General features: G+C 46.7%; 1 protein-coding gene and 1 long non-coding RNA gene across 3 annotated transcripts; one reads left to right on the top strand and one right to left on the bottom strand.

The window, feature by feature from the left end:
• Positions 1-1,796: 1,796 nt before the first annotated feature.
• Positions 1,797-36,913, bottom strand: NAT8L (N-acetyltransferase 8 like). 2 transcript variants are annotated; one of them, XM_064653418.1, is made up of 3 exons: positions 36,337-36,913; positions 34,879-35,043; positions 1,797-9,805 (listed from the first exon to the last, which is right to left on the bottom strand). In XM_064653418.1, the coding sequence occupies exons 1-3, from the start codon at positions 36,668-36,670 to the stop codon at positions 9,438-9,440; spliced, it is 867 nt and encodes a 288-aa protein (XP_064509488.1). In that variant the 5' UTR covers positions 36,671-36,913; the 3' UTR covers positions 1,797-9,437. The 2 variants fall into 2 exon arrangements, with proteins under 2 accessions (XP_064509488.1, XP_064509489.1); XM_064653419.1 differs by lacking the exon at positions 36,337-36,913 and adding an exon at positions 35,524-35,852.
• Positions 36,914-45,902: 8,989 nt separating this feature from the next.
• Positions 45,903-48,799, top strand: LOC135413543 (uncharacterized). The gene is made up of 3 exons (XR_010430280.1): positions 45,903-46,031; positions 47,131-47,243; positions 48,589-48,799. It is a non-coding gene; the product is annotated as an uncharacterized LOC135413543 (long non-coding RNA).
• Positions 48,800-71,776: the final 22,977 nt, after the last annotated feature.

A 71,776-nucleotide genomic window follows, 5' to 3' on the forward strand; every position in this document is an offset into this window, starting at 1 on the left:
GGAACCTCTGTGGAGACAGCTCTGTCTCTTGGCAAAAGGTGGGACAGGATGGATGGGTGGATGGACAAAGCTAGATAGCTGGATAGACAGGTAGACAGATGGAACATTTTGTGGCTGTTTGGCTGAGATAAAAGCAGTTTTGTGGGTTGGATGTGCTCAGCTGTTAGATCTGGGGGCCACCCTGCCCGGTTCCAGCCTCAACCTCCTTCCCTTCCTCTCCTTGGGAGAGCACCAAGCCCCTGAGGGGAGGCCACGGCTGCAGCAGAGGGGTGGGCTTGTGTTGCTTCTTTGCTTTGGCTTTTTAGGAGGCATTAAAGTGCACATGAGTGGTGGGTGTACTGGGAAGTCTGCAACAGGGAAGGGGGTCACGAGGTCCTGTCTCATCCGCAGCATGAGCCATGTGCCTGGAAACACTGGGTATGGAGGCAAAGTCCTTGTCCCCATGAATTCTAATTTTTTTTATCAAGAGAAAGTCACCAAGAAGGGTGAAAGAGTCGAGGACAGAGATGTATGGCCTGTTGGTGAAGAGTCTGAGCCCAATTAGCAGTTAATTGAAGTGCTTTAAGGCACACAGCACACCCACACTCCAGCTTCTAAAACCAACACAGCTTTTGTTGCCACTTTTCTGTAATTTCACTGAGGCAGTTTTAGGGTAGAGATGATTTTTTTAGCTCTGGTATAAATTAAAGCTTGTGCACATGCATGAACTTCGAGCTGTTTCTCCCAAGAACCTCCCCAAATCCCACAATACTTGCTATCAGTCCCAGAGGTGTACTGCATACTCCTCTGAGATACTGCTATCGGCGTCTGCACCGAGAGAATTGACAGGGGCCGGATCCACATGGCAAAGGCATTAACCTTATGCTCCACATCCCTGCCTGACTGTTCAGCCAGATAACCCTGCACATCCCAAAGCTTCAGCCTACACTCCTGAGAGGGGGATGGCCCCCAGTGCCCTTGCTGGGGGTGCTGCCTGGGTGATCTCCAGAGCCAGGTTGCCAGCAGGATCTTGCCTGGGTGTCCCTGAGCTGGCTGGCAGGGCCCTCCTGCAGCATTTATAACTGCCTCCAGAAACTGCTGTTCAGGAACAGACATCCCCAGAGGCCATTTCAGAAGCTATCAGTTTATTCCAGCTGCATCTAATTGGACTGAAGGCTGGAGTCCCATTTCCCCTCCCCAAATGGAAGGCCAGAGATTCTCTGCCTCACAAAGATGTTCCAGAGTTGGTCAGAAATAGCATCCTGTAGGTCTCACACACAACCAGTAGGGAACAGCCCATTTATGCTGTTTTTTACATAAGGTACTGCACAGGTGTAGGGAAGAGAAAGGGACTTGTGTGGCTCAGGGAACCCCCTCAGATGCATCTCCACCACTAAAGTATCCTCCTCAATAACAGTTTTGCTTGAACTCTGCTTCAATGGGATGTCCCTCAGAGCTACCTTGGATCTCAGGTGGGATTTTGGGTGAGTGCTCAAGCAGCATGTGGAGGCCCTGGCCACTGAGGCAGCCCTGTGCCTGGTGGCCAGGGCCAGGCAGGGCAGTGCCAGCAGTGCAGTGCCCAGGGCTGGCTCCACAGGTACTGTAAGGAGCTCCAAGGACATTTACACTTCTGAATGTGTTCGTATGAGCTGGAACGGCATGGAAATATAATCCAAGGACATGCATGAGATGCACAAAGATATTCCTATTTATCAGTGGAAGCAGGAAGGAGTGGTGTTTGCCCATGCTGGAGGGGGAGCTGGAAGAGATGCAGGCACCATCTGCACTGTGGTGTCAGTAACTTGACAGCAATACAGTTTAGGAAAAAACTGACATAAGTTTTAGATTTTATTCATTCGTACATTATTTACAGCAGTTGCTTTCATATTACAATTCTCTTTCATCTTTTCAGTTTTCACTTATAAAAAATTAACCAAATAAACCTTATATAACCAAATTTATCACAGCAGGTCTGGTTAATTTTCACAGTTACAGCGGCCATCAGGAACAGAACTTAAGTACCTACAAGTCATTTGTCCAGAGCACCTCACTTGCCCCTGCCTGAGGACACCCTGCTGCCCCTGGAGAGCTGGCTGGCTCCCGGGGCTCTGCCCACTGCAGACTGAGAGACCACACCCTCTCACAGGATAAGCTTTGTAAGTTGGAGCTCAAATGCTTAAAGCACATCAAGGGATAACTTGGACACATCTTAACACATCCTGCCACACCAGAGGAACAGGTGTGTGTTGATACCTTGACAGTATGCAAACATCTTTCCAACAGAGCTGACTCCTGCTTCCCTCCGTAGAAAATTAGAGTAATTTATTCTATTTTCTGCTGTTGTGGAGCCCCAGTTGTGCAGTAGCAGAGTACACTGGGATACAAACTGTGGCAATGAACGTTTACCTTCCTCTGTGTGACTGACAGCTCTTCCTTGTGTCTGTGTCTCCCACCAGGAACAGTATTTGCAATAACTTGCCCTTAAAACTTTGGTGAAAAACCTGCGCTGCATAAGACTCAAAGTGACTCAGGTGGAGGGACCCCACATGGGCAAGTTCTTGGCCAAGGTGATGTCTAGTCCCAGGATGGCCTCCCCTAGTACTTAATCCTGCTCCCCAGGTGCAACAACAGCACTGATGCCAGCATGTTCCTAATGGTATCACCTTCATTAACTATCTCCCTGGGCTCTCCCCCACGTGCTCATTTGCTTTACAGTGATAATTATTGCTGTTTTAGAATATGTTTCATTTTTCTTTGAGGACTTGTAGCCACTTCCCATTACAAAGTACAGTACATACTATGCTGAACATAGAAAACACAAGACTCATTTCACATCAGTCTTGTACAACGGTGAAGAGATGCAGAGTAAGAGGCTGTTTGGGGGAATCCAAGTTTCTATTTAGGCGTGAGTGAATAAGCCACTGCCTTAAATGTGAGCAGTTCTGGTAAGCAATTTAGCCTGTTTTGTTTTGGTTTTTTTTTTTTTTTTTTTCAACTGACATTGGACATTTTCCAAATGCATACCACACATCTGTTTAACACTACCAAAAAAATATTTTTTTTTCCTTTACCGCTTTTGTCTCAAGAAGACTTTTGCTTTAATAAAATAACACAAGCACACAAACTGCTTAAAGCTAACAGCCCAGCACAATCATAAGTACAACTCACAAAGCAACGGATGCTTTGTTAAACCTAATTACATTTTAAAAAAAAAAATCAAATATACATATTACAAGGCAAAAGGATTAAGCTTTGGAGGAAAAGAAATTGAAAACAATGTTAGCTATAAGTTCATTATGCTTATATAGCAGTAGCTGCTTCTGCATTCAAATGTGTTACTCGTAAATAAATTTACAGTTGCATCATGTATTTGTTATGCTCTTGGTCTCACTAAGTCTGTCTTCTACTATTTAGATGTTAAAAGCATATTCTCTCTTGCAGGTGACCATTGTGCAATACAAAGACAGCACTGAACAGTGATCAAACTCCAAAAGCTGACTTAGAGCTTGTTATTTTAAACAATACTGTGTTTTGACTAAACTCTCACTTGTTCAAATTAATCTCTTGTTTTATTTTCAGTGAAATGTACTCCCAATCACCCCTAAGGTAGCAGGTTTTGGTAGGAAATAAACATAAGCTCTGTTGCATAGTCTCTAGGACTGGGGGATGCAAGAGCATACCAATTTTTTTCTCAAGATTCTGTGTGGATGTATTTTGAGGGAGAAAAAAAAGAGAAAATTATCCTTTTGCATTTTAAAGCTTATTTAACACTTAGTATTCCTTTGTTTTCTTTACATGGTACAGTATATTCCACTGCAAGACTCCCATTAGTGTGGAATTAAAATGCCTTTATTAAATAGAGTGCATACCAACAGTGTCACACTAGCACTAATGAAACACAGGCTCCAGCACAGCAAAAATGAGACTGTTAATTCAGAGGTAACCAGAGGTGGTTCCTGACTTTGTGTGTTTGGCAGTTCGGAATTCCCTGCAGTCAGTCTCTATCCATTTGCACCTCAGCCAGCAAATCTGGCAAATTAAAAGGCAGCAGACCTGCATCACAGATGGGTACAGATCAGCAGCAGCAAGGATTGTGACAAGGCTTTGCAAAACCACAGTTCCCTTGGGAATTCTGATCATGAGACTTTCTGTACTTGCAGCTGGCCACTGCAAGGACAGGGCCTGAGCCCCCCCAGGCACCAAACACCTTCTGCTCCCAGGTGTGCAGCACCAGGACCCCACCAGGCATATACTGTCCCCAACAGCCACCTGCTGACCCTTAGTCCTACCTCTCCTACAGAGGGACTTAAAAATTCTAACATCGTGACCTAAAGCATCATCCTCATTTCCCATGACAATAAACAACAGGGGGGTGGGGGAAAATGACTCCCCAGGTCCCAACAACCCGGGACAGATGTCCTCAGGGTCACTTGCCCCCTGCATTTGCTGAAAGGCAAAGCTGAAGCAAGTTCAGATGCAGAGCTGGCCCTTGGGGATTTTAAGAATTTAGATGCATCCATCTTGAATATAGCAGAAGAATGACTTGTGCCCTGCAAGCTGTGACACAAGTTTCGGGGGTGCAGCTACCTCTGCAGCATCACAAAGGGCAGTCCTGCCTCTGTGCCCCACACCACCCCCACTGCACACAACCAGCTCAGCCCTGCAGTGCTGCTGCACCTCGCACCTGAAGAGCAGAGCACCCACATAGTCTCCTTTCAACACTGTTAAACTGATCTTGCTCCCAACAAACATCTTAAAAACAAGCCTGTTTGTCCCTGACAGGGTCACTGCTGGCTATCTCCTTCCAGCCTGAAAAGCCCTGCAGCCAAGGCACCCCCTCTCCTCCCTGCAGCAGCACCCACTCCCTTGGCTGCTCCCCAAGCTGCAGGGAAGAGCACAGGTCCTGCCACTCAGTCCTGTGTGTGGGCACAGCCTGCAGCACGTCTGGAGAGAGGTAAAGGCTTGCTCAGAAACACTGTCCCCCATCACACATGGGGACAGAGAGGTGGGGGAAAAGAGTGGCTTTCGGTTGATGGGAACACCCCAAAGGCAATGCCCTGAACTTCCCAGTGGAGACACATTACAGTTGCCATTCCCAAGCATCTTGCAGGTGCTGTCTGATTCACAGAGGGAAAACACAGTGTGAATTACAACAAATACGAATTTAAGGGTTTCAAGATAGATTAGAAACCACTTTGTTGGTTTCATTGCTTAGCGTTACTGGCCTGGATCTGTTCAGGGGCCAAGCTTCCCAGAGAGCTTATTGCCAAATATGACATGTGCTGGAGATGCCAGTTTGCTCAGGATGTGCAGGGAGTTCCCACTCACTCCACAGCGAATGGCCCAGGCTGTGCTGGAGGACTGGAGCAGCCCTGAGGCCCTGGACCTCTGCCACAGCAATGCAATTTCCCCCTTTTTTCCTCCTTTTTTACTTTTTTTTTTTTTAACTTTTGGACATCACACCTGGTTCCTTCCTCGGGGACAAAGGGCTCTGTCCTAGGCCCCTCCAAGCAGAAGGCTCTTGAGCAGTGCCCAATGCACAGGGATTAGCAGAAAAAGCCCCATGCTAAGGAGAGAGAAGCCAGGTGAGGAAACTGCACTCCCTGTGCCACCAGCTGGCACACAGCACAAGGGCAGGGGGCTGTGACAGCCCATCTGCACTGTAAAGTAAGAGCAGGCATCTGGCACAGCTGGGGGAAGTGCCTTCACATCTCCAACACATCCTCTACCTAAATCTGAAGTGGTCTTACTGGCCACCACATTTACCAACTGAGGCCCAAACCCAAGAGATGCTCTACTCTTCCTCACACTTCAGCCAGAATTATCCTTGAAAAGAGAAATCACGAATATAAATCAGGAGCCTCCCCTCCCATCTCACATTGACATGAGACTCTGTGGCAATCAAGACTCAAGAACTGGCAATAGGATATCAAGGGTTTTCTGGCAACAAAACCAAACCCACAACCATCTTGTGCTGCTCTGCACCCACCCAGCCACAGAACTGGGATGGGAAGACTCCAGAGATGATGCTCAGGCCCAGAGAGAGGGCTGTGCTGACCACAGCTATCGGGGGCAGGAGAAGCAAGAAGTTCCCCAAGGGGGGCTGCAAAGCCAGGACTGGGGGTCACAAATGAGGAGCTGTGGGATCTTTTCCATGCAGCATTGTTTAAACCAGCACACCCTGAAAGAGGCAGAGCAGACGAATGGATCTGCCAAAGGCAACTCAGCCTCAACACACTGCCCTGCAAGGTGCACTGTGCTCTACCTGTACACTCACCCAGGCAGCAGGGGCAAGGCAGGTTGGGCCCTGGGGGCAGCAGGAGAGCCTGGCATGGTCCAAAGCCCCGGGGACACACAGAGCAGCAACTGTGTGGCTCCAGAGCTGAGCCTGAGCTATCGCATTTAGGGAAACTTCTCTTGAATGCAGACAAAACAACAGTATCACTTGATGCTTTTAAGTCCAACCTTGTCTAATCCTATTCAGAGCAGCTCTGGGCGGGAGAACAGCAACAACGCTGGAGGTGGTGTACCCCTGTCCCACCACTGCTACAGGGGATGCAGCCCTGGCAGCCCTCTCTGTCTTCTGAGGAGAGCAAATCCTATTTGGCAGCCAGCCCTTTCCTTCAGAAACAAGCTGTCCTGGCTGGAGAACTGGGAGCAACCAGCTGGATTTCTTCCAAAAAGCCTGGTCACAAAGCAACTGGCAGAAGCGTTAAGGGAATAAATTTGCTTGGCAGCTACTGGCCAAGTGGCAATGATTCAATCCTTATCTGTGCATCTCCAGCTGGGGGAGGAATGCAGACAGCACCTTGAAAGCCATACCTTTCCAAAGCACCTCTTCCCCAGGGAAACTCAACAGGTATTACACGATCAGATACTGTAATATCATCAGTTAAGGTTTACACACATTAAAGAAAATACTGGTAACCTGATGGTACTTCTGCGTCTGTGGGATCTGGTGGGATTTATTCCAGTTTTGGATATTCTGACAGGATGTGGAGTTTTATTACAAAGGCACAGGTATCAAATAAAACCAGCAACATTATTTTAATTAAATATCCTAATAAAAAAATTAATGCTCAATTTAGGCTTTACATATTCCTCCCTTATTAAAAGACTAGTTTTTGTTTCTGTTTTCCCTCTGGAAAGGTTTTAGTGCAGTGATTATATAGCAACAGAAAAATAAACTAAAAAAGGCACAAACTGTTTTGTTTTTCTTTCAGCTTTTGCTAACACTTTATATTTGTCTGTTTTACTTCGGTTAATAAATCACTGAATGCAGCAAGAAAATATTCTGCCAATTTCTGTACACTATACAAGAACCCCTACCAACAGTACATTATTTCAGCTTCAGGAGAAATGTACAGCATAGAAAGACTTTTAAAAATATAGTGCCCCATACAGAAATTTTGTTAATTAAACTCATGGTCTCTTGCTACAGTGCCCTTCACCATCCTTGTTTCTCCCCCCTTATTGCTGGGACACACACTGGGACTCTGTCCCTCCAACTCCTTAAAGGCTGGGCCAAGCTCAATCCCACCACTGAAAGCGCTACCGGTGTTGTGCCAAATGGCTCCTCCACCCCCAGCATCAGTGCCCGGTCCATGAACCAGCAGGGATGGGGTGAATCCCCTCCCCTCTGCTCTCATTCAGCATCACTGGCCATGTCTCAGTGCTGGGAAAGCTTTCGCCTGGAGAGGAAAGGGCAGCTCCCGGTAGGAGTAAGAGAGACAGCACCCCCTGTCCAAGGTCCATGCTGTCTGCCCCCACTTCCACCCCATGGCTCCTTCCTTCTAAGGCTCTCCCGCTGATGCTTCCATTGTATTTGCAAGTGAAAGCACGGTTAACACATGCTCTACCCTTTCACCAAGTTCATGACGAGGTGGTGGGGTTACCCCCTCAACACACACATAATACTTCATAAAATAGTAATTATTTTTTTCCCCAGGAATTGAAGGGCTTTTTCCCTTTAAATGTATTAGCTGAGCCAAACCCCTCTACCCACCCCAAATTAAGTGCAGCCAGAAATGGTTTACTGTAATACCTCTGACACCACGCTTTAAAAATTAAAACCTACCGATCTTCTTTTTCCCCAAGACATAATTCATGCAAGGTTGCTATTTGTTTAAATAAGTTATAAAAGTTGATATCTCAGGCTAGAAGAAGCTGTAGTCTTGGTTATTCTTTAGTTGGCAGGCACTGTACATACATACTGGGTACAGACACATGCCGAATCTGCTTTGCATTGCTTTTTGCATTGTACAATTCACAAATCTGACATCATTAAAGCAGTTAATTACCTTTGATGGAAGGCTGCAGTGAGGCCATCTACATTTATCAAACAAGCAGCTGGTTAAGATAATAAGTACGTTTCCCCCCCCACCCCGGCACTCCCCAAAATGCTATTATCTGTCACACGTTGCTTCTCTGAAGTGGTGAGATTTGGTGCGCACATTAATGTGCAAATGTGTTGCCATAGGAACTGCAGCCTCCATTACGCCTCAACGACACCATTCAGCAAAAGCCAAAACTAAAAATAACAACAACAACAACAAAATAACCCTTAAAAATAAAAACAAACAACAAAAAAACCCCCAAAAGGCAGCAAAGAGAAAGTCCAACGCACATGCGGAGTCTGGCCCAGGACTGCAGATTACACGTGGCTACGGAACAGCACAGGAGATATTTAGGTTTGATCTTAACTTCACACTATGGTACAATGGGGCTCAGTTCAGCCGGTCCGAGTTTGTGCTGGCTTAGGAAGGAGGGGGAGGTGGAGTGGAGTTGTGGTTACCGGATGCACCCAGGGTCTCTCAGGCATTTGGCAGAATGAGGCACATCCAAAAAAAGTGCAACACCAGTGCCGTGGTGGCAGTGCGATGTGTTTGAGTGCGTGCACGCGCTTTCCTCTTCATGCATTGTAGCAAGCGGGTTGGGGCAGGGGGGTGGGGTTTGCCCCCCACCTTTTCTTTGAAAACTATTAACCAGTAAATAACGGCAGGACGAATGCGTGTTCTACTTTACTGGTGTGTGAAATACTGAAAACTGCATTCAAGTAATATTTCTGCACTATTATGAATGCATCACTATGTTATATTATCTTACATTTGGAAAAGGAGAAGACTATGTACACCAGAGCAAGTGGTACTATTCTGCAGTTAAGTTTCTGTGCTTTACGGAGGTACCTGGGAAGGAGAGGCCGCTGCTCCGCTCTGCCCCGCCGGGTCGCAGGACTCCCAGCACCACCACCTACAGCATGCGAGGAAGGGCCGGCCCATCGAGCTGAACGGAGCAAACCAAAAGGTGACATGAGGGAACAAAAACTCAACCCAAAATTGGCAAATCAACGGTGATGAGAAACAGAAGGGTAATTTATTATTTTTGAAGGAGGAGGAAGAGGAGGAAAAAAATTTTTTTTTTTTTCTCGTTTGTTTGGTTGGGTTTTTTTTTTTTTTTTTTTATTCTTCCCGCAGCTGCAGGCGGTAGCGGTGGTAGCGGACCTGGAAAAACATTCTCTCCAGTAAGGAGCGTGTCATCCCTGGCAGGGCATAATGTTCGACGACACCCACGTGCTTGAACCCCAAGGACTCATAGAGCTTGTGGGCTGCCATCTTCACGGCCGTGGTTCCCAGCACGACAGAGGAGTAGTTGTTGAGCATGGCAAACTCCAGCACTTTGCGGCCCAGGGCCTTGGCGATCCCTTTGCCGCGGTAGTTGGAGTCGACGGACATGCGGCGAAGCTCCACCGTGTTGTCTTCCTCGTTGCCCCGCGCCGCCACGATCCCCACCACGTTGCCGTCCAGGACGGCGACCCAGAAGCAGGAGCCTGTGGGAGATAAAGCAGCACATGTAGTCACCAGCCATCCTGGACAGACAAGTGCCCATTGCCAAACACACAAGTGGGAGCAGGGCTTGGGGTCCAAAATCACCTGTCACACGTGGGGACTAACGACCTCCATAAATAAGGACCAAACTCTTTTCTCTTGACACACTGAAGGGAATGTTGCTTTCCCGAGGAAAATGCACAGCAAAGTCCCTACGAACCAAAGGAAGATTCCCAGGGACCAGGTGTTATGGAGTGCATTTGGCTGCCTTCACAGACAGGAAACAGTCCCCAGCCAATGGTGGTACATGATGGGCAACTTCTGACCTGCTCGCAGTCACACTCTCCTGTCCTACCACATAACTTCACTGCAGCGAGTCCCAGATCCCTCCCGGCACAGCAAAACCCACCCTGGCTGCTCGTTGCATCACACCCTGTAATGAGGGGTTGGCACAGGCAGCCTGTTGTGTTCTTTGCTGCCAAAATCCTCCTTTACTGGAGGTTGCACTTTTCAGAGGCTCTCATCTCCAGGTCAACAGCTTGCCCGAGGCATGGGCAGGACATCATCGGGCTGGACTCACCAGCTGAGAGTGTGCTCTGGGCAGACCCATGGCCTCTGAAGAGAGCAGGGGCAGCGCTCGCAGGCAGGAGCTCATGGGGGAGAAGCACAGGGCAGTGCACAAAGCATCTTTGGAGATGTAAGAGGGCAGGATTCAACTGAATGACAGTGAGGATGGGGAAAGGCTGAGCTTCTTTCCCTAGTGCTGTGGTGAGAGGTGTGGAGCCAGCTCAGAACAGGATGGGAGCCTCTGTGGTGGGGGATGAGGAGCTAGTGGGGCCTCCCCAGGTCAGGGAAAGCTGTGCCTGCTCTGGGGCAGACACATTGGGACTCATGAGCATGTTGCTTTTCAGGTGTGATGCAATAGCTGTCCTGACTGCTCAGGACTCCCAGTGGCTCCTCCTGCTACCTGCTTCTCTATCCACAAGGACCTGATATGAAAAGTTAAATAAGTGACTGCCTGGCTTATTTCTGACCTCTCTCCATGCACGTCGGATATGTAAGTGCATTCTCCTCTTAGAGACTTCAGTGCAAAACTTGTCTAAGACAGCTTCAAACAGAAAATCCAAACTGGGCTGCAAGATGCTGGTAGTGAGAAACTGGGACCATTAATGGCAGCATAGCACCAGCAGGGGAAAACAGCACAAACATCTAGAAAGAGCATCTCCTGTGCACAGTCAAGACCAGGCTCACCCACTCCTTCCCTGCAGGTTGGGGTGCTTGTGGACAGATCCCCCTTGCTCTGGAGCTACTGCTGCTCCTCCTCTGCTGCCCTGTGCCAGGTGAGAGCCTCTCACAAGCTGGAAACACTGTGCTCAAGCAACTCAGGCCAAACCCACATAGTTTCAGCAAGCAAAACCAGCCTATCCTCAGTTACACTGGCACTGGTCAGTGGGCACGCTGCTCCGGGGATGAGGATGCAGCTTAAAGAATAGGCTGTGCTTTTGGGGTACGGGGGGTCAGCACAGTCACTCTGCTGTGAGGTGTCTTGCCCAGAAGAAAAGCACTGACTTTCAGTGCTCTGGAGCAACATGGTTTCATCCAGGGGAAGAGGATTCCATCACAGGAGAAACCCCTGGTGCAGGCAGTGGCCTTCTTCCCCAATGCTAAGCAGAAGAGAACCTGACTTGGGTAGCAGCTCCATCTTTAGCACCAGCCCTGCCAATCAATCAAACCCAAATGCACGACACATCTCTGTAAAGACCAGAGTTAAACAGCCCAGGTGGGTGCTCAGGGGTGCACAGCACCACTTCCCCTACAAAACTGGGGGGGGAAATTATTAAAACAACTCTGAGTACTCTGTCACTGGAGGAAAGCAAAGCACTGGAGGGGTGGTGGGAAGTGCCTGCTGCCTGCAGGACAAATGCACCTTGTGACTCCACAAAGCCATCAGAAAGAAATGGGCCAAGGTCTTCCCCGCTTCCCCACAGCACAGCACAGCTGCCAAGGAAGAGCCAGGTACAAACAAAGGGTGGGGAACCAGCCCAGGTTCACCCCAGCACACCAGGTTTGTCCCCACCTTCAGAGCAATGCACAGCTCCAGTGACGCTCACTTTTGTTCCCCCTGCAAGTCATTTTGCTGCTGCTATCTAGGCCAACTGCTAATTTTTAAAACACCGGGGCCCATCTTGACCCATTTATCACGAGCAGTTAAGATGTCTCTGCTCCGCAGCTTGTTCCCCTGTGCTCGCTTGGATCTCACAACGTAATTTATTCAGACACGACCCCAGATGAACACCTACAAGCAATGAAACCCAGCAGCCGCCCTCCCTCCGAATACAAATCACAGGGTAGAGAGCTCACCGCTGTTTTTACCCTGTTCCTCACGTGGTGGTGGTGCCCAAGGCACTCCCCAGCCCATCCATCACACCCCTGGCCACACGGCAAGCACACCACAACATCAGGGCCGCAGGGATCCTCACCCCTACAGGCACGGCCATCGCTCCTGTGGTGCAGTCTCAAAAGGAGGTTTATCCCCAGCACCCACCCAGTTGTGGGGCAGCCCCCAAAAGCGCCACAAAGCAGCCATCAGCTGTTATCCCTGAGATGCAGCCAGTGGCACAGCTGTCACATCCCCCTCATCCAGCCCCATGCACAGCAACTCCTCCTGGAGCTGCTTCTTCAACAAGGTTGTCTCGATTTCTTCAGACCAGAGACACAACCTAGGTTCCTCTCAACCTGAGGTTACACAATTGCTTCTGTGATTGCTTCCCATTTTTATTCCCTGCTTTCCCTTCTTAGCAAACACCTCTTCTCTGTCTCTGCCCACCAAACCTGAGAGGCTGCTAAAGCTCACTCAGCAACACTTCCCACATTTGTAAAACGGCACATTTCTAGTAATTTGGGGTATTCTGCCTATTCAAACCCCAAATCTGGACATATCCACCACAGCAGACCCCCAAAACCTCCACATTTCCAGTTCCTCTGACTGCCCTCTCCATACCCCCACCCCTGTCCCTCCCAGCAGGGACCGGCCCTGGTTGCAAGCAGGATGACAGCAACCTGCACTCCTTGTTAGTTTTTACTTTCAACTTTAAAGCTTAATTATAATGATTTTGAGTTCAATGTGAAAAGAAACAGTATCTGGCACATCTCCCAGTGTGTGTTGTGCACATAACGCTTATAATTAGCCACAGACAGGACACATCTGCTCAAACAACACAAGTCGTGTGCAGCTCTCGCTTACAGAAGCACCACCAGGCCCCAAAAGTTCGACCCTACTGCCCACCTCGTGTCTGCATCTGCTCCAAGGATCACCAGTGGCCAGATCCTTCACCTTACTGAAGACACCTCAAGTTCCCAAAGGTGGCTACAAGCCTAGGAACAGCTTTCCCCTGTGAGGTTGTCAAATCCCTCCTCTAGGCAGCTGCCTAGACGATTTGCCACTGAAAGCTGTCTTGGGCTGAGACCTTCTCTCTGGGAAAACCCTCCAGCTTCAGAGCAGGAGTGCTGAAGGTCTTCAGACTGCTTTATACCTAAACTCAATTAGATGACCTTTAAAAGTCCTTTCCAACTCAAACTATCCTATGATTCCATGTTTTCCACAATGCTAGCCAGCTGCAGCTCCTCACCGTATCCACTCTTCCAGCAGCACTTATTCTGGAGCAGCATAGAAGCACCCTGGAAAAACCACCTTGCACTGCCACACCCCAGGGCTTGGGGGGGGGTGTCTCCTCCTCACCTTTTCTTGACCAAGGGGATTGACTCAGAGCTTGTTTTTGAACTGTTTCCTACCTAGGATGAAACAAACTAACACATCTCACCTGTCAGTAATGAGCAGCAGCCCTGTTTGCAGCTCTATTAATAGCAGGAGCTGACGTTTTACTCTCTCACATGCTATCTGAAAATAATCACTGCTGCAAAGATAAACACAGACCCTGACAGCTACAACTCTCCCTACCCTTTCAGATACTCATCTTGTGGCAGCATCTCTCTCTCTGCCTTCACCCTCATTTGCAGTCCACCTGCCAAGCCATCACTATGGTCATCCAAAGCCCTTCCAGCTCTCCAAGATCTGTTCTTCATGGATGTCTTGCATGTAAATAGAGCTGCCCTGTGAACAGCACTCTGAAGCACTGGAGGTACCTTCCAGAGGCACGAGCTGTTCCCAGCCAAACACCAAGCCTCTTTGCAGCACTGTTCCTCGCTTCCTCAGGGCTGCCAACTGCAAAAGCGAGGAGAAGCAGCCATGGAAAACGCACCACCACCTTCCTTAGCTCTCTCCACTCCCTCAGCTTGCTGCCTCACCACATGACATCAGGAACTTACAGGTAAAAGACATAATAAAGGAAGAAACCTTTTTACAATGATGGTGTCATGAGGCACTGGAACAGGATGCCCAGAGAAGCTGTGGATGCCTCATCCCTGGCAGTGCTCAAGACCAGGTGGGATGGGGGCTTGAGCAACCAGGTCAAGTGAAGGTGTCCCTGCTCACAGCAGGGTATTGGAACTAGTTGGTCTTTGAAGGTCTCTTCCAACCCAAACTTCTATTAAAAAAACCCAACACCTTGCAATACAGGCACCTACGAGAAAGGCACAAAATGGCTGTGATGTATGTAACAAGGAACATGATTTTGGGTTGTTCATCCTTCACAGCAAGGTCAGACATGGTTCCTCAGCTGATGGTACCCAGGACCTGAAAGCACACAAGATGGCAGTGTCTTTCTGCTCTAAATTTAAGGATGATTCCCAGCTTTTGAAGACCAAAAGAGAGCATTCTTCTAATCCACCCACTCATCTCCCACAGCACAGGCTGCCCTCAGGCTCCACACACTGCTGCTGGTGCCGCACCCCAAGGACTTCCCTGGAGCAGTGGTGGCACACTGGCTACTTATTCCCCACTCCTGTCAAGGAGGACATGCCATGCAATTATCTGGCTGTGCCTGCAAACCTGCACTCCCACCCTCCTCCACTGTCATGAGCTGCACAGCTCTCCCCCACACAGCCGACGAGGATGGATGGTGGGTGAAAATAAATTCATTTATTTTTGCTGCAAATTCTTCTACACCTTTTGATGAATAAAAGGACAGTGGGTGGATGGGTGGAAAGACTGGAGCCAAAAGCAATAGCAGAGAGTACTGCTAGAAGAGAGGGGAACAGAGAGACATCAGCCTTTCCCACCAGCCTGAGTCCTACATGACTGACAATAGCAGGTTCCTACACCTTTCCTAAGGCACTCAGCACTCAAGGACCACTACCCCAAACTCCAGAATTTAACAGCAGTGTGTTGCTCTGAAAAAGCAAAGCTCTGTCTTCCAGGTAGGTACTTTTCAAATCCTTTGTTTCCTAGAAAATTCTAGTATTCCCACATGAACAGGCAAAGCTCTGCTTCTTCAAAACATCCTTAACTCACAATTGGGTCCTCCCTAGTGCCAGCACCTACACACTGAGGGGTGACTCTTCTCAGGGCTGGAGAGGGGACGGATCAGCTCCTGCAGCCACCAACGACTGTTGGTGCTAATTTTGCACGAATGCATCCCTGTGGGAAGAAGTTTTCCTTGGAAGTATGTATGAAAGGCCCAGCCTTCTCTCTCTTTCTTCAGAGGTGGCACTACTATCTCCTGCAGCAGAGCTGTTATTAATTCTCAGAGGCTTATTTGTGGAACATAATTTCCAGACGGACACGCAACTTCTCAAGGCAATATCCCTTCAAGCACTGACTGTGACTTTCAGTTCTGCTTTGGCATGTCACAGCGACACAAGTATAAGCAATTCCCCTCTCGGCTCAAAGCTGTCCCAGGTGATGCCCTTGGAGCACCCTCCAGATGAAGTGGACTAGCAGAGATGCTCAGCAGTTACCATCACCACTGCTGGGAATGCACCAGGCAAGCACCAGCTCCTCTGCATGCTTACAGCAGAGCCAGGAAAGCATCCAAGGACTGGCCACCGTGAAAAAAGGAAGCTGATAGTAAGAGCAACTCTTTTGGAGGCCAGGCCTTCCAAAATTAAAAACAGGAACCTGCATCCCTGGCAGAGATGTGACATGCAGATGTGAGCTCTGGGATGGGGAGGGAGGCTGCCCACAGGCTCAGTGTGTGTCTTCAGGGCTTTGCTGGGAGAAGCAGCATCCTGCACAAGGCAAACATCTCTCTCCTACATTTCCCTCAGGCTTCTACGAAGGGGCAAAAGGGGGGAAAAAAAAAATCAAAACACCAAAAAACTCAAATTCATCCCCATGCTTTCCATAGGACAAGATCTGCAATTGCCTGTGTCCCTTGTTCTTAATATACCTACATAAAGGCTTCCCAAAAGTGACAGCCTTGCTGATCCCAGAGATCCGAATGCCCCTGACTCCTCCCTGCAACCTGCTGACGTTCTGTGGCACAGCCTGGTGTGATACCTCTGCATGGAAACACTGGGACACAGGAAATGCAACATGCTGTCCCATCATGAAGCTTTAAATATTTGCCCTTGGAGTCACTTATTCAGCCTCCTGTGCCATCTCTTGATGTGATTTTGGCCAGAGCAGCAGCCCTTTGAGCCAAGCAGGGATGATTCAAGCAGGGCAGTACAGAAGGAACCAGGGGATCCTGCACTGGACACAGTGCAGTGCCATTATTACCTATTTACAGATAACCCATTAAAAAGCCCTGAAGTTCAGTGTCTGGCCTCTCCTCCTGCCAGCACTATTTATATACATCACTGTCAGTGAGACAGACTGTGAGTGGCAGCAAGTGGACAGAGTCCCCAGCCCAAAGCTGGCTGTGCCGTGGCTGTGTGTGGCTGATGCCATTTAAATCCCTGCCCTTTTATCCTGTCTGGGTTTTGAAGAGGGAGCAGAAGAAGCACTGAGCACTTGAGGCAACTCTCCCTCCTCCTTCCCCTCCATCCTTGGTGAAATGCAGGGCAGACCAGCCGAGTTAAATCAACATCAAGGGAGAAAAGAGGTTCTTCCAGGGACAGCTTGGCTGCTGTGATGTGAATGCTGCCAGCAGGAGGAGTTTGGGGCATGGACGTGGCACAGCGGCTGCCACCCAGCCAGACATGGGTAGCCTGAGCACAGGGACTAACCAAGGACAGGCAACAGCTGTCCCTGCCACTGACTGCAGCTGCTCAGCTAGCCAGGATGGGGAGGGATTTATGTCTGTGTTTATGAGGTATCCCATTATCCCATTATCTCTCCTTACCTCCATCTTTCCCGTGTGTTGAGTTTCTCTCCTTTCCACCTTTCTAGTTTCCCTTGGCTTCAAGCAGGGCTGCATGGCAGCTCCCACAAGTTCTGCTAATAACTCTACACTTGACTTCAGTTAAAGGCATTCCTGGAGGGCTCCTACAAAATAATGGCATTTCAGTGCAGTTTATGTCTACGGAAACTGGGTGAGATGCGAGAGACCCCGACTCCAACACTCCTGACGTGCACAAGCATCCCAGTGCACCACACAAGGCCCAGGCATAGGGGAACAAAAAATGTCAGGGACACAGGAATTATTCATGCATGAAATTAGAAATGCTGTGAGACTCCTTCCTCCTCGTAAATAACTCCACATAACCTACCATGCAGGACTTATTGCCCTGTTATAAACAATTCCCTGCTGGAAGAGCACAGGGCAGTGCATCTATATGCCAAGGGTGGGTGACATCCCTTGATTCATGGGGCATTTGGGCAGCAGGCGATGAGATCACCTACACAGCATGAAGAGAGATGGAGGATTTGGTTCTGAGCAACCAGTTCATCTACTTCTCCATATGCCTTCTTTTCCATCCTGGTTACCTTTCACCTGTGTTGTAACCGAGGGCTGAAGCTACTTGCAACAACCCCTAAGCTCAGGCAAAGCCTCCAGAGCTGCAAGCAGCAGGGAATCAGTGGGATGACAGCGACATCCAGCATTTGACCATATGTCCATGGAACCACATTAGCTACCAGAAAACACTGTGACCACATTCTGCCACAACAATGGGTCTCAAACTGTCCCAGGAGACAAGAATTCAGAGGTGGCCTCTGCATCTGATAAACCTGAGCATAAAATGAGAGACCAGGCAATGAGATTTTGGACTGCAGGCAACAGCTGGCCTAGACATCTGTGCAAACCCAAACCCATATTTGTATTCAGACTGGTATATGCTGTAACGTGCCAGTGCTGATAAACCTGCAGCAGCAGCACATGCTGTACAGGTGACGGTCCCACTGGGGGGTTTTGCTGCAGCCCACGTTCACCTTCACCTGGGGATGGAAAGGGTGGTGGGGTTGCAATTCAGAATAACAGTATGAGAACTGACTTTCATCAGTGCTTGCTCCGCAATTCCTGATGGAGCTGATCCTTCCTCAAAAGCACCCAACTACTGTACCACAGGTATTCTATTTTGGGGTGTCAAAGCCCCCAGAAAACCCCTAAGATGTTGATGGCTAGCTATAGTTTACTTTCACTCTAATATTTTGACAGAAGAAAATAAAACCCACATTCTGCAGCAAAGGGACTTCAGGAAGTGGCCAGGTTTGGTTCTAAACAGCATCTCCTGCTGTCACTGCTGGGGACATAACCTAGCAGGCATTCTAATCTTCTTAAAACCTTTGCTTTAAACCTCACTCTGTTCCTTTGAAATACCTCTATGACAGTTCCTGCCCACACACCTCACCCTGCAAAGCTTTGCGGGGGCCCAGGCTGGACGTCTGGATCAATGCAAGCTGTTAGTGGCCATGCCCCCCATGTCAGCACTTCACTGGTTGATTTTTCAAACAGGCTCCAGTCCCCCAGGGCCCAGAGTGTCACTGTGTGTGACAGCACCGGGGGGGAGCTCAGCAAAGCCCCAGGAAGGGCTCAGCACAGCGCAGGAACAGGCTTTTGATGAGACAGCTAGAAATCCAGGCGGTGCCGCAGATGGGATAAAGACAGCCCTTCCAGCACATTTCAGAGGGTGCTATATTAAGAAGTGTAACAGCAGGCCTTTAAAACCTTCTATCAGGCTCTTTTTGCTGGCCATGCTGCACCTTGAAAAGCAAAGACTGTAATAAAGCCAACGTATAACAAGTGTTCAAGAAAAAACTGCAGAAGCAGTTGTGGGGGATTAGAAATTGCCTGGTTATCTGGACAGATTTAGCCTGGCCCATCTCTCTGCTGCTGAAAAGAAGGACACAACACCGAGAAAGGAGATACAAAACCACTGAGGTAGTGACCAGGGCTCTACCTGCTGCTGGGTCATCAAGGGAGAGTACAGATTGAGAAACCAGGCACTGCCTGTGGGTTTGGCATGTGAGCAATTGTTATCAATAAGCAAAGAATTAAATAGCTTAAAGGAGTGAATAAAGACTAGAATATGTGATTTTGGCCCGGCATTGTCCCCAGGGCTGACTGGATGACGAGTCCCAGCGCAATGGAGCTGGCTCAGCAGAACAGACTGGTCTGCACAAATGGGAAAAACCAGGAAAAAGTATTTAAACTACTTTCAGAGTAGATGCTCCCTCATGCATGCAAAATCCACATTAAGCCTATCAACTGCAGAGTCAGACCTTAACTAAACCAATGCTTTATATTTTAGACTAGTTTTTAGTTAGAAGTTTAAAGGAAAAAGGAAATCAAGCCCTTCTGCCAGCTTTGATAGCCTGGGTCCTGCCAGCTCCAAAAGACTGATGTGACAATTAGCTCCTCGTTAGTGAAATTAGTTTATAAGATGAAATGTGCTGCTGGTTGTGTTTTAAGCCAGCTCCTTAAAAGGACATTGTTAAGGCTCAGTTTCCATCTTCTACATCAATCTTTCACTACCTGAGTTTATTGTTTTCAAAAGGTACTGAGTTCACCTTACAGCAATTTCCACTTGCAAACACTGAAAAAACTGGAAAACCTACAATTAGTAGATGTTCTAGAATTCATTATTTGCGGGTTGACTTTTCCTTTATACGCTTTACTGTAAAAAGGGATAGAGCAATAACCATTGAATGTCTTCCTTTAGCTTAGCAGTTGGCCTAGCCATAAATCATGCAGGGAAAACGGATAGAATCGATCTGATTTTCACCATCCATCATTACTTGTCTGCTCTAAATTTAGCCAAGACTCCCTTTATTCAACAGAAGTGCCTGTATCTACACAGGTATTGCACCAAATGCTTCACAGCAAAGAGAGAAACTAAGGTTTGTTTACTTAAGGTTAAATAATAAGCACAATTCTGAGCTCTACAAAGATTTCCAAGGAGTTTTATGCTGCTCTGAAGTCAACCAGCTTTAAGGTGAGTCATGTTCTGGGAGAGCCCCTCTTCTGCAAAAGATCACAGCAAAAGCCTAGAGCTCACTGAAACCAGCTACTTTCAGTCAGGAACAAGGTAGGCAAGATGAATTGCACCCAAGATGTAGGTTCATACTTAAGATATGGCATAATGGTGCACTAGGACAGAATAACATCTGTGCATGCAAACTCTTTAAATCACTCAAAAACAAGGCTGAGAGGTGCCTCCCCTCCCAATAGCATGAGGTGAGGCAAAGAGAGCAACTAAAAACATTTGCATACTTAAAAAGTGACAGACAAACCCTGAAAGACAACAAATCAAACTTCCCCCACCCAAAATCAAAACACAGCCCCAAACAGGACTACATTGCATAGATTACTCTTAGGGGCATCAGCATAGCAGAGTTGGGAATAGCCCACCCCTGGCAGGTAACTGACTGCATTTTGTAGCATGTAATCCCAATGCACAGGACTGGAATCCCCAAGTGCTCGGGCAGATGCTGGCTGGTTCTGCAAACACCCCCAAATCTACATCTGCAAGGCAGACAAGTGACAGAAAAGGCCAAAAGCACAACATTCAGCTGTGAGTTGGGTAAAGTCGTGTGCATATATTCAGCCAAACCATGCTGTACAGCATATTTCAGTGGTTCTGAACATGTTTTTTCCCCCCTTAGCACATTCCTGTTACCCTCATGAGCCTCTGAATGGGAGCTTTCCTACCACAGCAGCCAATGAGCGACAATGACGAAGAGCAGTGAGCAATATTTCTGGTGCAGAAACACCGAGCAGAAAAGTCTCAGACCCTCAGGGCAGCTCCTCCACTTTCCTCCCTAGGGTGTGCTGGGAATTGCCAGGCAGGGACTGCACTTCACCAAACCCTGCATGGCAAAGAGAAGCCACCATAATACTCTCCTAATACCAATGACAGATACGGCGCTGCTGCATTCAAAGCCTTTCCTTCTCCAGATTACATGAGTTTCACAAGAATCCTACCTTGTTACTAACACAATGAATCAAACCTCCCTGACCTCTAACTTTCCATTGTATTAATAATCTGCAGGAGTGAAATAGCAGTCACAAGGAGTTATATTTCCTCTGAAACCACAGTAAAGAATTTATTACTCAACACAGAGGAAGACATAAGAAAAAAATAAAAGGCTCAGGGCACAGATTTGGTACTAACTACAGTCTGAAGTCAGGTAGTGCATGGCTTGATCTCCTTGAGTCTATTGCAAAGAATAAATATTTCTTCCTATTTCTAGCACAACAGCTTGAAGTGGTACTGCACACATACCCTTCCCAGAGCACAGGCATCCAACCAGGACACCAGTTATCATCACTTGGGATCAACCCATCCCATGGTATCAAAGCATGTGAATAGTCACCAGCTGCTGCACCAAGATGAGCCTCCCAAATCCATTGCAATGGACTGGGAAGAGCTCAAGAGTTGAGGAGTGAGGGTGGCACTGAAGGACGTCTCAACCTCTGTCCTCCACAGCCACTCATCAAAAGTGTTCATTTGGACACTTCTCAATGAAACCAATCCTGCCTGACCTGTCCTGGTCAAACCTATTCCCCTAACCTCTGGGTAAGGAGCAGGTGGCTAAATAATAAGGAAACTGAAATGATAATAAAGCTGCTAAGGAGAATCAGCCTCTCTGCCCTGCTGCCATTGAGGTGGCACATTGTCTCTGCAGAGATGCTCATCCTGGCATGGAAGATGATGGAAAAAAGAAAAGCAAGGCCTTTCCCTTTGAACAGTGCTCTGACATGCACTTCTGACATCCAAGGCTAGAGGTAGCAACAGGACTAATGCAATTCTTGACCCATATAAATAAATGAATAAATAACTACCAGACCACTCTGGAAGCAAAACTTCATAGTATCCCTGAAGTGCTTTTAACACCATCATGCTTCTAACACTGGAGGCCTTCCTAAAGCAATGACTCTCTCCCTACAACAGGCCAACAAGTCCATCCTACTTGGGAAGAGCAGGGAAGGAAGTACTTTCTCCTCCACACCCTGAGGTGCTCTCCAGTGCTGCTGTGGGGCTGAACCTGATCCACCATCAGCTGCAGGCACCTCCTGGTATCTGCACCTTCCCACATCTCCAACCCAACCCTCAGCCAGGTGGGTGCTGACTCCAATGACCAGGCAGAATCAGCAGACAGAGGTACCACTGCGTTCTCATCCATGCTGTGCTTGTAAAGCCTGGTTGCAGGAGATGCTGAGCCCTCCTGTGAGGGTGTCTTGGGGTCTTCAGCCCTTCTGAGGTAACTGGGGTGTTGGGACAGCCAGGACTCCCAGGGACACTACTGCAATGAGTGCTCTCTCCTTGAAAATAAGCACAGGTTTTTTTCCAGCAGGAGAAGCCTGTGAAGGCAGCCTACAATCCTTCAGGGACCACCTCCCCATGGCCACCCCACTGCAGCTCCCACTGTAATGAACACCTTGCTTGCCTGCAGCCCTCTTACTTCTCCACATTTACAGTGAATATTTAATCTCTGGGGGGCTGTTATATTTATACCTAACTCAGCCAAACAAAGCCCTGGTGTAAAGTTGCTCCAGAGTGCCCCACGTGTGTATGCCAGGGTAAAGCTGGAGCCCTACACAGCAAGGAGGGCAAACTCTGGGTCAAGACTTCACCTCCTGTCACAAGTCATAGAATCCTACAGTGGTTTGGGTTGGAAGGGACCATAAGGATTATGTAGTTCCAATTCCCTGCCATGGGAAGAAATACCTTTCAATAGGTCAGGGTGCAGATCCCAGCAAGGCCTCCCAAGCAGCACAAACCTCCATCACCATACATTGCTTCAATCTTTAACTCTCAGCAAACCAGTGGCAATGCCCCACGTAAAGCCAGAGCCCTGCTATGGTGCAGAAAAACACATACCTGGATGCCCACTCTTGTTAAAATCAACACATTTCTATATCCCTCTCCCATCACAACAAAACCAACATGGCTTGGGTATAATTCTACTCAACTCCACCACTCCAGACTGAAACTAGCACATTTATTTAACGTGGCAGTGTAAGAAAATTCTACATCCATAAATACATGAACATCTGTCAGGCTGGGCACAGACAATGGACCTGTTGTGGATGATGCATTAGCAGAAAATGAAAATTACATGTGCAAATCTCTACATCTCTAAAATTAAAAAACGGAAAAAAACCACTTTGCCACGTGTTCAGACTACCATGCCAGACCAATCAGGTCAAAACATCCTTACAAAAGCTTAATCCAAGATCTCCTGTGATATCCATCTATCACCACCTTACACTTCACATCCACACGAATGGGGTTCCTTGGAGCCCCAGCCTCAATGTCAGTCACAAGAGCCAGTGATTTGAAAGACATCTGTAAAATAAATTAATGGAGTGAGTAGGTAACAGGTCACATCTCATTCCATTGGGAAGACATACGGGAAATGAAGGGCAGGCTGTTCAGGGCTAGTGAAAGCAGATACTTTAATGCCGTGCACCATCAGACTGTGCCAAGCTCATTCACCAAGGATCTGTGGAAGGGGGATCAACTTACGAACACGAGCAGCGCTACAGCAAGAAGAGGTGCAAGTCCACACAAATCTGGGTAGAAATGCAGTATTTTGAAGATCTGTTGGATTTTCTCAGGTACAAAGACAACACTAAATGCCCTGTACCCAATGCTAAGACAGGGCAGAATGAATGTATCTAAGAGCAGGTTCACAGCTACAAGTCCTTTCCAATGCACCAGTATTCCCTAAAACATCATAAATTCATCTTGCAGGCAGCTGACAGCACACACAGCAAACCCCACCATTTTACTCCACCACTGCACTTTCCATTTATGTCACGGGTCTCCACTAAATATCCAAAGAGCACTTGGACCTATACTGAATGATGCCCCTAAGTAATACACTCAACTCCCAGCAAGAGACAAGGGATTTCAGACCATGATTAAGTTAAAGCAAATGCTCCACTGAATCTTTAAGCCAAACTGTCCCAAGAGTTCAGTCTCAGTGAATATGGGGGGTTATGTAAGATTTTTTTTTTAAATTTCACTGAAATCCTCTTTAGCTGAGTTATCCATGAAAAATGTTCCCACTTCTCAAGAATCCTTGCAGATGCTTTGATGTTTTTCAGGCTACTGATGGCTAAAAAAAAGCCCCGTAAAACCTGATGATGGCTTATTCCCAAATGAAAATCACTGTCCGAGAGGCACAGCTTGATGTTATCCCCTGAACACTGGCTGGTTCTGAAACCACACCAGACGTAGGATTTTCATAGCCATTAAGTGAATCTAATTCACTTTACAGGCAGCAAAAGCTTGAAAAGGTGTTTTACAAATACCCCTTTTAAAGAGTTTGGATTTTAAAAAAAATCTCTCATTAGCATCCCTATTGTACAACAACTTACTCCCTGCTCACCTTCCCCCTTTAACAAATCCCACACTAACAATGTAATTCCAACAAGGAGGACTTTACTAGCCAGGGATCGGCCATGCTTTTATTGCTATTTCTAGCTAACAATCATCTGAATTGCTTAGCACTTAGAAATGGCAGGTGCTCCAAACCAGGCTGTTTTCTAAAGCTTCTCTTTGCAGTTCTACTACTTAACATTATTTTAAATTGAAAGACTACAGATTTAGGTCTTCCCTAGATTCCCACTAGAAGTGTTACACAGTGTTTCTGATGCTGTTATCTAGTTCCAGGGAGGATGAACAGATTTGGAACCTCCAAAAAAAGAACAAAAAGCCCTGATCTCAGCAAATGAAGCGGTTTGGTTTGTTTTTTGTTTTTTTTTTTCATATTCTGGCTGCAATAATGATTTTATATATCCTGTTAAAATGGGAAGAATTAGGTTTATAGGAAAAATCATAGCAATAAAGATCAACAGATAATCTGGAAGTGATGTGGGTCAGATGCTCTAAAGAAGGTGTAAGAAATCCTGTTGTAGGCAGTTCATTTGCCTTTAGACAAAATGTTTTCCCCCCACACCATCGACAAGTGGGTTTTGTGCACTGACACACTGTTTTCAGCTTAGCAGACACAATATCCTCGTGCTGCTGACTTCTATTTATTTTCTCATCTTTGCTATTCTGAGTCTTCTACCAAAAAAAAAAAAATACTTGTACTCACCATGCAAAATATCTGAACAGTAAACTAAGAGAAAGAAAGTACATATATAATGAAATTAGGCAAAGGGACACAAATTTAAAAGTATAAGGGGAAGATCAGAGATACAAAGGGATGCTGTGTATGGGACCACCACTCATGGGAAATGCCAGAAGTGATGAATGAAGCCAGAACTAGACCAGATAAAAATCACTGGAGAATTCAACACAGGGCTGGACAATAAAGCCAATGAGAATTCAAAGGATACAAAATGCAAATATTGTAGTTTAACCCAAGACTGGAAATGTGGCATACAGAACTGCTGTAATAGGGGATGGACATGAGGAAAAAAATGAAAAAAAATACTTCAAGGAACCCCTATTGGTTCCCAGTAGCAGATGTTATTATCTGATAGTTGTTGAAACGAGTGTTGAATGCAAGGTGCACTGAGGAGCCACTAACAGCCAGACAGCTGGTCCACTGCCCCCCATTTCAATTAGCAGTGCTAGCACAGAGCCCAAGAGCTGCAACTGTAAAAAGCAAATAAACTTGCATGGCTGATGTTGGTTTCCAAGTCAGGCTTCGAGCACACTGGCAAGAGAGAGCGGGAGCAGCTTGTATAGCTATTACTGGTGATCGAGCATAAATCCAGGCAAGTAGCTTACTTAAAAATGCAGTTTTTGTCAACGCAAAACAATTTACACATTTGTCCTGGATTCACCAAAGCTGCAAAATGAAAGGCAGAGGAAAGGCAGGCTGGCACTAATCCCACACACAGCTCAGCCCCCAGTAAGGCTGGCCGGGACACCAGCACACTTCTCGGTCCTCCCTGGGATCACGGGCAATGTCCCAGCAGCCACGACTTCAGAGATGGAGCCCCCCAACACCACTTCTTCAACTACTACAGCGGTGTAAAATACCTAAATATGTAATTTAAACAGGGCCTGGGATCCAGGCAATCCCAGCACTGACTCAGTATAGATTTAATAGTGCCACGCAAAGAACAACAGAGGGACCTGCCTGAGGGGTAACAAACACTAACTGTATGATGGCTCTACCATAATCAGTATTTTTTAAGCATACACTTGGGTCTGACCTTTGCTTCTTAAGGAAGCCTGTAACAGAGCCAGCAGTTTCATTTTGGGCTGAAAAAAGCATTATACTCCCCACTAAACACAGACGCTTTCTTCTTCATAGTGAAAAAATGGAGAGGGAGTAGTGAATCAGCTTGATTTGGACCAAAACTATCCTCCCTTTTACTTTGCAGTTCCTGAACTGAAAAATCATTTTCTCATAAAACCTCTGGTTTTCAGTTTTGCCACTTGGATAAGTCATAGAAACAGCACATGAATTTTAAGTGACAAATATTACTTGCAAGTTATCATTTCAAGCAGGACACGCTGATGTGCAACTAATGCACTGTATTATTCTATTAGCATTTACACTGTTGCAAATCCAATTTTAAATAACCATATCTCGTGTAGCCACTTAAAAATACAACTGCAATATATGTTTCCCATTACCTATTTTGAAATGTCTCCTTTCACTCACAGAATCCTACTTTAAAGCAGAAGCCCAGCTTGGCACTAAACCATGGGAGACTCAGGTCTAAATTTTAGAATTATCCTGTAAGAAATAAATTTTTCAATTTTTGAAAGAAACACTCTTCAGTTATAGAAGACAGTGAATGATACTGTATATGCTGTCATAAATTGTTAATTGATTGCTGGGGTCCAGCAGGTCAATAGATGACTTAAAAGAATGGCTCAAAGCCATCTGTAACAGACACCACAGCTTGTACCTGGCTCTAACAAGACCACTATGAACTAATTTTTGAGGCACCCTTATTAAAGGACATGAGGCTTCATGGTGATTCCACTTGGCCCTTAGCAAAAAAAACAAAACCACACAAACAAACAAAGAAACCACCAAAAAGCCGAAACCGAAACCCTATTATTTGGTTACAAGGAATAGATTTGTAAATAGAAACTGGGTAAGACATGCTACTATCTTTAGATTCTCTTTAAGAATCCTTTCATTAGCCACCTGTCAGGACAACAAAATGATTCCTCAGCTTTCTACAGGGGAAAAAAAGAAATTGGAAAAAAAAATAATCTAAAAATACATTCAAAGCTCCCTGTTTCACTGATGCAGAAAGCAACAACAAAGGCTCGTACATCCCTCGGCTCATCACAGGACCAGATACCAGCAAAACACTCCAAGTCCCTCTCTTTACTGTAGACTGGAAGGGAGTAGAACCAAACATGTGATTATTTGTAACAGATCCCCAGCACTGCACTACCAAAAGAAAAGCATGCGCTTTCGGATACACCAGCAAACAATGCTGAGAGCTCCCGGAGGTCATGGACACCCTGACAGTTGTTCCCATCCAGAGTAATTAAATATGACCTGCCCAAATCAAGATCTCAGCCTACAAAAGGAATTTCAGAAATCCACTCTGAAATTTGGGGAGCTTTTGAATGGTTTGTCTTCTTAAAAATCAGGCCATCCATTTAGACTTTTACATGAAAACAGTATTTTTCAATGTGTTTAGAGGTCTTCAAGTAGACAGCAATGCCTAATGTTAATTTCTGAAGTATTCAGGCTGCTGGTCACGCACATTGGGAGGAACCAACCTGACCATAGACACTCTTGGATAACCCTAAGAGGCTGAATGTAATAAATTAATAATGTGTTTGGGAATAAGATTTTTCAGTTCATGCTCCTACATCCAAAATTCAGTGTCAAGAGGGGCTCAAAGCTTTAAACCTTTAAACTCTTGCCACTAGTTAGACACAGAATCTAAATTTAGGCTATTATGAAAATCTTAACCTGAAACAGACTTTTGGGTAATTGTTTTAAGTTTTGGTCATTCCTAAGAAAGCAAGAGAAAAAAGAAGAGCTGCTGAAAACCCTTTATAAGAGCAATACATTTGCATTTGAACTTGTGCTGAAAATTCTGGAGTCAGAAAATTTTTAGGTTTACTTACTAAGACAGTCATGAGAAATTGCATACAGCCATGCCAAAACCCATCCAACACTGGAGAAAACATTAAAAAAACTACTCAAAGCCAGAAAAAAAACACCCCAGACCACCTGATGTTCCTGCCTCCATGTTCATAGGTCCCAGTGTGGCTTGTTTGCTGGTCCTGAGAAGCTAACTGTGCCTAAAATACTACTAATGTTCAATTTACACAACTGGTTACTTCTTGTACTGAAGATTAATGACCAGCACTGGCACATACTGGAGATTTTAAACATCTGCAGGCAGAGCTTACGTTCAGGAGCGTCGTATCCACCCAGTCATGGTGACAGCTCAAACACCACTGCATTAACTGATGGTCAGTTTTTTTTTTTAGAGAGAATTTTCAAACAAGTGGACAAAAAAAAAAAAAAAGATTATGTTGCTCTGCAAAATTTACTATAAAATCTATTTTCTTCTAATTTTAACATGGGAGCGTGCCAAAGCTTGTGGATCTAAAGGAAGAGCTATTTTTGTGTTATGGATATGTGCATTGAGGAATGGGTTTGTGCACATGTTCCTGCTCCAGTGATAAATAAATAGAAAGGGAAGGCAGGCTGCAGCAGCTTGCCCATAAACATGCTTATCCCATCAGCATGGATGACACAGCCTGGAATCCACAGACTTCTCCCCTTTAGAGGCAGCTCCAGCTTTCCCATGTTGGCCTTTGTCTGGCAGTGCCACACTTCTACTCTGTACTACCCGAACCCCCCCGAAGTGGAAAAAAGTTAATAATAAAGGTTTTGTGGGGTAGAAAGACCCCGAAGGCTCTCCAGTGGGTTGAGCAGAGCTGCTCCATGTGGCTCAGCACTGCAAGGAACCCAGGCTGTGTCACCTCCAGATCTACACAGCACTTATCTTTAGGGCTGCAGGGTTGGGCTGGGACCTGGCAGAGCTGCCTGTGGCCAGGGCAGCCCTTGGTCAGCTCTGGGAATGCGGGATGGGGGTTCGGAGCTGGTGCCAGCAGCGCCGTGCCTTGCTCACTGTGCCCATGCTCCATGCTTGCGGGACGGGGCTGCCTCCAGATGGAAAAGCCAAGGCTCCAACGCAGCGAAATGAGGCAGCCACACGTGATAGAGTGCCAGTGTCAGATGAGGTGGGTTTTGAGAGGCAACTCAACTTTAAAGACATTTTACGTTATTCAAATGAAACCAAAATATTTCAGTCCATTGCTAACACTGGACAAAGCACATCCCTAATGCTTGGAAACACGAGTTGTTTTTCCTATTGCTTCCTGAGAAACTCTGCACTGGCAATGAGAGATCCCAAACCAGGAAGTTCCTGTGCTGCTAAATTGTAGAAACCCGAAAGCAACAGTGACACTTGCTGAGCAGAAGCATCTCTGACCATCCTCTGGCAGTAGGTCAGCTTTGGAAATACTTTCTGACAAAATACTTCACACTATAAAATAAATGAAAGGTCTGTAATCCTAATCTGGTAGGATCTTATACGGAGATTGCATCCCCTGAAGCACACTCATGGAATTGCAGAGAGATGCCAGCAGTGAAATGCTCACAGGACAGACCCACCTCTGCCTGAGGAGACCCTGAGGAGACGCCTGAGGAAACCTCTGTTCCCAGCAGTGGTGTGGAGCAGAGCTGGAAACACCCAGGCAGAGATAAGGACACAGCCTCTCCCATGGGTTTTCCAGCTCCCAGTCCCACTCTGAACTCCTCACTGACCTATGCAGTGTGTGGGAGAGGCACAAACGAAAATCCCAATACAGGACAGACAGCTCAGGGGTTTGGCAGATGCATCAGGCCAGGGCACTGCATAAGCCAGCAAGAAATTTTGAAGATAGGGATGCTTCAGATTCCAGCTGCCTCTTGGGCACTGGGAGTGGGGCAGGGCTCTCCAAAAACACATTCCTCCACTGGGAAGCAGCAGCCCTGAGCCTTCTCTGGCGTCAGGTAACTAAGCCCTTTCTTTGCAAAGCAAGGGCTGCTCTATTCTTTCCAAACAATGTTATCATTTGGCAGCTTCGCTCCTGCTTATCTGTCAGCCTGAGCATTACCCAGAATGTGGAAGAACTGGGCTCCATGGCCAACCCTCTGCCTGGGGGCTCAGTGGTGGAGAGAAACACTACCCCTGGCCCCCTCTCCCTGGGGCTTCCAAAGTGTTTGGGCATGACAGAGAAACCACAGCTCTGGGGCTGAGGATCTCCTCCCAAGGTAGACCCTGTATTTTCCCTGAACCCCAAAACTCACTGGTGCTCATCCCACAGCCTCTGCAGGGCTAAGCACCCACAGAGCAAGGTTAACAGGAACCACATGATTTATACCCAGCTGTTCACCTTGCAAACATCTGGGTTCAATCCCTCTGGCATTGAATCCACTGCCAACTGGCCTGATCCACAAGCAAAATGCAAATATTTGCTTGTTAACCAGACAAACATCCCACTGAACTCGAGGAACACCTCAAAAGGCAGGAGAAGCAAACAGGATCTTATCTCCTCACACCACAACTCTGGGTCCACTTCAACTGGTGTCCTTCTGGCAGAAGGACATGAAACCAAAACCTCTGCCAGGAAGGACAGGTCATCCCTCCATTGGGTTCGGCTGAGCCACCCAGGAGCAGCAGAAATTGAACCCTAACAAGCCATCCCCCAGCAGCCCCTCTTCCATAGGGCCTGTCCCCCAGGGGAAGTTGGGATTTCTGTGCAGGCATTACTTAATCTGCACCCTCATGTACTGGGAACAAAGGGCAGCAGGACAGGAAGGCTCTGCTCACCCCTGGATAGAGGCAGGAGAGCAGAGGCACCCATCCTGTCCCAGCATGAGGCAACCAGAGGCACCCACAGAGCAAGAGCTGCAGATGTGCAGTCACTGCTGAAAGCCACAGCCCTCAGCACAGTGAAGGTAATGTGACCTGACACCTCCTGCAGCAGCTACTCCAGCTTTGTCTGCTGCACTGGGCAAGGCAGATGCCCCAACGCTCCACCAGGTCCTGCAGCCTCAGCTCTCCAGGTTGCCCATCTGTGCTGTCTGTCCATCCTCCTCTGCAGCACTGGGCACTGCTATGCAGCCACCCAGTTTGTCACCAGTCCCTAAAACCCTGACAAAGGCCAGCTCCCACCACCACTAGGTCTTTGCACCAGCAGGACAGGTATGCACACCCCTCAGCAGACCCTGCTAGGACAGCCAGCAGTAGGAGACAACTCTTTAAACAACCACAGAAAGACAAACAAGTTCGTCACAAACCCCCAGCTCCACTTGCTTTGGAGAGCAGCGGTTTTGCTTTGGAGGCAAAGGAGTCCTGGTTTCCATCAGCACTCCAGCAGAGACCTCAGCCTCACAAGAATCTCTCTAACACACCAACCACTGCAAAAAATATACAACACAACCAACGGGGACAGAAGCTTGAAGAGACACTGTAAAATTGATTAGTCATCAAAATCATCAGACCATAAAACAAGCTCCAGCTGTGCTCCTCTTTTTTGCATAGATAAATGCAAAAGGCAAGGCTCTTATTTTAAAATGAATTCCTTTTTTTTTTGTTTACTAGAGCCTAAGTTACTCTGGTTGACAATTAAGCCCATTATCCAATTCCTTTCTTTTCCACCACCCCAGTGTCTTTTTTCATAGCCTTTGAAGAAGGAAAAAAAAAGTGGATTCCAATAAGTGCTATTTTAAAATGAAAAACGCAAGTTTACAAAGAGCTCAGGAAGGTGTTTGAACCATTCAACTGTCTGTTTTAAGACCCCAGCACAGGACTCAACACAATTCCTTTCACATTAAGAACAATTTCAAGTCACACCATTGTGTACAAGCTCCAAGTTAAGCACTGGACCAAACATTCTGGCAGACTCTTGGCATAAGTGTTGGAGGGCAAGAGAAAACAAAGATTTAAATTTTGGCTAGTGTACTTCTGCAGAATCACTGTCAGCACATATTTTTCAGTTCATACAAAATCTAGCAGAGGAAAATTAAAACCATAACTAACTTGGAGGTGAGCGGTTCAGATAAACTGCAGAAGAAAAACCCTAATACAATGTAACTCACGGAACTGTTCAACACTAATCATTAACCTGAGTGCTTAGGATATCCCATTGCAAACTGGATCCTTTCAGTTTGGTTTTAAAACTGACCCACAGGTTTTGCGGATGCTTTCACAAAACCAGCAAGAACAACTCATTTTAATAGTTAAAATATCCTCTCACGTAGATCCCTGCCTTACCAGAGGCTATTTGCTGTAGATGCTCTATACAACCGTACCCCAACCCTGAGCACCACAGGGAGCCCTCTGCAAACATGTTTTCGTGCCAGGGTACCATGGATTCCAAGGGCAAAACCTCACCAAAGCCACAACCAGCATCATGATCCAACACCTTAAGACCATGTCCCAGTTCTACCTTGGTGTTCATCACCCTAGGAAACAGGAATTCATAACCCCACCACAGAAATGCTCCCTTCCTCTAGTCTCCATGTTGGAAAAAAAAAATAAAAATTCAAGCAGGTAAACACAGATCCTCCAAAGAAGGAGCAGGAAGTTGCCTGGTTGTACTCCCAGCCAAAGCCAGGCCAAGTTGCAGTTACAGCAGGTTGGGTTTAATTCATCTAGTCAAGCTCTGGCCATCTCCAGCCTCTCTGTGCCCCTGTTCCTGCACCCCATTATCCTCACTGTGACCAGTTCTTCTTTTAACACCTCATTGAGAAAGCTCTCACTAATATCTCAGCTGCAGAAACACAACGAGCCCTTCTCATTCCCACTGCAACCATTTCTGCCTGGGTGCTAATTTGTAAACTATGCAAATAAAAGAAAAAGTTGGGGCTGGAATTTGTTTTATTGTCATTGTTCTGTCCTTTGGGTGGGATGGGCAATGCCAGAGTGGCTCATCACTGCCGCACAGCTTCATGGCACACAGACAGGCATCACTGAGGGTGCTGGTCCCAGCATGCAGAATCCTTCTCCTCCCCAGCCCCCAAAGCCTCTCTGGTCTTTATCCAATTATTACTCCAGCCAACTTGCTTAACACCACTATCATCAAGAACCTTTAACAAGCACCAACAATTCCATAAATCTGCTTTTTATGGCATGGCAGAAGCCTAATTACATGATTAAATTCTGTCAAAAATTACAGCCCACACACACTTGCAATTAGCCCTTTCAGGTACCAAATAAAAGCAATGCTAACATTTCAAAGACATGTTGGCAGCACAGTTGAGCAGGATTACATTACTGACCCTAAACAAATTGAGGGCATTACTCTTCCTTTGAGTCCTTTTCCTTTATTTTCTGTATCTGTTAATGTTATAAATACAGGCACTGCGACCACTTTGACCACACAAATCCTGAGCATTAATGAGCAAAGCAGCTCAAACACCTATTAACTCCATATTACATGTTCTTATTCTACTGGAGTCTCCTGCTACTTTCTCCAGCACAGTACCTTGCTGAACTTCACTACAGAGGTGCAGAGATGTTTTGCTATGAACCCTTTTATTTCTGTGACGCCACCTTTAATGAAGATTGAGCTTTTTAAATACAAGTCACAGATCACTTAATTTTTACAAAAACAAACCCTGTAAATGAAACAAACCCTATGTGTAATATGGGACAAAGACCTGGACAAGACACGCACAATAATGGAAAACGAAACCGAAAGCAAGCAATTCTAAGCTATTTCGGGATTTTCCTACCAGGAGGACCAACATTTTAGCAAGGTTACATTTAGCAAAATGTAACATTGCACGTTAAAAGTGAGGGAAAGTTTGTGGCCAGGGTACCACCTAGGAGTCCTCTTAAAGTGCCCGGAAGACATCTGTCACACCTGGGGATCCGCAATGATACAGCAAAAACACAGTCACATGAAAAAACAACACAGTAGATACCCAAGAAGAGAGCAGGTACTCCGAGAAGATGGGACTAAGGTGGGATACTGGCATCACCTTGCTCTCCCAGGTAATGCTCACCATTACCACCAAAAGCAAACCTCAAACCGCGAGTGACTGCCCAGGCATCCCCTTGCTCTGGTTCTCAACATGGGTGTGTGCCTACAAAAAGGGAAACGGCACCTCACAGGTTCTAAAGGGACTTTTTTTTTTTTTAAATTATCATATAAGGTATCTTTTATAGCTTAACCAGAAAATATCATAGTGAGATACTGTATTTTTAATTATATTCATACATGTAACAAACGGATGGATGCATATTACTGTCACTGAGGTGGCAACAGTCCTTTACATATCTGATCTGTGCCTCTTCCAAAACACCTACATTAAGGAATGTTCTTGAACAACATGGGAAAATGGGCACAGTAGCTAAAATGTGCTCCTCCATGCATTTGGGCTAAAAGGCCTTTCATCTCCCTCTCCTCCTGCTGTCAGAGCTAATACCAAGTTCAAGGAGCAAAGAAATACCAGTCTCAAGACATAAGGGCTGGGGTGGACCCAGCCTGCAGTGAATAACCTGCATTCTCCATCATCATTGTCCCCAAGCACCCACGCCCGAGTCCTTGGGCTGGCTGTGGGACCCGGCAGCGCTGTGGACAGAGGGTGCCTTGGATGACTAGGCACCTTGTGGGGGTAGTGAAAAAAAAACAAACCAAAAACAAACCAAGAAAAAAACCCCAGCCAAACCAAAACCAGAGGTGGCTTTGTGCCTAGTGTGGCTAAAGAGCTGCATTCTGGTGACTTTTGAGCTTGCTCAGTGCTGCTGACAGGAGGAAAAGGCACCAGCAGCAGGGAGCAGCCATGTTCCCCAGCAGGCTGGGAGAAGGAAGGCTCCCTCGGGGAATTTGTACTCACCTGGCGGTTTCATGTAATATTGCTCAATATCGGACATGTCCGTGTGCAGCGCACAATCGAGATAGTGCAGGATAACTTTTCTACTGAAGTAGTACCTCATGCCCATCAGAAAGATGGGCAAACAGCAGGTCAGCAGGAAGGACTTGGTCACAACAAAGCACATTACTATGGAGATAAGGAAGAGAAATAAACGACACCTGTCAGAAAAGAGAATTTAGTGTTGATTTCGGAATACAAACTCATTATAAAAATAAATAAATAAAACAATCACAGTCAAAATATACATTTGCAGTACACACACAATTCACGCTCTCGAGATTATCACGTTAAGGGACAGTGTATCGCGACAAGACAACCCGGAGAAGTTTATGGGGTCCTGGAAGGAGCCGGTGGGGGGGATGCCGCCACGCCACGGCAGGTCCCAGAGCCCCCCTGGAGTGGGGCCGTGGGGACCCCCAGGGCCCAGCACACCGCAGGCCCCCTTCACTCTCCCCGGCGAGGCCGGAACGCGGCCGGGCGGAGGAGCCGCGCTGCGGGCACCGCTCCGCAGCCATGTGTTCGCCACTGCGGCAGTGCTATTTCCATCAGCACCTACTCCCAGGGCAGCCACCCCGCCCGCCCCCATCCCGCCGGGCTGCCGAACACCTGGGGGGCTTCTGCGAGTGCCCCCCAGCCGGCGGCTCCCCCCCGGCATGGCCCCAGAGCTGCCGGCTGCGCCCCAACGCCTGCTGGGGGTCCCCCTCCAGCGCGAGGCCCCGTCCTCCCCGATGTCTGGGACACGGGGTGCGACCCTCCTGCAGCCACCGAGGGCAGGAGACCACCCCAAAGCGCGCCCGGTGCGGGGGGCACACATTATTAATCATTATTGGCACCGGGACGGGACACTTTGCGAGCGCAGTTTTGGGCACTGAACTCTAGGAGGTGAGGTGACCCCCCCCTCCTCGCCTCGGCCCTGCTGTAGGGGACACCCCCTCCTCACGCCGGGGGAGGGCTAAGGGGGGCTTTCACTGATGGGTCCGGCCGTCTCCAGGCAACGCCGGAACGCGGCTCGTCCCCCCCCTCTCCGGGCTGCGCGGGGGCGGCCAGTGCGCGGTGCGGGGCGCGCTCCCTCCCCTCCGCGCACCCCCCAGCCCCGCAATAACCATAAGGACGGAATCTACCCTCACCCCCGCGGCGACCTCCCCTTCAGCGCTCCCCACCCTTACAACCCCTGGTAGGGTCGCGCATCCCCCGGCGGCGCAAGGCTCCCATCCCGCTCCCATCCCGCCTGCCCCCGCCGCAGCGCTGCGGCTCCGCGGCCGCCCCGCACGATGCTGCGGCGCTCCCGCTCCCCGCACCGCCGCAGCGCGCCCGAACACCGGTCCCCGGCGCCTCCCGCCGCTCCGACCATTTTGTTTAGACCCACAGCCGGGGAATAAACCCGGCGACCCCCTCCCCCAAAAGGGAGCGGATACTCACCCGCCAGCAGCCCGTAGAGCAGCTGAGTGAGGGGCTGCTGCTTCAGCCCCCTGAACGCCGTGTTGGGGATCCGCTCCATGATCCCCTCGTAAAAGATGCGGCACACCACCTCCTGCTCGGAGGGGTGGAATTCGCGGATATAGACATTGTCGCGCCGGGGGTCTTCTTTTGGTGGGGTGAGGGGAGGTGGGGGGGAGGGAGTGGAGCCGGCCAAAGAGGGCCACATCTGGGAGGAGGAAACAATGATTGTGTCTTTTTTGGATCCCGGGATTGATTCATGATCTTCCGCCACAATCTTGGTCTCACAAACCATCTTGGGAGACAGACAATGCATGCAAACCGGCCGCGGGGAAGGGGCGAGGAGAAAAACGGGAGGGGGAGGTCAGAAAATTAAAAGAAAAAAATAATTAAAAAAAAAAAAAAAAAAAAAGGAAAAAGGGGAGGGGGAAGGAGCGGGGCGCGGAGCCGGGACGGAGACCCGCGGGCAGTAGGGCGCTGAGCTGCGCGGCCGGGCGGGACGGGAGGAAGGAGCCCCGCTGCATTTTGGAGAGGCATATATAGGGCGGGGGGGGCTTCGGGTCCCCGGGGTCCTAGAGCCCCCCGCATTGGCTGCGTGGGGTCGCCATGTGATCGGGGGGGCGGGACACCTCCCCCTTTCCCCCCCCATCCCTGCACCGCCCCTTGCAAATTACTACGGCGCGGAGCTGCGCGGGCACTCGGGGGTCGAACATCCCTGCCCGCACTCACTGGTGCGCGGGGAGGGGAGGGGGAAGGGGACGTCATTTCTTTATTTTTTATGTAGTTATCTATGTATATACTGCGAACGCGCCGTGCGCCCGGCGGCTTTCTGGAACAGTCGCTGCGGGTCCGCGGCGCTGCGCGGAGCGCTGCGGGAGCCTGCGGGGCGGGAGGCTGGGCCGGCCCCGCACCGCGTCCCGCAGGGCTGCGGCACCGAGAGTCGCTCCCCGCGACCCAGCGAGTCCCTGCGCGGAGCTCCGCGGGGCGCGGAGGGTGCTCCCGCCCCACCTCCAGCCATCCCGCGTGGAACGCTCCGCGGGGGCAGAGGGGAGCGGGGGATGCAGCCGCGAGGCCCCCGGCGCCTCCCGAGCAAACCCCCTTCTCCATCCCTCGGTCAGTAACTTTTCCAGCAGTGCCCACGCCGCCGCGGGATGCGGGAAACGCAGCCGGCCCCGCCGCCTCCGCGCCCTTCCGCGGGGCGGAGAGAAGGGATGGAGGGGGAGGGGGGATGCGCAGGGAGGAGGACGGGCTCCTCCTCTTCGCAGGACCCGAAAAGCTTCGGCCTCTCCCGGTTGGAACCGGCCGGCATCTGCCCGAGGCATGCGCCGTGCGCGGCCGGTGCAGGGACGGGACTGGGCGGGGGATGCTGGGCGGGGAGACGGGAGGCGCCGGACCCCCCGGTCTTGTGAAGTGCATCCCCCGAGAGCTTCATTTGCGCCTCCCCCTGCCCGGTGACAGCCCCCCGCGGTAGCAGCTGTGCCTCTCCTCAAACTTCATCGATGCATCCTCCTGGGACTTGCACCTCCCGCGAGCCTCAGCTGTGCCTCCACCTGCAAGGTGCACTCGTACACCCTATGAAAGTTTCATTTGTGTCTCTTACTCTGGTAAAATGCACGTGTGCCCCCTTGCACCCAGCCGCCTTGGAGTTAACATTCCAGTATCCCCCTGCCAGGTGCACGTGTCCCTGTGAGGTGCACCCATGCGCCCTCCCTACAAACTTCGTCCCTGCATCTCCCGCCAGATGCACCCGCCCGTCAGGGAGTGCGGCTGTGTCGCTGGCATTCTGCGGGATTTGCTGCCCTGGAGCTCATGGGGTGCACTTTGGTCCTCGGGAAGATGCAGTGACTGGATCTTTGCTTCAAGCTAAAGCTTGATTTTACTGTGGTGATTTCATTGTGGTTTCATTGCTTCACTTTTCTATTAAAAATTTTTCGGGAGGATGAGGGAGGGGAAAAGAGGAAGGATTAGCTAAGGACTTGGAAACCTTCCCACCCAGCGGAGCAGTGCCAGCACCCCACAGGCTTGTGCTGCATCAGGCGTCCCTGGTGAGAATCTGCTCCTCGGGTAGCTGTGGGACCTGCTCGTGGCCAGGCACTGCAGCGCTGCCAGCCTGCTGGAGCGCCCGCAGAGTTCCCATTCCTAATGGGCATCATCTGCAATTGCAGCCAGAGCAACCCCCAGCTCCCAAAGCCTGTGACTGTACTGGAAATCAAAATGTAGGATTATAAAAGTCACGGTGCAGGTACAGTAGTGGATGAGTTGGCCAAAAGAGGGTCTCCTGCTCGAGACTGGAGCCTCCCATGGGAATCAGATCACCCCACTTAGAAGAGGTGAGGCATGCAGCATCCCTGCATCCCCCCATCACATCTCATCAAGGAAGGAGCAGTGGGACTCCTGCACTTGGGAGGTATCTGGCAGCCCCAAATTCACCAACACAAAGAGTCTGTGCATGGGGGAAAAAAATTTAAAAGATTGGGGCAGTGTTTGCCTTTGAATTCTGAAAGCTTTGGGCCAAAGAGAGGAGGTTGCTGTTTCAAAAATATAATTAAGATAATGCTTAGATTCCATATGCCTGGGTTAAACAGGCATTTATTTTTGTTTCATCCTTTCTAGTCAGATGCATTCCTTATTTATGAAATTACTACAGTAATAAAAATAACCCATTCCTTCAAAAAAAAAACCAACAAAAAACCAACCTGCTGCAGTTATGTAACAGCCAAGGGAGTTCCCAATTCCGGTCCCAAGCTATGGACCTGAGTGTTTGCAAATGAGTTATCTTTAGAAAGGCACTAAATACTTGTTTATGCTGCCACGTTTGAGCATCTAATGAGCAGTAATTAATATCTCCTATTCCCCTGAGATAAGAGGGTACCATCACTCTTGGCCACAGTGAGGGAACTGAGGCACAGAGGGACTCAGTAATTTATGCACCATCATGCAGTGACTCAGAGAAGACACAAAGCACCAGACCAAATTTCCCAAGTCCTTCCTCACTGTCTGAATGCCAAACTTTGCCTTTCTTGTTTCAAAGCCAGGATTTCAGCTTCCTCTGTAAATGGGGGTGAAGGGTAGGTTCTGAGGGTGCTGCACGATGGGCAGGAGGGAAGGAGAAGGAGCTGGAAGCTGTGACTGACTGAAGCAAATGTCAGTGAAAATTAAGGGCCTCTCTGAAATCAATTGCAAAAGCCAGTCAGGTTCGCAGACGGCAGATTTGGGTCCCTGGAATGAAAAGGATATTGTTTAACAGCAGCTTGCTGGCAAGGCAACTGCTCTGCCAGGAGCTTTTGGTGTTTAAGAACACAGTTGTCATCCCAAGTCACTGAGGATTTTACTCTTGGGTTTACTTCTGCTCCTCCAGGACTTGAGGGTAAATCTCCCACATGCCATGACCGACTGCTGAACCTCACGGATAGAACTAATTTAATTAAGATGGACAGTTTAAAGTTTGAATGTCGTGCCAGTACTCTCAGCAGCTCTTGCTCCTGAGTGTAAAACAGAAGATTGTACAGATGTTTGATCCATTGGTATGTTCAGGAAAAAAAACCTGGGATAATGAGGGGAGGCTCTGTGGCTCTGGGGGCTGAGGATGTTTGAGTATTTCGGTAAGAAACATGCTTTGCCTTCAGCAGGTCTGCTTTAGCCTGACTTTGCTTTGGATTAGCACATCAAACCAGAAAGCCTTGGAAATGACATTATTTATCCTTCCCAAAATGGCAGGTCTTGTCTTAGGTCAGGGGGAGTAACTCCTTTTCACAAGTTGTAGGAAGGATCCAGCAAAGGTACAACAGAATTACCTCTTCCCCTGCTGACAAGCTCACACCCTGCTCTCCCTCTGAAATTTGAGGTTTCTGTCCACCCCTGGGCTTTGCATGACTTGAAACATCTTCCGACTAGATTTTACTGTAACTCGTGAAGCAATGAGATCTGTGTGATAGCAAATGAAGCAAACAATTCAGGATGAGCAGTTGCTGGTGCAGAGCATCTATCCCTAAGGAGTGGGGAGCACCAAGGCAGGTCCCCTGCAAGCCTCTGTGACCCACTGCTCAGTATCTGCTGGACAAGGAGATACTGGCTCTTTTTTCTGCAAGAGCTACAAGCAGCCACAATCCTTTGCTCATCAAGGGCTGTATCTATCAACCTCAGAAATTAACTGGTTGACAGCAAAAGCTGCCCCAGGTTATATTAATGCAGTGATTTCAGAACAGCTCATCCCAGCAGGATGAGTCTGTCAGGGATGGCTCCCACCCTGTCCTTTGCAATGTCTCTATCAGTAAGGGAGGGAGGAAGGTATCCAGGTTTAAAGACCTTTTTCTCAACTTGCCTCCAGGTTCTTGTCCAACCTGGACCTTGGTCATTTCTACTGTTTTTTCCACCCGTGACCCAAGATGCCCAGAGCAGGCTGAGCACCTCCAGCACCACTGGCTGTTTGGTCACAGCAACCTCCCACCTCCCATTTTGCTGGGCCTCTTTGTTGACTGCAGATGTGCATATGAATGTGAGGCATTTGCCTAATAAATATCTTCCTAAAGGGGGATTAATTAGCATCCCAAGATTTGCTCTCACTTTGCTCCCTCTGACTGCAGTAGCTCTGCAGCACCTTCTCTTAGGGACGCTGTTTTCCCCCTGAGAGCGTGTTGCTGACCACTTTCCTGATGCACAGACCCCCAGGGCTGAGGATTCATGAATCTTCTGCTCAGGAACCGACACTGGCAGCGGCCCCTGTGCCGTGAGAGCGGTGTTGCAGTAACCACACACACATCCTGGTTTCTGCACTCCTGCTGTGTGCCATGAGCCATCACAGCAGTGATGAAGGCTCCCTCCTTCCCTGCCTGTCTGGGTGCCATGAATAAGTCACTATAAAACCTAACATGCCAAATTATTTCCAACTGGTAAAAATCCATGAATTGGTAAACAGGGCCAGAGGTGGGATCTGTTGTCACACACAGATCTCTGCTGGCGTTGGAGCTGGCTGGCCTCTGCTTTGGGCACAGCAAAGGGGGGAAACAGGCCTCTTTGGAGTTACAGAACATGGACCTCTCGAATAGATCAAATGAATCATGCGCTAAAAGCTGAAAGTTGGGTTTGTACGTAGAGGGAGTTCAGGGTGACTAGTTTGGCTGTGGAAGTCTCCCCAGGGGATATATGAAGATTAATCTCTTCCTACAACTTTTTTTGGGTTGAAAGAATTTTGTGGGTTGTGAATTAAATACAAATGTTTCCCAAACAGTGTGCACGCCCACGGCTGGCTTTATGCTCTGCCGAATGGGGATTTTGGAACTTGCATGCATGTTTAATGTACAATAACATCTATGTTGAAGAAACCCCACTCTAGATCAAAGCAGCATTGAAATCTGAGCTATGTAGCAATTATTCAGAGATGTATCTAGAGCATCTCAGTGCAGCTATGAGGAATACTTTCAAACAAGGAAGTCTTCAAGGCCAGGCTGGATGGGGCTCTGAGCAACCTGGTCTAGTGGAAGGTGCCCCTGCCCCTGGCAGGGGAATTGGAAATGGATGATCTTTAAGGCTCCTTCCGATCCGAACCATTCTGTGATTCTATGATTCTGTGGAGATTTAAAGCATCTTCAGCTAAGGTACCTGACACTGGGTATGATGTCCTGGGGAGACAACATGTCTTTCTTCCTGAAAATATTTTTGTTGCAAGATTAGATTAAAAAATGTTGGGTTTTCTTTCCAGATTTTACCAGAGACTTTCACCTCAATTAGCTGCAGGAGACAGTGCTGTGGAAGCAGAGCAAAGCTCTGTGATGTATGGGAGAGGCTGCCCAGGGGCTGTGTTGGGACCACAGTGCCATGAAGGAGGGACCAGGACTACACGTGCCCTGAGAAAAGCTGAGAGCGTGAGAGCTCTTGTGCACGTGGGAATAACACAGGTAGTGTGAGCCAGGAAATGCTCATTTCTTGGGGTTTTCAGTGCAGGACTTTGCAGCTTCTTTGTAAATTAGCAACACTGCTTTGGAAAATTACCTGTCTCCCCAGTCAGTTCCTTCTCTTGCTGTAAATAACCTCCAGCCACCTGAATTTTGGCTACCTGCTTGGGTCAGCAGGGTAATGCTGTTGCAAAATCTGCTGCATCATGAACAACTCTGTCAATGTGTATCCATCTTTGTTAAGGAAGAAGAGGAGAACATGAGGTTAATGACTGTACTTTTGACCAATAGCTATTTTGCTGGTGTTTTAAACAATGATTGTTTTAACTAACGATCACCTAAGTATGTCTGTAGCTTTATGATGTTGTAAGGAGGCTGATGGGACTTGGATGAGCAGTATCTTATTTACCCTCCACATGGCAGGCACTGCAGCCTGGCAGCAGGCAGGGGGGAAGGATTTTGAAAAGGACCAAGGGGAGGTAAAAGGAGGAAAGCAGAAAGAAAATTGGAGCAGAGAAGGGATGAGGATATTCTGTAGCAAAGAGAGGAAAATTAGATGTCAAACCAACCACAGATAGAAAAACCTCAAATTGCAGCTACTGAATGCCCTGGCCCAAGATGAGGTCTGCAATGACAAGGCAGGAAAAGATGTGACAAGGTTACTTGAAGATTTTCTGGCTTTATTTGAGAGTCAGTTCTGCTGCTGAGCAGAAAGTCACGTTTTTAGCTTGGCCTGCAAGGCTGCCCTGTAACTGCTTGCAAGGGCCAGCAAGTGACCCAACTCCAGTAGCAATGTACATGTAGCCTTAGGGTAGGCAGTACAGATCCCCTATGTGGGTTGGGCTCATGTCAGAGCTGATTTTACACTGTTTTTTCCAGCACTTGATCCAGGCTGGGATTTTCCTTTCCTTGCATAATGCCCTCCAGCAAGGAGCTGAGGCAAATTTTCAGGTATTTCCAGTTTTCCTGCTCAGTGATGCCTCCAGGCCCCAGTGCTGCAAGGCGCAGGCCCCAGGTTCCCTTCCCTCTGTACCGGGGTGAGGGGACACTAGCTCTGGATGCCACAGAAACCTGGGCTTCTTCTGGAGCAGCAAAGCCTATGGAAGAGAGAGGCATCTGACTCACCTCCCTCCTTTGCTGTCTGAGAGGCCTTAAGCTCTTAAAATCACACTTCCCACAGCTGCCTGATGCTTTTTCTTCTTCTGCACAGAGATCCAGGAGCCCAGCATCCTCCTCAGGGACAGTGTGAGCATGGAGAGAGGTGTTGGGCATTGTCAGCTAGGGTCTGCAAAGGGGTTTTCGGGAAGTTGGGGGCAGACTCTGACCTGGCCACAGGCAGCAGCCCTCAGACGTGATCCATGCAAAGGGCCCTCTGGACATCTGCTCAAGGAATGTTTCACCCCCAAAGCTCACAGGTGGGGCAGAAGGACAGACCCACTGGAATAGGACACAGTCCCACATCATTGGTTTCCAGTACCAGATGAAGACCTGCCCGGAGAACCAGAAGTGCCTGTTTTCCTAGGGTAGACAAAGCTTCAGCCTGGAGTCTGCTGAGAAGCCCAGTTTGGTTTTCTCTGCATGTGCTGCTTTGATTTTGCTGGAAACATGGCAAGTGCAGTGTATTTCTTCTTCATAAGCCAAGAACGGTAGGGTTCACATTTTCAGGAAAGCCATCTGCGTTTTCTGTCACTGCCACTTGAAAAAGTCCATCGTTTAATATCTTCTTGATCTTCCAAGATGCAATGTTTGTGAAAAATGGCAGTGCTCCTCCTTTCCTGGGCCTGGCCATCCTTTTCCCTATGCCATCCTTGTGCCTTCTCCCTCCTCAACCCAGCCCTTTATCCTTGCACATCCCTTACCTCTGAAGCCTCTCAGCTCCTGTGGTGCCTTTGCTGGTTTCTTTCCTTCCATCCAGAGCATGCAGTCCACCACAGCCCAGCTGAATTTCAGTTATCTTTTGCACAACCTGAACTGAGAACTAGCTGGGGGATGTTTGGTGGATATGTAACATGGCAGCAGGTTTCCAAAGCTCAGTTAAAGAAAGCCATATTAAGGTTTTGTATGACTCCTTGCAAAGCAGACAGTGAGGCTCCAGTGACTGCTGCTTACTTCAGCTCTGCTCTCCCCTCATGGGGAGGTCCACCACTGTCATCTGGAGCTCCTGGCCAGAGCAGAGTGGTGTATGTGGTGTGATTATAGGTAAGGAGCATCACAGGGGGATGTCCAAAATGAGACCTTCAGCCCTGCAACATCTGAGTGGAAACGCTTGGGTTCTGAGTGTGGGTCAGACATGAAAGTGTGGTGACAGCTCCCAGAAGCAACAGCCCTGGCAGCTGCCAAGCACCAAAGGCAGCTGACTCACAATGTCCAGGCTCTGAAGAGTGAAGGAGTGATTGGTCCTTTCAGTTTTCATTCTGTTCTGAAACTGAAAGGGGAGGTTTTACTTTCTCCTCTGAGCAGGGCCATCACATGGTAGTGGAGGATGCTGTGATCCTGGGGTGCCGTATTTCCTTTAATAAACTGAAGTCCTAAAAACTTGTGAAGTTTGAAAACTCTGATGAAATTTTCATAATGGTGATGTTGCTGTGTTGATTGCACTGGGCAAATTCAAAAAATGCAGTGACATCCCACGGCATCACAGCCCAGAGCAATGAACACAGCCTGGCACCCTTCAGAAGCCAGAGCAGGGAAGAATCCATCCTGCCGTTGTGGATGGATAAAACTGGGCTGAAACACAGCTGGTGTGAGCCACCCTTGAGCTACCTGTGATCCTACATCCTCAGTGTTGGCGCTGAACTGCTGCCTCTGTGTCAGACAGCCTGCGTTGTGCATGTTTGTTTGTCCAGCTGGGACAGTGGGTGAGCACCCTCCCAGAATGAAACTGCTGTGCAAATACACACTCATGCCATTATCCTGCAGCTCACAAGCCAGTTTGAACTTGATTAAAAACAAAATGAGGGAAGCCAATGCAGCAGGACCCAGGGAAGCAATGATGAGGATACAGGCAAGAGGTGCAGGAGTGGAGGAGCAGGGACTGGATGACAAGGGGTGTCTTCAGAGAGCGGGAACCTGCCATTCTGAAAAAAATGAGCCTTATAGTGAGAATCCTGACATTGCCCCATCAGTGATCCCAGCCAGCCATGGAAAGGAAGGTAGACATACTCAAGGTAGACAGCTTTATGCTGGTCTGTCCTGAGGATGAATTCACTCCAGACTTGGGAGAGACACAAGCAGCTCCTTGCTCAACAGAGAGCCAGTGTGGTTTCAGCTGCAGGAGGTGCCTCCTGGGCAGAGAGGAGTCAGACAAGCTAACCCTCCCCATATTCGAGTTTTGCTCTTGGAGTTTTGCCCCACAACGGAGCCAAAGGTGGGTCAATGCTGAGGCTGCCCTGGGATGTTCAGAGGGCAGCAGAGCCACTCCATGGGTACACGGGCTGGCCCGGGGAGGTGGATGTTCTGTGCTGGCCAGGCCAAGGCAGGACCCTGAGATTAGCTCAGTTGGTTAAAGCCTGGTGCTGATAGTACCAAGGTTGTGGGTTTGATCCCCATGTTGGCCACTCAAGAGCTGGACTCGATGATCCTTGTGGGTCCCTTCCAACTCAGAATATTCTGTTATTTTATGGCGAGTGGGGTTTATCCCACGCTGCACAGCGCTGTGCAGTGAGCAGGAGAAAGCAAATGCACACAGACCTCCAGTGGCCCTCCTGAGTACTACACGGCACTGTCGCTGCCACCCTTGGGACAGAGACCTCGCCTGGGGCATCTCTTCTTCCCCTGGTACTGCAAGTGGGTGAACAAGAGCTCATGCACAAAGTGAGGGGTCCTGTAGGAAAGCAAAGAAGTATGGGAGAGATACTCTTCCCCTCCCCGCTTCACTGGCCAGTGCCTCAAGGCTGAGGCTGCAGGTTGTGCTTCAGGTCTGGGCAAGGAAGACAGTGAGTGCACTGCCTGTGCAGTGAAGCACTGCGTGTGTGCCACTGCCCCGTGGCACTGCTGTTCTGCCTTTCCTGTGCTCAGTCTGACTTTTGGGGCCCAGAGCCTGCAGCTGGTGTAGGAGGGTGCTGTAGCCACAGAAAAACCTACACAGTCCTAACGTGAGTCTGGGACCTGGTGTGGGCTCAGCTCAGCTGCTTTCAGTCCCCACTGAGCTTTAGAGCAGGTGAGACACTCAGGGATTTTATTTCCTGGACTTGACCATGTGCTTTCTTACACTGAGGGACCAACACTCAGGAAGGCTCAGTGGCAAACATACTGAAAGGCCAGAAAAGGTCTGCCCTAAGGATTTTTACAGTGCATCACCAGGACAAGCAGCACACGTAACCTACTGCCCATAGAAAGGGTACAGTATGGAAACTCTGTGTCTCCCTCCCTTTCTGCCCTCCCTCTTTGAGACACACAAAGGCTTTCCTGTGCCATCCTCCTCCTGGTGTTCTCATCCAGACAGGCACAAGGCTTGAAATCATCAGCTTCATGTGATCTCATCAAAACCAGCACTTCTTCATGCATCTCTATTGTAAATACCTCCATAAGGAATGGTTACTCATTTACAAGGTAGTGCTCTACATGCCAGTCTGCAGATCCTGGGAGAAAAAAAATGTAGCAAAATAAAACTCTAGGGTTTGGTAGTGATTTCCCAGATTTAACAATGATTTAACCAGGGAATTAAGTTTGATGCTTTTTTCTTTTGTGACCCCTTTCTACCACATGGGAAAGCATTTTTTACTTAGCATATTTTCTTAGCCCCAGTCTCCTCCATGGGTTTTTCTGACTTCCCTGATGTCCATCACCTTCCTGCCATGCCCTCTGCAAGAGGCAGAGTCATCTCAAAATTCAGCACAAATGATTTAGATACCAAGGAGGTATCTTGTGTGGCTTCAACAAACAGGTTTTATAAGGGAAAAACCAAGAGCAGTGCTGAACACAAAAGGGAAGATCAGAGGATTTGAGTTCAAGGCTTAGTGTCTAATTTCAGCACGTCCAAGTGAGGATTGAAGCCTGGTAAGAGAAACCTCCTTCCTGCTGTTCCCCATCCACCCGCTGGTGCTCCCTGGGGAATTGCTGCTGACTGCTTCAAAATTCAATTTCTGCACTAGCAGCAGCACGTTGGGCCTGGCAGTAATTGCTTTGCCAGACAACTGGCTGCTCATCACTGTCTGCATGCTGGGGGGGCCGGAGTGGCTGGGAGGTGGTGCTGGGGCAGTGCCATCAGTCATAGGGCTGCAAGAAGCCCCTTGCTTTTGGGTCAGCACCCCCCTGCACTCAGCTGTGCCTCCATGAGTGGCACACCAAGGCTCAGGACTTGATTCCTTGCTCTGAAGCATGGTGGGTTTGCTGAGAGTGGAGCCTTGAAGCAGCAGCACTGAGCCCACTGCCTTCCTTATCCCATCTCTTCCCATCCTACCTGGTCTCTGCTGCATCCTCCCAGTATACACTGGCACGCTCAACCTAATGGGAAAGCTTTTGGTGGTCCACAGGGTCCCTTGCTGATGCTCACCTTCTGCTGCTCCCTGACTACCCTGTGCTATTTCCAGCACATCTCTAGAAAATAGCTCACTCCCCCCAGCACAACTGGCTCTCTACAGCGGGGAGCAAACCTCAGCAGTTTACCAGAGGGATTCTGATTCTTATTTTAGTCTCCTATTTTAGCCTTCTTTTTCTTTTTATATTTGTTAACTTAATCCCTTTTACAGCTCTGGTAGCAAGATGCTGCCAGTGCAGCATTGCAGTGCCCACAGCCCCACTCCCTGCAACCTGATTCCTCGTCTTTCCCCCATGAGCCTCCTTTAATTTGGGCAATAAAAGATGCTCTAAGCTAAGCAGCTGCTTTTTATTACTATTATTATTTTTAAAGCTGCAAATATCACCCTCTCTTCAACTGCAGCAGAGAAGGTGAAATGGAAAATGTGAGGTTTGGGCATGCCTGGTCCAGGGTGGCAGCAGTGGTGTTGCTTGGGACTGAAAACTGCAGAGTCCTAATATAAATCAAAACTGTGGGTTATATCCATTGCCTTGCATGTTGCTTCATCTCCATATCCCTCATTGCAAATGGCCCTTCCCAAGACCATGCTTTGCCATGAGATCTGCCTTGAATCTGTTGTGTGTGGAAATCTGGTCACCAGAAAATCTGTGTGTAACATCTGTGGGTCATCTCAGTTTCAGTGGATGGGAAGAGGGTGGTATGCTGTGGTCACATGAGTCTCTTTTCAGTTGTTTTAGCACATCAAGCGCTGGTACAGTCAACCCAGATGACATCTGTTATTCCTGCAATGCCAGCTATGTATCATCTTGACTCATTTTCTATTAGATCCAGCTGTTCTGGCTGATATGCTATTGACCTTTTCAGCTGGTTCAGCACTTGGCTACCAGGAGGTCATTGGATGCCACTTTGAAACGGGCTCAATGCTTACAGTTATTCTACTGGGATGAGGAGGAATTTCATCCACCTGTTTTGAGCATGAGCACCTTGAAAAGTCAGCTGGCCCCTGCCTCCAACACGAGGTCACTGCCATATCTGCAGGCTTCAGGAAGCATCAATAAATCACTCTGGCCCTGAAGTTTCAGTAGTCTGTGTAGTCTGGAAAGCGCAGCTCAGCAGCTCGTGCCCCCCCCCTTGGGAACCACAGGTTCATATCGCAGCAGGACCAGGTCCTGACTTCAGCTTTGTTAGGTAGAAGGAGATGCCATAGAGGTACGTGTACTAAATTACCTATTGTGTACCTATTAAATATCATGTAGCAGCTCCTTGGGAAAGCATGGCCGGGGCTTAGGAAAGGGGAGAGGACAAAAAGGCAGGGTGAGGGACTGACCAATACACATAACTGCAATACAGGAGATGGGAACTAAGCAGAGCATGAAATGTTGGGATGCAACATTTCACAGAGTGATTTGCTCTTGTGGGCAGTGATTTCCCAATCACTGTAACTTTAGAAAGAAAGTAACTTTATCTTTTAATTTTGTCCATCTCTTTGCCCATGTTCAACCCCCAAAACAGCACTTCTGGCTGAAATAAGGCTAGAAGTTATGCAGACTTCCTTTGCCAAGTAAGGAACAAGTATTTCCATACTACTCCTGGTCAAAGTCAGTCTCATCTTTCATTAAAAACCTTTGGAGATGGGGAGTCTGCAGCTTTTTTCAGTAACTTAATCTCCAGTTTTATTGTCTGGTGTTTAAATATTTTTCTAGTTACTTGCCATGTCTAACTTGAGTCACTTTTGCTGGATATTACTCCAATTACATCTTTTCCTTCTGTCAGGAGCTGAGGGACAACAACCGACCACCTCCAGCTTTACAGCAACATTTTATATGTTGGAAGATTATTATCTTTTGGCATTTTAGCCTCCTTTTCTAGACTAAACAAGGCAAATTCCTTCAACTTTAGCCACAAACCTTCTTTTAATTTAGAGCATAAGACTAGGCTGACGAGCTTAGGTTAAGACTGAGGAAAAAGTCCCTCTCCTCATCACTGTAGTTGTGCTGGCAAAATCATCAAAGCAGATGCAGCTACATCCATGATGTGGCCTTTTGTTTGGTGCTTTTGAAGTCACAGCATAGAGAGGCTGAGTCAGCACAGCCCTTCTGCAGGAGTTTCTAGCCAGGACTAATCTGAAACCTCAACCTCTTTTTGAAACCACTGTGATTTGCAGTGTATTCCTGCCTTGGTTCCCAGTGGCATTGCCATGGCCCATCTTCTCCAGAAGGCTTCCCAGGAGAGGGCACAATCTGCATCTTTGCCTTTTAGCTTCCTTGTGGTTTTAGCTGCTTCTGGTGCTGTGGACAGGGAAGAAAGTGGAGCACAATATGTCCTGCAAGGCTTTTGCTTGGTCTTTGCTCAGTGCAAAATCCTGTGCAACATTCCTGGAACAAGGCAGCCTGGGCTGGTGGTGCATCTTTCTGGAGGATCATGCCTGGACACCCTTTTCTTCCCCCTCCTGTAGGGAGAAGATGGAAATCTGCTCTCCTTGGGTTTCCCACAGGTTTCCTTTCCTCTCTTTAGGTGGGAGTTTATGTAATTGGTGTGCTGACACAGAAGGCCACCTGGGCCATCCTTCACCTTCTGGGAAAGTGAGGGGTAGAGTATGACAAAAGGCAAGACAGACTCCAGACAGCGCATCCATACCGTGGTGAGGTTTGGTTTCCTTATGGTTGGGTCTACACTAAATCCCCCCTGGGTCCCCAGTGATGAGGACAAGTTTTGAAAACTTCATTTCTGCATTTGATAATTCCCCTCACGTCTCAGAGGCCCCAAGGGGAATCTGCATCCTGCTCAGGGACTTCCCTCCATGACTTGTGGAAGGCATAAGGTTGTTTGTGGGCTGGAAGGACACGCTGGGAACAGCACGTTTAGCTCGTTTTGCTATCTCAGTGGGACTGATTGTAGGGAACAGCTGGTCCGGCCAGGAGAGAAGTGCGATAGCGAGATGCCAGATGAGTAAGACTGAACAGAGCAAGTCCCAACTTGCCTGTCCCTTCCAGCAGATCAAACCAAAATTGACCCCAAGCAAGTCACTCAAGATTAGAGGCAAATGAAAGTCAATGCCTTAATTTTCAAAAGGCACCTGACCCCACAGGAAAGGACCTGTTCGAAGTACCCAGAACCCTGACTCACTTGTGCCCTGCCCTGATGCTCAGAGACTCCCAGGGTTTTTTTACTGTATTGCTAATAATGCCCAGGTTTTCTACCAGAGGCAATCCCTGTTGTAAATCATGGCTGTAAATCCTTGTCAAAATCATGATGGATACAGGTCCTACAGCTTGTTCCAGGGACATCCACCTCCTCACCCCGGAGGCCTGTGGCCATTGTAGGGGACACACCAAGTCTGCTGGTGCTTCTCACCCCAAGGCACTTTGCAAACCTTTCCCTCTCCTCCTAAGCCAACCTTGGCTCACTATGTGTGGGAGAGCAAGCTGTCAGCCACTGAAACCTTTTGCCAGCATTTAATCCCTGGTTGAGACTAGGGATGATATGTGCTGGGACTACGTAAGAGCTTTGGTCTGAATTTAGAGGTTTAGCATTAAATATTTGGTTTGCTCATGGTGCTCAGTGTCAGGAGAGAGATGAGATTCACCCCCCAGACCCAACTGCCTCAGCAGTGGGGAGAAGCTCTGCAGGAGAGGATATGAACACAGCCACTATTTCACTCTCCCAGTAACATTCAGATAGAGTTTTCTCTTTAAGCAAATGAAGACAAGTATAGTGTTATAGTGCTGTTGCCTGAACAGAGGAAGGTGATGCCGTTTCATAGCCCTCCTGGTGTCCAACTGCTCTGTATGGGTAGAATCTGCCCTAGGCCCCCTGTCACAGCCCCTAAGTCCCCTAGAGATGGTCCAGTGCCCGCAGAGAACCCTAAATGGTTCTCTGTGCCTCTCCATGGGCTGCTGAAGGGGGCCCCGTGCTGGCTCTGCTTTGCAAAACCAGCAGCAGACCCAGACCCTGGTGTAGGTAGGCAGTGTCTGGTGGGGACACTTGCATCCAGACTCCAAGATGTCATTGCTGGGGACTGGAGCAGCTACAGTTGCTCTGACTGTCGACTGTTAATATGACTGTTTGGGTTAAACAGGCAATTACACAACTGGGCTTGGGGTAGCCCTTGTTTTAGCTGTACATACTACAGCCCTCCCTGCCAAACAATATCTGGCCCCCAAGTGCGTGTAGCCAGAGCTCAGCAGAGTGTGGTTTTCTTTCCCTGTGAAATTTGCCGGGGTATCAAAGAAAAGAATAATAAATCTGTCATGAGTTGCCATGAAAAGACACAATCACAGAAGCATTTTTCCAGCTGTAAACCCGAAGAAAGATTCCAGTGAGTGCGACTGAAGTGTTTCACTTCCATTTCAAGAGTGCGGTGACTGCCCGTCACCCTGCTCCAGCTGCAAAACAATACGTGTTCAACGACCTCAAGTGCGGTTCAAAAAAATACTTTTCCAACTCGCAAAATTACTTGAAGCCAACTTTTTTTTTTTTTTTTCACCAGAACACAATGTTTTTAGGTCATCTGATCAATTTTTAATTTTCCCATGAATCTCGTTAGCCCAGCAGCAATCCAATAAACTCCAAAGGGTAGCTGGGCTCTGCCATTTCTATGAGCACTGGAGGAATAAATGCGGCATGTGGAGTGATTTATGCAAGTTCACTTGTGTTTCCCAGTTGTGGTTACAGTTCCCCTGCAGCTTTGACACTCTTCAGGAATCTTCTTGCTTCTTGCCCTGCAGCTGCGCTCCTGAATGGGCTGTCTGGGTCTGTGCTGCTGTCTCCCAGCCCACCCACACCAGATCAACCTGTCACTGTGATGAGAGTGGAAAAAGGAGACAGGAGTGGGACTGAGAAGGGTGTATGTCAGCCCACCTGCCTTTCTGGCAGTGTGGGGCCAACACCTCCACTAGCCTTCTGTGACTATGGCAGTGAAAGGAGGAGACATCGGAGGAGGACACCGAGGCTGGGGGAAGCAGTGGCACAGAGGGTTTAGGAGCTAGTGGCATTTGGAAGTTTATTTCATAAAGATGCATTTTGGAGGGAGGATTTCACCTCTATGCATGAGGAAATGTCTGGTCAGGGGACGAGATGGAGGCAGGCATTTTGTTATTAGGCATCCGAGAGGATCATGGATTTCTGATGAGCTCTGAGACAAGCAGAGGTTCTCCTGGGCCTGAGATGTGAAGTCAAGTGTGGGATGAAATCAGTTCCTGGGATGAGATAATATTTAGTATTATTGAACAGAAATAAAGAAAAAGAGAAAAAGCAGGGAGGGAAACTGCACATGGCAGTCAGGCCTTGTGTCCTGCTGAGCCCAGGATTCAAGGAAAGAGTCCCAGATGGGGACTCTCTCCCTCAAGGCAGACAGGCACAGTGATTGAGCCAAGGCAACTGGAGAGCAGAGATCCCAACTAGATCCCTGCAAAGGTATTCCCGCTGCCCATTCCGTCTCTAATTGTTGTTGAGGACATACTTAATGACTCAAGTTATGCTGCTTCTTATGAGTCATTGTCCTTAAAAAAAAAGGCAAGTGGAGCTGAGATCCCAGCAGTACTTTTAAGTTCCTCCTGGATGCTAAACTCTTTGGGGATGACAAATTCCCTGCACTATTTACATGTGCTGCATCTCTAACGCACATGGTACAGCACAAGCCTCCTTCTCCTCTGGGGTCTCTGCGACTGCAGCAGAAATATGTAGCTCTGGTGTGGCCTCATGGGACCCGGCATGTTTGTGGACTCCTCTCCAAAACATCAGGAGCTGTCAGCTTTTCCACACAGCCTTCAACCTGGTTGCAATTCTCCCCAAGGCTCACTGGGCAGAGATGGCTCCAAAGCTCCCCATCACTTTCTGTGTTGTCTGGGGGATCGGGTGATGGCCTCAAGGGTTAACAGCCACTGCCAGCTGTGGCTCCCCAGCAGGGACAGAGAGGGCCCAGGGGCACCCTGCCAGGAGGTAATGCTGTTTGAGCACTGCTGGCAAAGACTTCAAACCCCTCAGCTAATTTCGGATGTTCTGCTTGTGACACAGAAAGCTGCATTCCCATGTAGGAAAGAGCTCTTCCCTGGGACTAGGAAGGGAAGGGACTATTTATTAATATAAAATCGTCAAGAGTGGCTTTTAATTTCAGATCCATTTTTCTGAACACATTTTTCTGTTTGAGGTGGTTTCCTTCATATGTCACTTTTCCTCTAAGGAGCCCCAAATATGCTGCAGAAGAGGCTATCCAAAACCCTGGGGACCCCATGCAGGATAACCACTCCCTCTTATTCCAAGAGTTGGAGAGAATTAAAAATTGCAGGATATTAAAATCAGAGAGAAAAAATTGGGTGAAGTCATGCCCAACATTTTCACATTGGCAAAGTTGCATAGCAGTTTTTATCTACAATACAAATAGCTGTATCTATAATAAATACAACCTTTTCTTTAACCTGGTTAAAAGAGATTTTTAGGTGGGTCAGACTTGAACCCTCCCTGTCAAGAGAAGAGCATCCTGCCTGTCTGCGAGGTCCAGGTAAGAAAAGAGGAGCATGCTGGTCTCCAACCAGAGAAGCTGTTTGTTTTAGCTCTCCCTGATTTTGGGGATGCGTGGGAGCACCTCAACATGAGAAGAATCACCCAGGCTCCTTTCAGTGCTCCCTTATGGAGATGCAATCTCTTACTGCAGTAGAAGACCAAACATGGAAACCCATGTATCCGAGGAGGCTGGATTTCCCCATGTCTGGCCCAGGAAGTGTGAGCAGCACTGTGTCCCTGATGGGAGTGGAGACCTTTTATCAGCAAGGGGTTTCCCAGGAGTATGGTGGTGACAGATGCCAGTAATGAGATCATGGAAGAGGGAGCAGCATCAGATGACCAGATCAGTCTCTCTCTGTCCTGGACGTGTGTCTAACCCAGAGCCTGTACCTTGTAATGCAGTGGGTCTGTGGCCTATTGACAGCATGAGATACATGTGGCCTGGTGACAACACTTGGTGAGGCTGAAAGAGTGTCCTCTAACCCTTGCTGAGGCCTGTCTTCCACCTTCTCCAGTGACAGTCATTGTGATGATCAAGGCTGCTAGATTTAGGAAGATTGGGGCAGTGATTGATCCCTCTCTGCTGTCAGCTATATGGTGAAGTGTTATTCCTGGCTGCCTGGTTTCCCAGGGAAGGTGATATCTGGTGGTAAGGATGTCACCATCAATACTCTTTTAGGGAAACAGGGAGATGCATTCATTCCCCTCCTTTGCTCTCCCCTTTAGGTAAATGTGTCACTGTGCCTTACGGACGGACCTGCCTCAGATCCTGTAAATGTGGTGTTAGTACCAGAGCTGGGATTTTTATACCCTAATCCCCCCAGGTCTGACAGCCCTGTGTTTCCAGTCAAAACTGAAAACACCCTTGCAGGATGGGGATGACGAATCCTTGCTGATCCCAACTTCTCCAGACCAAGACCTTCTGGCTTTAGCAGTGGGAGAGTGCTTCATGCAGGGACTGAGAGGGCAGTGAGGATCCTGCACACAGGGGCTGCTGCTGCTGGAACACTGGAGAAGGAAGAGTGAGTTCCACTGGCTCTGACAGCAAATTGGAGAATTTGGCATCATGTCCTTCCTGTTCAGTGTCAATTACTCGGTACTTTGTAAAAGTTAGGCTTAGGACATGATTCTTCCTCCACAATGGTTAAAAAGGCCTCTGATCTATATGAATAAACCTGCTTATTTTCAGTCCAGAAAAGAGAAGGAAGGTCATGTACTTCCCTACTGTGCTGCAGGTTTCCCTCATGGCTCAGGGGATGTGCAATTGAAGATCAGGTCTCTGCTGGGCCTAAGGGACACAACGAAATTCTCGGCATCACTGCTGATGACCTGAGTGGAAAAGCAGAAAGGGAACACAATGTCCGTGCTGAAACGAGCAAATCCAGGCATCAAAAATGCAGTGACATCCACAGCAACATGGCAAGCCTCTTGTACAGATAAAATCTCCTCAAGTCCCCTATTTTGCCCTGACACTGTCTGCTTGTTATGGCTGCAAAAGCCTGCAGGAGCACAGGGATGTGCCCTACAGACCCCCCGTGCTGGGGTCATGTAGTAGCTGATGTTACTGCCACAACCGAGGTCCCCCGTGGCTTCCAGGGAGTCTCTGTCTGACTGCTCTGACAGATGTTCCCATGCTCAGTGGATATGTCAGGATTTCTGGACATCTGCTTTGCCTGGTAAGAGCGGCTGCCCCAGTCAGGCTGCCTGACATCTGTAAATTATAGACAAATGTGCTACAACCTACAAATACCACCGTGGTGGAGATAGAGAGCACATACCCAGAAACCTGGAACGCTGGCTGCCCTTCCCTTGTTGGCAATGTTTTGTGCCCATGTAGCAAGTGCTTTCTGTCACTGGCTCTCATATATCTTCCTTACAAATCCACCTTGGCTTAATAGAACCAATGCAGAGAGTGGGGGTTTTTCCTTTAGTTTATAAATGCAGTTGGGATGTGAGTTGCATGGGTTCACACATTTGGCATCAAGACCCACTGCACAGCTGTGAAGGAAGGGAGAAGAGAGGACGGGGAAAGAAACCAAGAATGGGGAAAAAGAGGTGTTTGTTTTTAAAAGAGGAGCAGAAAGCCAAAAAAAAAAAAAAAAGAAAGAAGAAATAGGGAAAAATTAATGAGAGAAGAGGAAAGAGCAGGGAATGAAAGAGGGAGTTTTAGAAAATCAGAGGATGCATTTATTGTGCTGCAGGTGCTTGCCCACACCAGTCTAATGTTCAGCTGGTTCTCTTAGTCCTCACAGAGAGAGAGTTGGCATCCCTCTAACTGCAAACCACATATGTGCAAATAAAACCCACAGCAGCTGAAAAACCCTGAGATGAAACACAGGAGATTAAATTACAAGCTAATTGGGCTGAGATGCTTTCAGAGGAATGAAAGTTTCGGCAGGAGGCAATTTCTCCAGAGGTGATGGCCCTGTCAAACCCTTCTGTTCCTTTTCTCCATAAACCAACCTCACTGTTTCTCTGCTGAAAAGGCTGTGCAACTTTTTTCTTCCTGTTGGAGGTTTCCATCCTGGGCAGGTCTCCAGAAGACTACAGGACCTACTTCTGACCATGCATTAAACCAATATTTGCCTGCTGTATTCCATATGGGAACTACATGCCTGGGCTTCTTTGGGTCCCCAGTATCAAAATACGTTTCCATTACCGTGGTCATGGACCTCCTGTGCTTCTGGGTTCATTTAGCCTGGCAAAAGGGAGTTAAAGGAGAAATTGAGCAGTTACCCCCAACTCCTTGACAAGCAATGATAAACATGATGGAACCAAACCCTTCTTAGGAGCATAGGGCAGTAAGAGAGGGCAGTGGCCAGTCTGCAGCTTGGGAAGGACAGCAGGAAAAACATAATTTCATGAGGAGTGTAGCACAGCACCGGAGCAGGTTGTACTGAGGGAGCTCAGCCTCTGTCTTTGGAGGTTTTTCAAAATGTGTCTAGCAAAGCCATATTTGACCTAATGTAGAGTTGTCAGTAGTCGGTCTTGGAGCAGGAGGGTGGGCAAGAGGCCTCCAGAACTCAACCACTGAGTCTATAGTTCTAGGGTTATTTCTGTTCAATTTCAGCATTTTATGCTTGAAAGTTGTTTTGATTCAGTCTTGCCCAAAGTGATGGTGCTTGCTCCTAGCAAACTGTAACATTTTATTATTTCAGCTTCTGAAACTCTCTTGCTATAATTATTTTCCTTTTAAAAAGACATCCTTAGATTGTAGCAGGTAGGACTTCTGGCAGGTAATTGAATGTCATCCACCTTTAGGATGTTACTAGAAAACTTTTCTAATTGCCTAAACTGCCCAATTTGTGTATTCTGGAGATAGCTAGGAGCACAAATTGGATTTGAGATTGAACACTATGCAGTTGGGCTCTTGGGTGGAGTATTTTATTTTAATTTAAGATTTGTTTTCCTTTTGTTAATAAAATATTCAGCCTTTAATGCCACATAGTCAAACAACAGTTGGAGAGCCAATTGATTGGTGGTTCCAATTCTGCAGGATCATTAGGAAACCCATAACATTTATCAGCTGCTGAAAGCTAACACATGATGTGTTAAATCTGTGATTTAAAATGAGTTTGATATATAATCCCCGAGACAGCAGAGCATCAAGGTTGGATAAAGTTTCTCTGTACTGCACTTAAGAAAGCAGTTAAACAGTTGGGGTGAGTGACTTTAATAAAAATTATTTCATACTATAGCAATTTACTTCTGACTCATACAATCTTCCCCTTTTGTTAGTCCAAAAATTAAATAGAGGAAAAGCTGTGTTTTTGTGGAACAGAAGAGCTGCACAGTTTTTCTTTGGATGCTCGCAAGCTGAGCTGAGCAAAATCTGATTTACTCAGATTTAAGCCTAAGTCATATGCTTCCTGCAGGAATCCCACAGCAGTATTCTATTTTTTCAGGTGCAGAAAAGTTTGTGGTTTTTTTTAAAATTTTATTTTATGTGATTATTCACTCTGCTGACATATAAGGAAATGATGATCTGTTTCCCTATTGTGTATAAAAACCTTTCCCCTTACAGCAAATATTGCTTACTTTTTTCCTAATCCTCCAGTGGTCAGGGTGGTATTGCATTACAGCTGGTTTCATAGCTTCTTAGTTAATTCTTTTTTGGCCTCAAGAAGATGTGGTATGCAAGTGAATTTCCAATCTTTCAAATCTTCTCCTTCATATTAACCCTTTTGATCCTGTTAGAAAATTACAAATGGAACATAATCAGAACAATTTGTTTTTATGACCCTCAGAAAACTTCCTGGAAAAAAGGCCCTACCAGAAATACATGTATTTGCAAAATCGTTGAACTGCTGTACCCCTGGTCAGCAGCAATATTTCAGAAAGGCAAGGCATCTGGAACACTAATATAACTAAATGCCAGAATTTAATGAAAAGCTGTCAAACCTTGACAAAAGGTGAAGAAAAGGGGATTTCATGTTGTAGAGGGCACTGCCCTGTGCTCTGGGGCGATAACAGATTTGCTCTTCTTCAGGGTCTCTTCCTGGCATGAACACTGACAGCCCTGATTTGAATGTCTGGACTCCTTTCAAACAGTTATATTATATCATATTATCTATTGTTGTCAGGTTTGTTGTTTTGGCAACTTTAAATGGTGTTTACACAACATCACTGTTGCTTTGACTCCTGAACAAGAGCTTTGGGATAAAACCATCACTCTCAGTAAGCCCTTGGCTCTCTCCCAGGTGTTTGCTTCCTGAGGAGGCAAAATGGTTAACAAAAACATGGCCAAGAACTGCTTGGGTTTTCTGATCACTGCCTGAAGGGTTAAAGATTTCTTAATGCAGAGGAAAGGTAACCTGTGTTGGTAGGACTGTCCTATATCCCTGTTGAAGGTGTTCCTTTGTAAACTTTTAACTGCTTGTTTATGAGCTGGGAATTGATTTCTTGATGGCAGTATTTTTTCAGACTCTTCACTATATATAGCAAATCCCTCCAAAGTCTCTTGATGCCCCTAAGGATTACAAGTAGTGACTGAAATATGTTATTATCTTTCTTTTTTAAAAAACTTTTTTACTTCTGGGAATTCCAGGATGCCTTGTGAAAGCTGGTGATTTCACTGCATGTTCTGCAACTCCTGCTCTATTCATCGTATGGTGACTGTACTACAGAAAGCAAAACTGTGTATTTATTTATGCTCAAAGTACTTTGTATATTATTAATATACATATATATTACAAGCAGGGATAGATAATTAATTAAATTAATTAATAAAGTAAAAAAATACAAAAACCAAAGATGAAATTCCCATTGTCTGTCCCAAGGACCCAGAGCACTCCTGTCTAGATGCACTTACAATTTTGGTATTTTATTTATATAATAAATGGTACTGGAGCATGTATGATTGAGCCCCCAGGAGCATGGATGCAGGAGGCAGGAGCAGCAGAATCAGGGCTGCAGGGGAAAAAGGAAATGGTCGTGGTTCTCACAAGCAAAGGGAGACATACCAAGATTCATTTACTGCCTGTGTTCTCCCCTATCTGCTAGGTTTATGGTGATATCAATATCCAGGGAAAACAGGAGTCCAGACAAAATGGCAGGTGAAGAGGAGAGCAAGAGCCAGACACATCAGTCAGGTATACCCTGAGAGATATTGAATGCACCCAGCTTACTTTGGAGTGGATGCATTGTAGATTTGAGGGTGTTCAGCTTTTTTTAAGAGGCATCTTGCAAGGTGAAGCTTCAAAAGGCCTGGACACAGCAGGACAAATATGCAGAAAGGGAAGCCTATTCAGGGCTGGCTGAGGACTGGACACTAATGTGACCAGACTTAGTTCATGTGGAGTTGGGAACCTTTCACCAGGGACCTGCTTCCATGTAAGTTAAGCAATGACAGCAGTAAATGGGATGTTATCAGTGGAAAACTGACATAGTGACAGTACAGGAGACACACAACAGTGGTGAAATAGGGTTTGAGAGGGGCTTGGTAAGATCATGCAAAACTGCAGAGGCTATTCACTGTGAACAGAAGCTTCTGAACAGAGCACAGGGCCTGATTTCTGCCAGCCCTACTCAGTCACCCGCTGAGGCAGCACAATGAGAAGTGCCCTGCAGCTCCCAGGAGCTTACTGCCCTAGCTCTGCAGTGGGATTGGGAGGGAAGGCAAAATGCCAGTGAGTGTCAAGTGTTGCTAAGACAGTATCAGAGTATATGCAAGGAAAACAGAGTTGTAAGGGACCTCTGGAAGCCTCTTGCCCAACCTCATGCTGCAAGCTGTGTACTGCTGACTCTAGTTGTTGGAGACATGCCCACTTCCAGCTGTCGATCCAGCATGGTCCAGATCTCCCATAGTGCCCATTGGGTACCCACCTACATAGCTCTGCCATAATGCACATAACCACATACTCATGACCATCTTAGATGGCACTGGGCCCACATTCAAGCAGCCAAATTGTGCCTTCAGACTGGATATACAATTGCCATGACAGGATACATGTAAGTCTGTTTCCGCGGTTGGGGATCATTAGCAGTCGCTTCAGAATTTGACATAAAGACCTAGAGACCAAAATAAGTCCACAACTCAATATAAAGACTTAAGTGGCCTTCCCCTGCTCCCTCACAAACTGTGGTGAAGGAGCAAACAGCCAGACCACCCCCAAGAAAAGCAGGGTAATGTAAACCACGCATCACTCCTGCAACTATCTGGCCAAGAAAACAACTATCTGAATCTATCTGGCCAAGAAAACACAAAAATGATGACAGATGTGCCAACAAGCAAACTGTCCGTGAGTGATAATCTTCCTTCTCTCATGCTCTTGTTTTACAGCTTGAACCCCTTGAAAGGGTTAACAAAACTGTGGAGCAGGGAGGACTCAGAGGGCTCTCAAAAGGCTTTTGATAAAGTCCGGCACAAGAGGCTATTGAGAAACTTGGCCAGGGGTGAAAGGTAAAGTCCTGTCATGGATTAAAAACTGGAGAAGAGATAAGGAGCAAAGAGTAGGAACAAATGGCCAATTCTTAGCATGGAAAGAGATTAATTGTGGGTAGCTGCAAGGACAGGATTGCAGATTGGTGCTGTGTTTACTTACCCCTGGCCAGCCAGGAGCTAAAATACAGTTTTGGCTCAAAATGCTCAGGATAGCCAAGACTAGGGAGATTTAATACAAATCCAAGAAAAAATTAACTTAAGAGTCCAGTTCTGCCAGGAATTAATATCACCCATCATGGTATAAAAGGTATGAAGAGAGTAAAAAGGCAAGTTTTTGTGAGAGGCAAAGACTTGACAGAAACAGGCAAATACAGGCTAATGCTGAAAAGACAGAACAAACACTTATCAACCTGTTGTCATGGGCAGCATAATTAGTGCACCAGAATTAAAAAGCTAAAAATGTAGGAAAAGGAAAGTACCAAGGGCACCACATGGCACTGCACTTGGATTAATTACGCTGCCACCTGCATCACCTGATGGACACCAGTGATAGGAGCAAGGCAGGACCAAGACCTTTCTATGAATATGAACAGCCTACACAATTGTACATAAATTACAAGAGCTCTCCATCCCCCTGCTCCCTGTTTACACAAATAATCACTGTCTGAACTCAGAAGAGGTACTAGTGCAGTTGTGGTTTTCCACTGGAAATCTGTCTCATCGGAGAAAAGTTTTGTAGAGTGTTGCTTTCTCTTATATGGGGTAAAAATGGTAACAAATTCAATTTTGCTCCCTGCATAGGGATTTAAAAACACTTGACATATATCAGCAGCTAAAATTTCATGGTTGCCCTCATATCATACCTAATAAACATTATTGTCTCCATTCCACATGGAACATCACCGCACTACAGAGGCATTACTACAGTCAGTACTAACCTTGGAGGTGAGTTACTTTACTTAACTTAAACATATTTGGTGTGGGATGACACATCCATAAGTGTGTCTCTTCCATCTCTCAGCAGAGGAGGTCTTGGTGAATACTTTAATTTAACTTTATCTTTTAAAAGGTCAGAGCCTTTTTGTTGAGTCCCTCCTCTAGTGTTTAGTGCCAGAGACAGAAATAGTCCCCAAAACTCCTCACTCCCAGTGTTATATTCAAGTGCAAGTGTTCATAAGTGTCATTTAAGCTGCCAAGTGGAGATTGTTCTTGAAATATTTTGGCCAGGCAAGAAAACATCATCTCAAGTACAGAACCACCCCTTGAAGGATAAAAAACAGATGTGGAAATTAATATGCCCTGGTTAAATCCATGGGATGTAAAGGTAAACTAAATAGTCAAAAGTTATTTTTGCAATGAAAGGTGAAGGAAATTTCAACCTACATCTCATCTATATATGATCTCTTTAGGATTCAGCATTACACAACACTGTTTCAGGTGTACATAGCCATTCTTTTGCCCTTCCTGCAATTTTGTTTCTCCTCATTTATGATTGTTTTGAAAGAGTATACAGAAAGGGAATAGAGCAAAATGGACACAGCAATTAAAAAGCAGATTGCGTCTTTCCTACAGAGGAATCATCTTTGGCTGACATGAAATTGTTTGGAAATATCATGGATTCCCCTGATGACAGCATTGCAAGTTAATTAGGTGCACAAAGTCAGGTAATTAGGTGAATGCAAATTGGCAAAAGTTGAAAGCTTCCCTGCTGTAAGAAATCTCAGACAAATTGCTTGCCCATAGGATCAGATGGATTTCCTCACGTATTAAAGTCTTCCAGCAATTTGTATTATGCAAGCTGCAGAAATTTGACAAATAGCAATGATATCTATTCAGGTAGCATCAGCATGGTGTTCTGAAGATTAATCAGGCATTGTCAGAGGAGCTGGCTTTGCTTTCTGATGCTTATATCAGGAACCTTCCTGTCATTTCTGTATCACAAGGGAATGGTGACATTGTCCTCTGCAAATGGCTGAGATTTGCCCTGAAGGGGAAGAGATAAATAACTTAGGTTGGGTATAAGTAACCACAAGAGGTTCCACTTTGTCATAAACATCAGCAGGAGGAGTTTTTCTTAAATGTGGTCTCTGTCTGCTCTCTTTGAAGTCAGTCAGAAAACTATTGAATTAGTGGGCAATGAAGCTAAACCAGAACCTAAGGCTGCTGATCATGTCCTCTTCCTCCTCATCTCTCCAGTATGTTTATATAATAGAGCTGAAAAATTACAGCTTGGGGTCCATGTGGGCATCTCGGTGAGCAGGATCAGCATGCATAAAACAGGCTGGTGAACTGGATCATCCAAAGGTGCAGCCAGAAAAGTTCAAATATGAGCTGAATATGAATGAGCATAGCCAGACATCTGCTGTCTCGTTCCTATCAGAAACTACTCAAGTGGCAGATTTAGTAACTCACTAATGAGCTCAGATGAGCAACTAAAGCCTGAGCTCATCCCATCTAGCAGCTCCAGGCACTGAACTGTGGTGCCAAGTTTGGAGTCTGACTCCTTACCTCCCTTCATAGTCACGTGAGAGGTAGACACTGTCTGATGGTAACTGAATAATCAAAAGGAAACATGTCAGAAGGGTTCATCCAAAGCCAGGACAAAACCAACCTAATGCATCCTGTGACAGCTGACTGTCAAACCCACTCCTAGAACCCTTCAGTGACAGAGATTTCATCCTCAGATGGTCTGCTCCCATTTTTAGGGGAAATAAAGTGGTTTTCAAACATCCAGTCTAAATGTCCTCAAGTCCAACCCAAGATTTCCTGCCCAACAGCTCAGGGATGGGTTTTTCAAGCCAAGAGCCAAAGCCACATCTGTGGTATCATCACACACCCTGTGATACCATCACGCACCTGGGCTTTCAGAGCCATGGTAGATTAACATGATTGTGTCTTGCTGGAGCACTTGCTCTCTTCTCCTTGCCTCTCCCAAAAACAAGCCCCCCAGGACTGTGGAGGGTGTACTTCCATGACTGCAGCACCTGGGCTGGCATGATTTTCCTAACCTTCCTTGCAGCTGGGGACAGGGCATCCTGCCCCAGCTGGTGCTTGGGTCACAACAGGCAGCTGCTGAAGGCAGCACCTTTGCCCATCCCAAGGATTCTCAGTGCAGGGATACCTGACAGGACTCTGTCTAAGCTTGCCATGTCATTTGCACAGCATGGGATCAGTCAGATTGGGTTCACTAAATACAAACAAATGATTTTTGAAAAAAATATGGTGTTCGCACCTGAAAATCAGGCTTTGTCATTTCAGATCATTTTAGGCAGCAGCAAGAGCAGGGCAACCACAACCCAGGCAGAAACATCTCTCATGAGGACAAGGTTGGCGAGAGAGAGAGGTCCCATTGGCAGATCAGTGACCATCGGACATGGCAAAGTCATGAGGTCCTCCCAGGAATAATTATTGTTATAGTTACTGTATGTACCTAAATCTTCATTTGTGAAGCCTAGCCATGAATACCGTATGTCATTCAAGTAGGAAAAAAATTGTATGCTTAGGAAAAGCACTTATTTAAAATTCTAAAAGTCATATTTTGCTTCCAAACTACAGTCATAACAGTTTTTAAATGTCAGTTTTGACTTTTGCATATTTCTGTATTTGACAAATAGTTTTATATTTCTTGAAAATGCCTTTTTAGTTCAGTGTTTGAACCTCAGCCTCGTATGAGTCTGGCAGAAAGCACCTTGTCATTTCTTATTCAACAAAACAATTGATAGTAATGTGCAAACAGAGATAGAAATATCGAATATCCAAATATCTTCTTTATGCATTACATTTACTTGTTCTTCTTATGCTCTGCAAATATTTCAAAGCCAGCTTTCAACTAAACATCTACATCCATGCTCTTTGCCATGCATGTAAGGAAGACAAGATGCAGCAAGTACAAGGTGATATGAGAGAGGTTCAGGCCACATAAAAGGAAAAATTCTTTCATCATAAGGACAGCACAGGAACAGGTTGATCTTATAGCTGGCCCTGCTTTAAGCAGAAGATTAGACCAGAGACCTCCTGAGGTCCCTTTCAGCCTGGATTATCTTCAGTCCTGAGTGCCTTCAACTCATCTCACAGAGACAATCCCTCCTCCACCAGCTCTGTGTGATGGGCTCCCTGTGGAAACCTACAGGGCTTTGGTCTTCTCCAGGCTTTCCAAAACTTCCTCTGGAAATGACAACCAGAAGACTCGGCACCAGAAAATCTCCACAGCACGTTGCTGGGAATCTGCAGCTCTGATCCACCTTGGTACATCCACAGAGGAGCACTCTCAGAGCTATTATCTTCATGACACTCCTGCTGTAGGAAGATGTGTATGTCTAATATACGTGGACTGAATTATGTTCTGGAGTTGCCTAATTTCCTACTGAATAAATATAAAAAGGTAAAAGACTATTTTAGGGAGGACTACCACCCCCCCCTCTTGTCTGCCCTGGTTTTCTGAAGTGCCAAACTCAACTGATTGCAAAGGGAAATTCAGTATTAGGTGGATTGGATTTGCTCTCCCAGGCCAAGTGTCTAAAATCTCATTGAGGCAGTGCCTACATTAGGCAGTGATTGATTGCTGCCATTCTAGGTGAGAGGATGATGTGAGGCAGTGAAGTACACAAGTACAGAGTTGATAGCCCTACCAGCACGCTGCACAGATTCACTCTGGTGCATGGAACATCCAGGGAAATAGCTCCAGCAAGAATAATGCAAAACTCATTCTGAATCTCTCTACCAACACCACAAATAGCATTTATAAAAATCTGTTGCTGCAGAAACGGGCACAAAATGAGCCTCCTGTTCTTTCTCAATAAAGCTAGATCTCAGTAGGGCCATTTTGCATAGGGAACCAATTAATCAGCCCAGGCATTAGATCAGACAAGTGATTTCGCTCCTGTGAGGAGCTGTCAGCGCGCTACAATGATGAAACCAGCTAAGTATGTATGGAACTAACTGGGAAAGAAAATGATACCTGACCAGAATATATTTTCTGCTCAATAATGCCTGCCTGAATTTAGCCTCTCCAGTCACGCCAAACCTCAAGTCTGGAAAGTACATTAGGAGGAAGAGTAGGTCTGTCCGGTGCAAATTGAAATGTGTGGCACCAAAACACATAATAACTCATGCAGACATCATTCATGCCACCAGTCCCTGGGCCTTCAGAAATGATTTCTGAAAACCTCACCAATTTATTGTGCCATCTCGATTTCTTATTCTTGGACAGAATAACAGAGAATGACACAGTTACCAGATCTGCAACACAAAACATCAGCCAACACTGGTGCATTTCTCAGAAAAGGTGTAGACCAGAACAGAGCAGAGGGACTCCTACGCTTGTACTGAATGACAGCCTCAGTACGAGTGAATGGATGATGATTATCCATAATTTAATCACCCAAATAGCTTGGAAAGTCTGTCGTTAGTCATTTGAACCCACTCTTTCTAAATGGGAATTGCTCCTCTAGAATATTTTTAGAGAAAGACATTTTGAGGTACTCATTTAACATCTCTAAAGCTTGTCTCAACATGACATTTGAACAATTTATAGGGATGAAAGCACCCATAATTGTCATTTTGCAAGATGAAGTTGTTTCTTTGATTTCCTAACATCATTCAGTTCTTTTTCACAGGCCCTATAGTATGACCCTGTGATTGATTACATTTTTTGTTCTTTGATTTAGTGATTCCAATTCTTAGGAGCTTATCAGAAGCTTCATAGAATTCAGCACTTATCTTAAAAATCTTGCTCGCAGGGCAACTGATTACATAAGAAAGTCACATTTTATTCAAAAGAATAAGTTTCTAGTCCTCTGGATTACAAAGCAAATTTAAAACACAGAACTGAAATATCCCAATGGCTTGGATATCCCAGAAGATAAATTGGAAGAGTTCTTCTTTCTGTTTCTCGTTATTTTGAGTCAATCTTCAAATGGAAGACTCTTGTAAATCTTGTAAAATGGCAATTATAGGTGATTTCCTCCATAGAAATTGCCTCTGTGTCACGCTGAGGCAAGTTTTAGAGAAGCCTGATTCATGATTTCAGAATATTTGGAATTAGCATTGCTGTAATTTGAAATCTGTAACCACGAACATTGTTTGGGTCTCCCTATTCAGACACTGTACGTTTTGTGTGAGAGTATGAAATCTTTGGCCTGTGCTTATATTTATGCTCCTGCTGGCCAGCTTCCCAAAGCGTACACACAGATATTGCATAGACAACGTAATTTCACCAGATTAAAAAAACCCCTTCATATCGATTACCTCTTTCACTCAAAAGTGACAGGCAAATGACACTGCTCCGACCAGAGCTTTGGGTCACCCCACTGAATGGCACCGGGCTGGATATTCACCTCCTAAGGAAGCAGAACAATGCTGGTGAAGACTGCCCGGTTAATTCCACCTCAGGTGTCCCCTGAATATGATTCCAAAAACTAAACTTTGCTGTAGAATGTGCAAAAGATGCCTAGTCCCACACTGGATGTCTCTGACCCTAGCAGAGACCTTGGGCTGCTCCTGGAATAACAGACCAGATGCAAAAGCGGAATTTCTAGCATATGATATGCGTCCTCCCTGTTCTTATTTGAAATTCGTTTGTGGTTTGAAGTGTGCTGAACCCATAACTGCCTGCAGCTTCTCACAAACTGAAAATTCTAAGAAAGTGGCACTTTGGAAACAACGTGATGTGATGCTTGAAAATAAAACATAGTCCTTGGACCATGAGGCTGCCTAGTAGATTCGAGAGGTTTATGTTTCCAAATGCTGATGAAGATTCATTCTTAACATGCACACCTAGTCCCTTTTCACAAAAACCCACATGCAAACAAAATACCCTTTTTTAATAAAGATCATACAAGGTAGATGCAATAGAGAACAATTTTTAATGTATACACAAATTAAAATTGAGAGTTAACTAATGCTATCACAAGCACCATAAAGTGAAAAAGTGGTAAGTATTTTAAAATGAAAATCCCAATTCATCAGGAACACTCATCCGTGAGATAATTTCCGTGCAGGAAGTTTGGCATTCACTTAAGTACCTTTTTGGACCTGGGCCAGGGAATAATATTGGTTTTACTGAGATTTCCATTAATGACACTGAAAGATTAAACACTTGGTTTTGGGGGTAATCACGTAAGTAAACAAAATATTTTGATTTTCTTTAAAATACTGTATTGGTCCCAAAGGCCAGTGGGTTCAAATTTACTCTTGGAGTAAATGCTTAGTTGCCATTAGATGTCTGTGAGGCAGGAGATGGCATTCTATAAATACTGTATGACCATGACCACGGCAGGGTGATGCTCGTTCCTAAATTGGATCAAGTGAATGCTGATATGTGAAGTATGTTCTCTGTTCTCCTTGCTGGCCTCTTCTCCCACTACCCCTGCCCTGCTCCCTCTGATTGCATCTTACCATGCCTTATACCCCCTAAGGCCTGGTTAATTTTAGAACCACCATCATGCCGAAGGCATGGTGATAATCGTATATGCACAGACAAAATATGTGAAGCCATGTAGGTTGATAGTGTGCCATCTTCTATGGACATTTATAACTTGCTTGGAAAGGCTCACTAAGGAAGTGACATATGTTACTAGTTAGTCTTGTTGCTAATAATAGTAATCTTTGGTTTAGGGTGTTGTTTTTTTTTTTTAATCTGGAGCAGGTGAGAATCACCCAGGGTCCATGACCTGCATGGGGTTCATGGAGCAGTTTGAAATGTCTAGTGAAAACATAAGTTGTAATGTGAGTCATCTACACACCCAAATGGATGCACAGTTTGGGTTGCTTTTCTATGGGAGCAGTATGCACACGTTCAGTCATTGCTGCACCTTACTCTGAAACTTGGGAGCAGTGTATGCCTGGGAAGAGTTGGGCAGCATTGTATGGAAAGCTTTATATATTGCTCATGGGACTCATTCACCATGACTCTGGAGTAATTTGGGTTAAAACCAGCAACTGTTTAACAACAACTGAAATAATGTGGGATTAGAGGGGAAAAATGTGGGATTAGAGAGGAAAAATAGTTATCCAGACAAAATTATGAATAGTATTTTAAAGCATGACTCCATTGATGTGAGCAGATACCTTATAAATGGGATTCTAAGTGCTGTGCTCCCTGGGGGCAACCTAGCCCTTCTTTGATATAATCTTGATAATGCACATGAACACACAAAATGCCCCTGGACATGGGGTACTAGGTGCCAGTATTCCAAGCTATGATTTTGAGTCTGCCACTAACATCTCTTAGATTTCCTTCTAAAGCCTTTCTGACTATTCTTTTTTTTTTTTTAAATAATTTTGCTGCCTTTTCTATCAGTTTCTATTACCTATAACTCTAGTCCTCTCCCTCGTTCACTCAAATACCTAAAAAATGCCAAACTCCCTGCATTTACTTTTAGTCTGGAGTCAAAGTCTTGTAACCATATAACACTACATTATTCAATGATGGGTGACTTTAGTTGTAGGGGGTGACTGCCCAAAAGCTTTTGCTCATTACAAAAAAAGCTTAACCACTTCTTTCACCTGGCTTGCACAAGTATTATATCCCTCATCTACAACTCAACCATCACCAAAATAATAAGTTATTTTAGCCTTAACCAACCAAGTCATCTCACCTTGCTAATTGTAAGGTTCTTCTACTAGTTTCTATATTAAGTGTGAAGAAGAAGAAAAAAATAGGACAAATATAATTTTCTAATGAGTTAGATAAAAACCAGAATGTCCTTGGCAGCGACTGCTCTGGGTTATATCCCTATGAAATAACAGGAAGACTGAATAAGGAAAAGTGAGGTTGTGATAGTTACTAAGTAAGAATATGGCAGCAGACAAAGATGAATGGAGTAGGTGTGGATCACGGCTGTGTGAAAGCTGGAAAATTCAGACAAATCAGAATTGTACCTTCAGGGCTACACCTGGTGTGGCTACTTTGGTGAAGGCATTTGAACTCAATCATTTGATGTCCATAAATCATGAAAAATCTGCCTCATAGAACTTTTCAAAGTAGTAAAACTGTAATTTAAACACTGTGAATGAAAAGACTGATGAGACAAAGAACAAAGCCCTTGGTGGTCTAGTGTTCATCTGCTGAGGAAATGTCCATGGATGCTGAGTGAGGGCACTCCTGACAACAGAAAAATGTAGAACTGAACTTTGTTTCTCTACAATGTGGTTATAAGGACAGACCTCTAACCTAGTTGTGGATCACACTCGTTTCTCACGGGTGTTTTGGACTCCCTCCAGCCTGCATAAAGGAGACAGCAGAGGGATTTGACAACTCCCCCAAATTCCTGGGTCCTTGGAATGGAACATGGGGAAAATGTTATCAGTATTTTAGGGAACTTGAAAAGGTCTTAATGGAGAGGAACACCTGGAGATCTCATAAAGCCTCTGTCTCCTGCAAACAATACAAGATGGAATAGAATTGAAGTGAGTCAGTGGCCAAGCCAATAGTAGAAATCCAAGGGCCATGGCTGTGAGGCAAGTGTCTCATCCAGGGAGCAGACTGTGCCCCACAGAAGGAAGACAAGCAGTTTTCCAAGAACTAATCTGACTGCACTAACTGTTAAGCTCATATCCAAAAGCAGAGGGTGAAGGAAGCAGTCAGCAGTCATTTAAAACAAAATCCAAATATGGAGAATGGAATTAGTCAAATTATCAAAGATACAAAGAGAAGAATTATATTGAAAAAGGATCAAGGGGCCAAAAGAAGGAGAGGCAATCACATGGTCAGAACTGCTGGGATCTGTCTGACAGCTCAGAAACAAGTCCTTGACATTTAGTGATTAGTGTCCTAACCAGTAAAGAGGATATCAATTTGTGTCTTCTACACACTAAAAATTCACATCACAGTTATCTGCTTGTAGATACACAGAATTCGCAAGTATTAAACGTAGCTGGAGGGAAAGGAGAGGGGATCCTTATTCTAATATATGCTGGAGGCATTTTGCTGCCAAGACTAGACAGCCTTGGAATTTCTAAAAATTATAGAAATTAATCTCCTTATTCAAACTGTTACATCTAATCCAGGAAATTCAGTATTAAACCTCATCTTGACAGTCAAAGAAGAACTGACCACAGAATTAATTTTAGTGATGGCTTTGATACAAATGGTTTTACTTAATTGGATTTCTTGTATACAGGAAAATGAACTCCGGATGATTATTGTAATGAACTGATACATATATTCAGTCTCTTAGAGAAGTGTTTTACAAACAGACACAGTGATAATCCAAATAACTTGGAAAGAAGCATGTGAAACTATGATGGTTAGCTCAGTTTTTTAAAGATTTGTATTAAAATGTCCAAAAAATATTCATAATCCTTCAGTCAAGAAAGAGTCAAAACCTCTGAAAACCTTACTTAGAAGAAAAATCAAGTGATCCATTCATTTTTGGATAAACTCATAGTTTCTACTGACAATAGAAACAAAAGATTGCTTTGAGAGTTTTGAGGAAAAGATTAAAAAAATCCACTCAGCATACACTAAAAGGGAGACAAACTGGCTAAATTAGCCAGTCTCAGAATTACAAGAATCATAGTTAATGCAGTAAACTTCTACCAAGGCTGCACAGGGATTGTTCCCATGCTATCATGCATTTCAATTATGCATTGAGTGGTGAGACACTGGAACAGGCTGCCTGGAGAAGCTGTGGATGACCCATCCCTGGAAGTGTTCAAGGCCAGGCT

This window comes from Pseudopipra pipra, chromosome 4 (assembly GCF_036250125.1).
Source record: "Pseudopipra pipra isolate bDixPip1 chromosome 4, bDixPip1.hap1, whole genome shotgun sequence".
NCBI lineage: Eukaryota > Metazoa > Chordata > Aves > Passeriformes > Pipridae > Pseudopipra > Pseudopipra pipra.

Excerpts from the sequence above, each read along its gene's own strand:
- NAT8L (XM_064653418.1), bottom strand. The coding sequence starts at position 36,670 with ATGCATTGTCTGTCTCCCAAGATGGTTTGTGAGACCAAGATTGTGGCG. Across the intron at positions 35,044-36,336 it reads GCTCTACGGGCTGCTGGCGG|TAATGTGCTTTGTTGTGACC; the intron begins GTGAGTATCCGC and ends TTATCTCCATAG. Across the intron at positions 9,806-34,878 it reads ATATTACATGAAACCGCCAG|GCTCCTGCTTCTGGGTCGCC; the intron begins GTGAGTACAAAT and ends TATCTCCCACAG.